Here is a 72,089-nt window from a genome sequence, read left to right as displayed (position 1 = left end):
CCAAGCAAGTCAAGACTCACGAGCTCGTGGATTTGCCAGCGTGGCCGGGATACCGAGGGTGCAGGGGGCAATCGATTGTGTTCACGTCCCCATGCGCCCGCCTGCAGGGGACAGGGACGTGTTCACAAACAGAAGGGGGACATACTCCATGAATATCCATGTGGTATGCGACCCCCACATGAGGATCATGAATGTCTGTGCAAGGTTCCCAGGGAGTGTGCATGACTCCTACCTACAGGCGCAGTCGTTCATCCCTGCGATGTTTGAGGGACGTCCCCCCGGCTGAGGGGCTGGTTGCTAGGCGACAGGGGTTAACCGCTGAGGTCTTGGCTGATGACGCCTATACGGAGGCCTCAGACCAATGCGGAAACCTGATACAACGAGGCCCATGCAGCAACCAGGGGTGTGGTGGAGCGCTGCCTTGGCCTCCTGAAGATGAGATTCAGGTGCCTGGACCGCTCCGGAGGGGCCCTGCAGTACCAGCCCGACAGGGTCGCTCGCATTGTTGTGGTCTGCTGTGCGCTGCACAACATCGCGATGCAGAGGGGAGATGACCTGCTGCAGGAGGCGGAGGGAGAAGCCAGTGGCAGTGGTGCCAGCACAGAGGAGGAGGAGGAGGAGGAGGAGGAGGAGAGGGAGGAGGAGGAGGCTGGTGGAGTGGCGGGTGCAGCACGCAGACACGACCCAGGTGCTGGTGATGTCCAGGAGGCGGCACGACAGACCCGGCGAGGACGGCGGACACGCTACGCCTTGGTGGCAGCATGGTTCACGCATCGCATGTGACGTCCCCGATGAACACCAAACCACCACCTGCATCGCTAGTCGTGCAGAGGGTCAACACACAACTTCCACCACCACAACCCCCCCCCCCCCCCCCCCTCTCAGTGTACACTGCTCTACTACGACATCACCCTTCTCACTGGGTCCAGACGGTATGGCACAACATTGATGGCTGTGTCAGCGGGTGTGATCAGTGCCATGTGGAATGATGACAGCCAGCTCTGCGAAGAGCTGTGAGCTCAGAATCGTTAGAGAGAGTCTGACCCATGGCAATAGCTGAACCATCCACCTTGGTGGCCGCTGAGATCGTCACTGACACTCTATCACGTGCCCGCGTGGGCTAGCTGTGGGAGGGGGTGGGGGGAGGGGAAGGGACTGCACACCGGGCACCGAAGTTTCACCGCTCGTCAACCCCAGCGACACTCGGTCACCATCACGATTCCTGTGGCTGTGGAACAATCACACGGTATTACAAGTAAGGCGGAACAGTGCGTTTAATGTTAACAATTATTTACAGGTGCCCTAGCCCCTACAACTAAACTGTGCCCTTCACCTGTGCCAACTTACTCAGTGTCTATCTTAGTTGCCTTACGGGCCCTAACACTACGTCTACGTGACTCCCCAGATGATACAGCAGGAGTGGAGGAGGATTGCTGCGAATCGCCCCCCTCGACTTGTTTCTCCTTGGCCAAGCGTTTCCTGGGGCGACCCGGCCTTGATGGGCCAGGCTGCTCTGCGGGCGTCTCGGGTGACATTGTGCCACCCTGCTCTGCCTGCTGCCCACCCGACGCACCAGGGATGGGACGGGGGGAGGCCGAGAATTCCAGGACGTCCCGTGATGGACTTAATGGGACGGGCCCCGAAACCTCCTCCTCCCTCGGGGAGCCCGGTGGTCCCCGGGCCTCACTTTGGGACAGAGGTGCGAGCGGGGAGGTGCTCCGTCGTGCCACCGACACCTGGCGCTACCAGTCCTGGAGGCCTGCAACGGTATCCACCAGGATCCGAAGGTTTGCAGACACGGAGTCCAGGGAGTTAGACATTCCCGCCAGGGACTGTGCGATCTCAACCTGTGTGTGCACGACGCCATCCAGCACATGTGTCAGGCGGTTGATGCTCTTGGCGACTGACTGCTGCGACTGGCCAATGACCTGGTGAGACTGGGCCAAGGCCCGCAATGTCGTTTTGCCTCTGGCACACTGCTGCCTGTGAGAGGGCAACCCTGTCCAGGGCCGAGGATGACGCGTGCACATTAAGCCCAATGCCTTGCATCACCTGACCCATTGCCTCCACCGCGGATGCCATCCGTGCGGTGTCGGACTGGGTCACTGCCAAGAGCGGCACCACTCCCTGCTCGTGGACGCGGTTCGACTCCTCTAACAGCGTCTGCAGAGTCTGGAAGGCAGCCCTCCTCCCGTCATTGTTTCCCTGGGTTTCTTGAGGCATCGGCTGTGCGGGTGGGTTGAGAAACTCCAGGAACTCCGAAAACGTCTGGGAGCCAGCTGCATCCTGGGCCTGGTCTGGCCTCCGCGATTCCGGGCCCTCGGTTGCTCCGACCTCCACCTGCTGTACCTGCTCAGCTGTGATGTGCGAACCAGACTGTGACCCAGGAGACTCATCACTAAATAGGCCCGCCGGGGTGAGTGTCTGTGGGATGATGGATGGTGTGGGAGATAGCAGTGCCGCAAGCCCGATGTTGTCGCAATTTAGCGCCTCCTCAATGGTGTGGGGCCGCTCAGAGTCCGGAGGGTTATCCCAGGCCATTTCCGTGGCTTGTGGTCTCGCCACCCTCTGGGCGTCCTGCTCCGCAGATTGGGTTGGGGAGGATGGGACTCCCCGCTGATCGGTCACCCTCTGTCGTGCGGCCCCGGGTGAGGTGGGGGCAGATGCCTGTGTCCGTCTGCAGCCAGACGGCCCTGGTCGTTCGGCATCACGTCCTAGGGAAGAGAATGAGACGGGTTATTTAGATTTGCTCGGCAGGCCGCTGGACGGTCCCAGTGGGCAGCGTGTGAAGGGACTGAGGATGGGGGAGGTATCCCAGTGGGCAGGGTGTGTGAAGGGACAGAGGATGGGGGAGGTATCCCAGTGGGCAGGGTGTGTGAAGGGACAGAGGATGGGGGAGGTATCCCAGTGGGCAGGGTGTGTGAAGGGATAGAGGATGGGGGAGGTATCCCAGTGGGCAGGGTGTGTGAAGGGACAGAGGATGGGGGAGGTGTCCAAGTGGGCAGGGTGTGTGAAGGGACAGAGGATGGGGGAGGGGTGGGTGTTTGTCAAGGAGGGTTGTCTCACTTGTTGCAGCTCCGCCAACCTCGCATAGCGCGACATCCCGGGTGGCAGACCCCCCAACAAGGTCCAGTACCCTCTGCTCAAAGGTGGTGCAGGTTGGGCGAACCCCCTCCAGTCTTGTGCCGCTCATGGTTGTTGTGAGCGGACTTGGCCTGTTGGGGGAGGGGACATAGGTAGATCATTACAATACAGCAGGTATCAGCAGTCCGTTCAGATAATGGCACAGTTTGGGGGTCAAGTTGTCATAAGACGATTGCATCTCTTCACGGGGCCAGAGCGCTGGGTCTGTGACAACTTTGTGAACCACCCTCAAATAACTCTGCCCCAATCCCCCTCCACCCCCCCCCCCCCCCCGTGCCAGGGGGGGAGGTGGGTGATTAAGTAAAGGGGGGGAGGGATGGTTGTGACCAGGGGGCACCTTCTTGGCACTTACCCTGGCAGCCCTGGTGAGGTCGTGAAGCTTTTTTCGGCACTGCTCTGCAGAGCGAGGGATCTGCCCCACAGCACTGTTGGCAGCAGCCACCTCACGCCAGGCCTGGCGCACCACGCTGGCAGGTTGGCGATGCCCTCTCCGCGGGTGGATGATGCCCCTCCTCTGCTCGACAGCATCGAGCAGCGTCTCGACATCGGCCTCCACCAAACGAGGTGCAGCTCTCCTGGGCTCCGACATCATGGCCAACAGATTCTGTGCTCGCCCGCGCCTTTTTACGGCGTCGGGCGGCGTCACGTGGGCGTGATCGTGTCGTCGCCGCGTTCCGTTGTCATCGCGCACGTGATTGACGCGGCCGCGTTACTAGCCCATTTCCCGGAAGTGAATACGTCGGGAAATGGACCCTTCCCGACCGTCGTAAAACGCGCCCGTTTTTTACGACAATTTCGCGGGTGCGGAGAATCGCCCCCCTGAATTCTGGTCTGCTCCTTCCTCTTGGACTTCATTAGATATTTTTGTATCCAACTTAGACATTCCCAAATTCTTTGGAAGATTGGTAACATCACACCCTGGTTTGGTCTGCTGCAATCAAGGTAAATTCCAAGAAAATTTTGATTGTTAAGCTGATCTGCTGGAGGAAGATCATGAAATGGCCTCTTCAATCACAAAGCATGATGATGCACTGAGAGAACTGGCAGTGGTTAAACATGAGGTAAGTTTCATTATTAACATGCCCTGTTTTTGATGGGATGTGATCTATTTTGCACTCAGTTGAATGCAGGATCTGTGTCGTCATATTTGTGGGCACATAAAATGTCTGTCGTGAACAAGTTTTTTCCTTTACCAGTCGGTGAAAGGATAGGCTCCTGGTCAGGATTTTCCTTTCAGCTATTCCCAATCTGTCAATGTAACTTCAGTAGTACAGAGCAAACTCCCTTTAAGTGCATAAACCCCCTATTTCTGTGCATTTTACTTTTGGCAATCCATCAATAATCAAGTAAACAGCATAGATATTTTTTTAAATGCTTCAAGACTGGCCATGACTTTAGCAAGAATTTAGATGACTTGATTAACCAATCCTCGAGAGACATATTTTGTCACCAAACTGAGAGTTAATGGTATAGTTGCACCTGGCTCACAATCTTGCCTCTTCTACCTGAATTTTTTTTTTAAGCCTTCGATAGGGTACCCAACTCAGGGTTTCTTCATAATACAGGATCTTGAGGAAATAGTGATAATCTAATATGGGGATTTCAGAATTAGCTGAATGCCTGTAGTCAGAAAATTACTGTCAATTAATTTGATTTGCCTGTAGAAGTTACCACTGCTATCCCATACAGATTGCTGTCAAATTTCAGCTCTTTACTGTCTTGCTCAATGATGGCTTGTCCTGGCACTTAGATGCATGGTTGTTCAGGATTCACTGCCTAGGTTGGTTTAATCTCATATGTACTTTCTGAAGTTTTAGTTTGTTGCGCTGAATAACCTGCATATTTAGTTGATAATTCAGAGCAAACCAAAGGGTTCCATTTCATGCAAGCTCTTGGTCAGGCTCATCTGAAATGCTGTGCCCAATTTTGATCCCTAACATGGTGTACATATTGAAGCTTTGGAAAAGGTGCCAAGAATGGTCACGGGATTGATTCTCAGGTTAAAAAAGTCTTAGCTACCTAGTTAGTCTTAAAGAACTAGGTTAGGATATATTAGACAATGGTTGATTTGATCGCAACTTATAAAATAAAAAAGGAACTATATTGTATTTACATGGTGTAAAGACCCGTCTTGTTGGTTCCCATATTTCCCATTTCTTTTACTTTACCATTATCATTTATATTTAAGTTGGTTGGAGAAAGTGAGGAACTCAAAAGTTGCAATTTAGTACTCTGTGCTACGAAGATTTAGATTTTGAACTCAGATCCTGGCACTTGAGAGATTGGAGGGATTTAGTTCAATTGGTTGGCTGGTCACCAATGGATTGGCTAAAGATAGTATTCTGCCCGGCTACAGACAGTGATTGGGTTCAGTCAGGTGGGAGGTTTTCAGGGGACCCAGAAAACCGATAGCGTCTGGATGCTGAGAGAAGAAGCTGTAAGTTGCTCTCTTTCTCTCACTTTTTCTCCAAAAATGTTTCCTGCCTGCTGGTTTCTAAATCTGCAGGGAAGTCTTGATATTCTGGTGAATCTAAAGTGAAAACTATTACTGACTGAAGGCTGAGACTAAAATAATCAAACTGGAAGACATCCATCTGAAGTGGAGACTTTTATCATTTCTCTCTTCGGAGGATTTTTCTTTCCATCTCTCTTTTTCTCTGTGTTTGTCTGTCTTGTGTGTGTGTAGATGGAGGGGTAAGTTAAAGGGGAGGTTAGGAATTAGATAATAGTTTTTATTAAATTAAGGAGCAATTTAGCGTGTCCAATCCACCTAGCCTGCACATCTTTGGGTTGTGGGGGTGAGACCCACACAGACATGGGGAGAATGTGCAAACTCCACACAGAAAGTGACCCAGGGCCGGGATCGAACCTGGGTTCTCGGCACTGTGAGGCAGCACTGCTAACCACTGCGCCACCATGCTGCCCGAAATTAGATAATAGTTAACTAGTTGTATTTTTTGCCTATTTTAATTATAATTATTGTTCTGAATAAAAGTTGTGTTCACATTTACAAACCTGGTGATTGTAGTTTTTGGGCAGCCAAATACTAAAGACTTTGGGTATTTTTAAACAATTAATAGTTAATTTCAATTGTGTTGCACCGTGTCAACTGAGGCTGGAATTGACTGCACACTAGCCCAAGGTGTCGTAACAATGGATAAATTATTTCAATTTCACAGGCCGTTGAGGATCAGGAGATCACTGTTATTAATTAGATGGGAGAAGAACTAGGTTGGATTATCAGGATTCTATTTTACCCAGGCAATAATAGACCTGCAGAACAGGTTACCAACTAATATAATGAATGCTAATTTGCTCTGCACCTTCAAGAGAAGCTGTTTCAAGAGGTCATGTTTCTTGTTGAGGTGATCACAAATAGAAGGCATATGAACCATGGAGGCAATTTTCAGATTTTGTTCGCTTACTTTGCCAAGGTGTTATTTTGGTTTATCACCTCTATCTGGCTGGGTGAGGGGTATCAGCGTTACACGGCACAAGGCAATGCAATAGTATGGAACAGGCATAGCCATTACCGAATTCCACACCATCAACAGCCTATTGGCCAAAAACGTAACAGGACAAGCCACATAAGGATTGTAGTTACGAGAACAGGGACTGGCTATTCTCAACTTCAGATTCTTCAAAGGTACAAGTCATGGGTGTGATAGAATACCCTCCACTTAATGGGATGCATGCAATGGCAAAAACATCAAGACGCTCAACATCATGCAAGCCAATGTGGCCGGGCTTCTGTAAAGAATAGTCCTGCAGGTGGGAGCAGGTTGCCCGTCTCTTCACCGCCCATAACAACTGCCATGGGGCCATCAAGTATGGGTAGCCATTGTCTTTTAAACCTCTTCCATTGAAATAGTGAGGGACAGTCACTTCACGCCTGGAAAGCCCTGTTTGTAATTTTAAGTAACTTCACAGACATTTTGTCTCTCTCTGTCCAGAAATCACAAACAGAAGACGCCTGACATTGCGGTAATATTTTTAGGGGGTAGTGTCCTTGACTCAATGTTGCTTCTATTTTCAAAAAAAATACAGAGTCCATTGTCCAATTATCATGACTAGCACATCTCCCCGAATACAGGAAAACAATTAAATTCTTTGGGTGGGATTCTCTGTCCAGCGACGCCGGAATCATGAAACGCAACTGGCCAGAGTAACACGAGTGAGCCGAAAATCGTGGTCAGTGGCGGGCGCCCGACGGAATGCCATGCTCCAGTGTCTCGACAGCGCTGTCAGCGCATTCTATTCTGCAAGTACAGTAAACGCCGTTGGCATATCATTAAAGGACCTCGCCCTGTATTCTCCAGGGCCTCCACAATGCTCCGCCACCACCAGGAGGAATTACCAATGGCTGGTTTCACTTGTGGTTTTAAAAATCGAGATAAGGTCCTGTGGTGACCGAGGGAGCAAGAGGAGGTAGGACATGTTCCCAGATATGCGACCGTGGGCTGCTGGTCCTGCCTCTGGCAGGGCTGGCTAGGGGGGCCCTCTGCCAGAGCAGGACGGAGGAGTGGGGGTGACGGGGGTTGACCGGGGATAGCTGTGGGGTCAGAATGATCCCCACGCCACCAGGATGACTAGGCACGGACCTCCACTGCTGTAGCGTGCAAGGCTGCCATCTTGCTGTCCACCCCACTGACCACCCACCGTGGACCACGGTTGCGCATAATGGCATGCTCCGCAAGGTGCCACCACCCTTACAGTCCAGCCCCGCGCCATCCCCCAACCCCTCCACAATCGGGCGCCTGGTGGGCATCAACCAGCCCACCCAAGGGGGAAGCCCACAGTAGGCCCTACAGGGGTGCTGGGTGTATCATTGCCATGGGTATGGCCAGCCACTGGTACCCTTGCCAGCAGGGATGGGTGCTGGGTACCAACCGGCCAGGGGTGTGGTGTGGAGGGTAGAGTGCCAGGATAAATGGCCGGGGGTGGGTCTGGGCATGGTGAAAGGGGGGGAAGGGGGTTGGGAGGCATGCGGGGCCAGGGTCTGCAGTGCAGGTCAGGGCCACCGTGTAACCCATTGGACCTGGTTGGGCATCGGGATACGCACCATGCTAATATGTCGGCCTTTTGCCCCCTGCAGATAATGGACTTCGGAATCAAAACCAGCAATGGGTGCCTTCAGACTGGCCGCCGCAGCCCTGGGGGTTGCACTGGGGCTGTACGAGCAGGAGTTGCTTGAGGAGGATCTTGCAGCAGTCAAGCGTGTCCCAGAGGAAAAGGAGGCAGCCGCTGAGGATGGAGAGCTGGCCACCCAACTGGCCGAGCAGGAGGTGGAAAGGAGGCGCTGCATCAAGCCTTGTATGTACTGACAGTGCCTGTCATTCGAGGGCCTGCCGGACTGGGCATATCGCCAAAGACTCCAGCTGAGCAGGCCGACAGTGCGACATATCTGCTAGATCATGGCGCACCTGGAACTGCACGGGTATGGGGGTGGGCAACCACTCCTGGTGGTCATCAAGATGATGGTCGTCCTGAACCTTTACGAAACAGTGTCCCTCAAGACGCCGAGTGGAGACCCGTTTGGAATCTCGGTGTGGAGTCTGCACGTCCTCCCCCTGTGTGCGTGGGTTTCCTCCGGGTGCTCCGGTTTCCTCCCACAGTCCAAAGATGTGCGGGTTAGGTGGATTGGCCATGCTAAATTGCCCGTAGTGTCCTAATAAAAGTAAGGTTAAGGGGGGGTTGTTGGGTTACGGGTATAGGGTGGATACGTGGGTTTGAGTAGGGTGATCATGGCTCGGCACAACATTGAGGGCCGAAGGGCCTGTTCTGTGCTGTACTGTTCTATGTTCTATCTCATAGACTTCCAGGGTGGGCATGCTCAGGATGCTTTAATCACCTCGAGGTTCACGGACTAGTGTGCCCGGCTTTCTGACCTTACGGGACCTAATGCTTCATCGAAGTGAATTCCCAGGCAGTACTTCAGGCATGGAGGACGCCTGCTGCGATTCCCACCCTGTGATATGGTGGCCGTCCTCCGGAGCGACCAGGCCTGCAGTGGTTTGGATGTCCCTAGTAGCGTGGTGCCACCATGTTCTGGTGGAGGGGGGGTGGGTAAGGGTGTTTGGGATGGGGATTAGTGCCATGAGCACAGTGATGCATACTCACCCTGGCCGCCCTGAGGAGGTCGTACAGCCTTTCCTGACACTGCTGGCTGGTCCTAGCAGTGGGGCACATGCTGCCCACGGCCTCTGCCACCTGTGCCCAGGCTCGGTGCATGATGGCGGGTGGCAGCATCCCCACACTCCGGGGAACAGGGTGGCCCATCTCTCCTCCACAGCATCCAGCAGGGTGTCCAGCTCTGCGTCTGCTAACCAGGGTTTAGCTCTACATGTTGCCACCTTGTTGACTGGGATGAGAGTGCGTGGGGGGGCGGAGTGTTAATATGCGGCTGAGCTTGTCAGCCTCTGGATTGGTAATCCTGACCCCGGCAAATCGGATACCGTTTTCATTGGAACTGATCGAGTTCCACGTGGTGCCAGTGCTAGCCCATTAACGGATCACAAATTGCTCAGAGGCCGTTGCCAATTTAGTTGGCGTGGAACTCCACCGATTCAGTCGCGGCGTCAACACTTAGGGTTGGATTCTCCGATTCGGAGGCTATGTCCGAAACACATGTCTAGTCTCAAGACGGAAAAGTCGGCACCGTCCCCGCACGGATACTCTGCACGGTGGGGGCTAGCAACCCCGCCACTTAAAATCCCCGGCATTCCCTGCAGATATGGATGGAGAATTGCCGGGTACATGGCCGCGCATGCGCACGTCGGCGACCTGCAGCGGTCGCGCCGTACAACATGGCGCCGGCTGCATGTGGACCCAGCCTGCCAGATAGTGCCCCCTGTAACTCCCCATTGGATTACCCCCCACCATGCCCCCCAGCCCCCACCGCAGCCGCCCCGGCCAGCGGAACACCCCCCCCCCCCGCGACAGTAGCAGTGCTGGACACAGTCCACAGCCGCCACGCGAGGTTACTGAAACCTCAGACCACAAGTAATCCACGCCATCGGGAAGTCGGCCCATTGGGGGCGGAGAATTGGGGGAGGACCTTCAGGTGTCATTCTGAGGCCGTCCCAATTGCATGCGGGACTCACCGATGACGCCGTTTTGGAAGGGGCGTAGCATCTGAAAACAGGTGCCGCCCCCCCGATTTCGGCGTCAAAAGGGATTCTCCACCCAATCGCTGATTGCAATTTCAGCGTCGGCAATCAGAGAATCCCGCCCGTAGTTTCTGAAATGGATAATCCAACACCATATTTTTTGTTTTTGTTTTTCATACACCACAGAGAGCAAAAGCAAAATAGCAATCATTCATACATATGCATTACTTAATGTCATGGTCATTGACATTCTAAAGCTTACTTGTCATGTTTGCTTGTGGACAGAGCGTCTACAATTACATCCAGCACAGGTTTAGATTCTGGACAGAGCCTCTGCAATTACACTATTTTTTTTCCCACTTTTAAGTTTCTATTACATATTACAGTTATGGTTGAATTTTTATTACAATCAGTTTGTGGTATTTTGGACATTTTAATACCACATAACTAAGTGTAAATTTGGGCGAGATTCATGGAATGTTTGGCGCTAGCTGTAATGGTGTGATAACAACCTGTATTCACACGCACTTAGTGCAAAAATGAGACCCCATGTGAGTCTGACCATGCCTGACTACCGCGCCTCTGATTCGTCTGACTCACGCCTCAGCTATTTTAGTGCTCGGCACTCACAAGAGGAGCTGCTTTTAACGCTTCCTCAGCACTCACTCCAAGTCAAGACGCGAGGATGGCAGCACGGAGACCTGTTCCTTGCTTTGGGGATACTGAGCTGGTCAGGCTTCTCGACGCAGTGGATGAGAGGCAGGGCACTGTGATGATATGCATACAGCTAGGGGCTTTTCACAGTAAAATCATTGCAGTGTTAATGTCTACCTACTTGTGACAATAAAGATTATTATTTTAAAAAACGTTTGTACATAATGTTATGCATGACCTCCGACCACCAGTGACAGTGTAAACCCACCACGTGACCCTGTAGTGGGGGAGTTGAGAGTAAGTCATGCAGGAGAATAGATGTGTTTTGTAGTAGCTCTACAATAGTTAATTAGTGTTAGTAGATTATTTATCCTCATTATCTTATCACGCAGTTGTTCCATAATAATGTATTTAAACTAGATGTTCTGTAGTTCATCAATCACTTCGACCAGTCTACAGAACATGACATGGATTGATGATTTACTAAGAACTCAAAGGTTCTGTATGAAAATATCAGAACCACTAAAGATAACTTTGAATGATAAGGAATAAAACGCATCTCAAATGCTTTCTCACTGACTTGCGATTGAAGGTGCAGTCGTGCACCTTCAAAACACAACAGTCGTGAATGATACACGATCAGATAGTTTTTGGAGTCTCCAATGATAAAGTGCGGGAAACAGACCTGCAACTTGAAAGTGCGATTCAAACATGTCAAGCCAGTGAACTTGCAGCGAAGCAGCTCAGCACGTTGAATCTCCGGCATTTTGGCGTGAAGGCTGAAGTGACAGCCGATGCCATTAGTGTGGAGACGCAGTTGAATAAGAAATGTGCTTCTAGTATGGGCGATCATTTTGAACAGCCGACCCAATCCTCCATTTTATCTTCGCAATGTGGCAAACGGCATTTGCCACGGCAAATCCCTGCTTATGGAAAAACATGTGCCATCTGTAATGGCAGGAATCATTTTGCAACCCTATGTTATTCAAGGAGAAGGCCCAAACAAACAAAGAGTATCAGTGCTATTGATGAAGTGTGCCGAGAGGACGCATTCTTTGTCGACATGATCTCCAGGGAAGACAAGGAGACTTGAGTCATACCAAATAGCAATGTATTTGTACCAATCTGTAGCAATAGTGAATTGAAGGCAGATAATCATAAAGATAAATGGACAGTGCTATTAAAAATAAATGGCACAGTGATAACAGTCAAGCTCAACACTGGTGCGAGGGCCAACCTCATCAACCTGTCTGATGTAAAAAAGCTGCAGATTCAGCCAAAAATAGTTACCAGAACGGTATTATTAAGAAATTACAATGGCACCAAAATCTCGTTGTTAGGAACATGTGAGCTTGATGTTGATGTAAAAAACAAATTCACAGGTTGAAATTTTCTCTGGGGGTGGCGGACCGCGAGTCTTTAATTGGAGTTGAGGCATGTGAGGATCTGCAGCTAGTCCGATGAGTCTATAATGCAGACAGTGCTGCAACAGGCCCTCATTCCTCAGGATGCTCTATATTGAATAATTTCCCAGGTTTTGGTACGTAACGACACACGCACAAGACTCAATTAAAGGAAGATGCCAAGCCTGTGATTCATGTGCCAAGAAATGTGCCAGCGCAATTAAAGGATAAACTAAAGGCAGAGCTAGAAAGAATGACTGCCTTGGGTGTCATTAAGCATATTGAAGCCCCTACATACTGGATTAATTCCATGGTCTAGGTAAACAAGCGCAATGGGAATTTAAGAATCTGTATGGGTATGGATCCGAAGGATTTGAACTTCAATATTAAAAAGAAACACTACCAAAAACAAAAAAAGGAGATCATGTGTGAAATGGCAGGAGCAACCGATTTCAGCAAATTGGATGCATCATAAGGCTTCTGGCAATTGAAACTAGATAAAGAAAGCACCAAAACGTGCATGTTCAACACACCCTTCGTGAGATATCACGCTTTAAGAATGCCATTTGGCATCAGCTCGGCTTCAGAGATCTTTCTTTGTGCCATGGAGCATAAAGTTAAGGGAATTCTGGAGATCCGTGTGTATGTGGATGACGTTATTATTTGGGGGTCAACTCAGCAAGAGCATGGTAAATGGCTTCTGAGGATCCTAAAAAGTATCAAGATAAAGGGTCTGCAGTTGAACAGGGCAGAATGTCAAGTCGAGGTACACAGTATCACCTTACTGGGAGACAATCTGTCCGCACAAGGTTGGGAGTAGGTCATGCTGGAGAATAGACGTGTTTTGCAGTAGCTCTACAATCGTTAATTAATGTGAGTAGTTTATTAGTTTGTTTATCCTAGTTATCTTATCACGCAGTTGTTCCATAATAAACTTTTTAAACTAGGGGCACGATTCTCCAAAACAATTTCCAAGTGCTGTAACGGGCGGGAATCGCCCCACGTATCCCGGCGCTCGGCCAAGAGAGCCTGGCAACACTATTCAACATTAATTGGTCCACTTAACGAGGCCTCACGGGCTTCTTGCTCTGAATGCCAGCTCGCCAACTGATTCATCAGGACCGCGCTCGCCAGTCCCTGTTAATAATGCCGAGTAGCATTTAAGCTGCACTTGCTCAGTCAACCCCAGCCAGTTCGCAACAATGGCACTGAGGAGACCAGCCCCAAGATTCAGGCATGCTGACCTGGGAGGCTCTTGGATGCGGTGGAGGTCAGGAGGGATGTCCTGTTCCCCCGAGGGTCCCAAAGTGTGAGCTATAAGGCAGCCAGTTCTGCCTGGAACGAGGTAGGCAGCTGGCTGCCTCCACCTCCGATGTGCATCATGGAGACACAGCTAGACATAGTAGTAGAGCTAGAAGGGCAAAGCACATTGAGGATCATTGAGGCACCGGAGGAGGGGGGACGGGATAGGTAGGGGGTGAGGGATGGGTAGGGAGTGAGGTGGTGGGTGGGGATGCAACTTCAGAGTTACAAAGCCAAGTGCAGGGTGGACAGAGCTAGCCCGTAACCAGCTCCTTGCTTGCTCCAAAAAGCAATTCAAATTCAAATTGAATCCAATTTATGGGGCTGGATTCTCCGGTCAGCGACACCAAAATCGCATTCAGCGATTGGCCAGAGAATCAAAGTTCCCGACCGAATCGGGAGCTTTAGTGATGCTCTGCCCCCTCCAAAGCGGCATACTCGCCATGTATCGATGGCCTCAGGACATTGCCTGAACCCCGCCCCCGATGCTCCGCCCCCAACCGGCCGGGTTCACAATGGCGTTGGTTGCATGTGGTCCCATCCGTCGGGAACTTGACGTGACACCTACGGACTCAGTACAACACCGCCACAGTCAGGGGAGGGCCAATTCGAGGACAGGGGAGGACTTTATCAGGGATGAGGTTGGTGTGGGAGTGAGGGTGGAGGTGAGTGTGAGGGCAAGTGTGAGGTGAGGGTGGTGGTGTTGGGAATGATACACGTGTCACGGGGAACCAGAACTCAGTGAGGAGTCTCACTTACTCACCTGTGTCTGAACTCCTCCCCAACGACCTCCATTTCCCCTGGGCCGCTGACCAAGTCCAGGGCCCTCTGCTCTGCCACAGTGAGGGACCGCATGTCAGGCAGTTATGAGCGGCTTTCTCCTAAGGTGGGGGCAAACGGAAAGCAACAGTGTTAGACAGTCTGACCCAACCACCCGGGGGTGGGTAGATGGTGGCCTCAGTAGCCAGGGCACGGGCCATGGATGAAGGTATGGGTACCGACATGTGGTGCAGGGTGGGGGTTCGGTCACCTTCTGGGGTGGGGTTGGGGGGATAGGCTTACAGGTGTGTGGGATGGAGTTGGTGCCAGGGGCACAGTCTGGCTGTCCTGAGGGGGTTGTGCAGTTTTTTTCCGGTACTGCTGGCCGGTTTGGACAGTGCTGCTTGTAGGCCGACCACCTCTACCACTTTAGCCCAGACGTAGGCTGGCAATCTCCTTCCCAGGCGGGGTATAGGGTCAACCGCCTCTCCTCCACCGTGTCCAGAAGAGTCTCCAACTTGGCGTTGGGGAAGCATGGTGCCATGCCTCTTGCTGCCGTTTTGTTGGCTGGGATGGTGATTGTGGGGAGTGAAGTGTGTATATGCAGCTGCAGCTTGGCTGCCTTCTGAGTTCAATCACGAAAACCGGTGGATCCGGCACCGTTTCTCATTGGAATCGATTGTGTTCCTCATGGCAGTAGTGCTAGCCCTTCAACAGTCGCTGAATCGGTCCAGGTGTGGCACTAGTTTGGCTGTTGTGGAACTCCATGAATCCTGCGCCGGCATCAACACTTAGGGCAGGATTCTCCATTGTCCACCACTGAAATTGTATTTGCCGATCGGGTGGAGAATCCCTTTTGACGCTGAAATCGGGGGCGGCGCCTGTTTTCGGATGCCCCGCCCCCTCCAAAACAGCATAATTGGTGGAAACAAATGGATTCATTAGCGATAGACAGCATGGTTTTGTGAAGGGGAGGTCATGCCTCACTAACTTGATCGAGGTTTTGGAGTAGGTGACAAAAATGATCGATGAGGGGAGGGCGATGGATGTTGTTTACATGGACTTCAGTAAAGCCTCTGACAAGGTGCCTCATGGTAGACTGTACAAAAGGTGAAGTCACACGGGATCATAGGTGAGGTGGTAAGATGGATACTGAACCGTCTTGGCCACAGAAGGCAAAGGGTAGCAGTAGAATGGAAGTTTGTAACTAGTGGGGTTCCAGAGGGATCTGTGCTGGAGCCTCATTTGTGAATCATTTCGCACAAAGTTTATTTTAACAGTCTTTACCTCAGTTGGTTATAAAGAAGTTGGAAGAAAATATACTTAAAAGTAAAGAAGTATTTGGTTTTCACGTTGTAGTATACATAAATGATTTGGAGGAAAATGTAGCTGGTCTGATTTTTACGTTTGCGGATGACACCAAGGTTGTTGGAGTGGCAGATAGTGTTGAGAATTGTCAGAGGATGCAGCAGGACGTAGATAGGTTGGAGACTTGGGAAAAGAAATGGCAAATGGAGTTTAATGCAGACAAATGTGAGGTAATGCATTTTGGCATAGAGGGGAAATATACTGTAAATGGCAAAATGCTTAGGAATATAGAAAGTCAGAGGGATCTGGGCGTTCAGGTCCACAAATCTTTGAAAGTGGCTACACAAGTGGACAAGGTAGTCAGGAAAGCATACAGCATGCTTGCCTTCTTTGGACGGGGCATCAAGTATAAAACCTGCAAGACATTCTACAGTGGTAAAGAACCTTGGTAAAGCCGCACTTGGAATATTGCGCACAATTCTGGTCACCACACTACTATGAAATTAAATGAAATGAAAATCGCTTATTGTCACAAGTAGGCTTCAAATGAAGTTACTGTGAAAAGCCCCTAGTCGCCACATTTCGGCGCCTGTTTGGGGAGGCTGGTACGGGAAAGATGGAAGGATGTGGAGGCTTTGGAGAAGGTGCAGAGGATGTTTACCAGGATGTTGCCACATCTGGAGGGTGTTAGCTATGTGGAGAGACTGAATAGACTCGGACTGTTTTCATTAGAAAGGAGGTTGAGTGATGACTTGATAGAGGTCTACAAGATTATGAGGGGCATGAATAGAGTGGATGGGCAGGCACTCTTTCCCAGGGTGGAGGGGTTAGTCACTAGGGGGCATAGGTTTAAGGTCCTTGGGGCAAAGTTTAGAGAAAATGTGGGAGGCAAGTTTTTTATGCATAGGGTGGTGAGCACCTAGAACGCGTTACCAGGGGAGGTTGTGGAAGCAGATACATAACCAGTATTCAAAAGGCACCTTGAGAAATACATGGATAGGATGGGTTTCGAGGGATACGGCACAAGGAAGTGCTGAGGATTTTGGCTAAGGTTGATATCATGACTGGTACAGACTAGGAGGGCCGAAGGGCCTATTCCTGTGCTGCATTGTTCTTTGTTAATCCAGATTTAATGCTTTTCCTGCTCCTAATTCTAGGGACACTGCTTATGAGCAGGAAATACCAAAATATCAAGTGTGCTGGAGAGTTGCCCATAAAGAGTCTCGCCTGATATTTCTCCCATGAATTTAAATCAGGAGGGTCACTTTACAGTTCTGCAGTCCAATAACAGTTTTAAATTCATAGATAAATGTCAGACAGGTTCTTTTACAAGTGGTACACCACCCTCTCTCCTTTTCCAATAACCACTCTGCCCTTTGAAACCCAGGAAATCCTCCCCGTAAAACTGTTGTACCTGAAGCAATGTGTGCATCGTTGAAGGAAGTAGAAATTATTGTCTTGACCTTGCAAATTCATTGAACTTCAGTCAATTGATGAATCTGCTGACGGAGGAAAATATTTGTCGCCTCCAGCATTAAAGCAAGACGGATCCAAAGTCCTTTGTTCTTGATGCAGTGCCAAACTGGAACAATTTAGTGTCCTATTGCTAATAAGTAACAAGTTGTTGCATTCGGGTTTTGTTCCCAAACTTCCTTATTTTACTTGTTTCAAGTCAATAGTTGTTATAACCCGCTCGAGACCTACCGGACTGGAGCAATCAGTCTCCACGTGAGTCTCGCCAAATACAAACACCCTCGCTAAGGGGGAGGGGAGCCCAAGGACATTCATGATTGAGATCCGCATAAAGTTGGCCAGGTATGGAAACGACACAGCAGACCCAGATGGGACCTGATGTATATTGTAAATATAATTGCTTTGCAATAAACCAAGGTTTCTTTTTACCAACACTATTCGGACTCGTTTGAGGCCCACTAAAGTAGTCATTCTTTCTTTTAAAAAAAGTCATATCATTACCTACCAGCGATTTAAAATAATAAATCGGATCTGAATGGACTGCCGCTGTTAAGACCTTGGCAAGTCCATCTGAAATGCTTGGAGCCGACCTGCCTTAATGTGAGGTCAGCTTGCGACATGATACTGCAGCATTTCCAGCATGCAGCATGAGCGAGGAGTCAAGGGTATGATCAGGAATCAAGGGAATGGTCACCCTTAAAGCTGGCCTGATACACTTGGGGAGAGGGAGAAATGGCAGCAAAGCAACTTTTAAGGTCTTCAGAAGGTCCGCATGGAAAGGTACCTCACTCTTTTTGGAACCACGGGATATTGTTGAGATAAGAGCAGCATAAGTGCAACCTGGATGGGAGTGAATAGCACTTCTTCGTTCCCAAATCTGAAAGTAGAAGATTAAGAAGTTTATTGTTCTCAGTAAGTACCAAGATACATGAGGTAAAATGTGTCAAATCTTTCATGGTTACATTATAATCGCCTTTTAAGTGTGCTCCAAAATTAATGGCTTATCAGAGAGAGAGAATTTATTTGGTAACTGTTTATAAGATCTCTTACTCTCTCGTCTGATAAGAGTCAAAAGTCCGGTTGATTGGAGGGGTCCAAAATATAACTTTTTTTGCTAATTATTCACCTTAATACATTGAATCAAAAACTGAATCAAAAACAGATTAAAATAATACATAAACTGGTCAGAACATTGCGAAAAGTGTAAAACATAAAGCATAAGAAAAGTATAAAGAAATTACTTCAAAAAAATGTAAATCGATAGATGGTTCAAAAATTCATGAAAGTATAAATTCGGTACAACCCCTTAACCACAAAGTCTTACTTTTAAGGAAATTCTTAACAATGGTGCAATACATCATTCACTCTCATTGGTTTCTGATTCTCAGCTGAGACCTCCTGATTTGGTCAAATAGATTTCTATCACTTAGAAGATGATTTATTAATCAAACATTGGTCATTACTTAAGATTTACTAATGTCCATCAAAATTAATTCATTATCATGTGCGTCATCTTACAGGAATAAGATGCTCACATCAGGGCTGGCCATTAACCTCGCTGTTGATAATTATTTGATATATTTTATTACTAAATGTGCTGCAATACAATGGTCTATTCATTTATATGAGACATATTCTGAAACATTTTATGAAACAATGTCTGAATTGCTGCAGACACGGGACCCAAGTTCAAGTTTATTCATCATCTGAAACAGTGACTATCTTTTTGCAGACAGGGGGCTGGATTCACCGATTCTGGGGCTCTGCCCCACGCTGGTGTGGGAACGGTGAAGTTTTATGCTCGAAAAAATGTTGCAAAACGGCCACCAATTCCCCATTTTGCTGGGGGATAGAAGGACGGCAGCACAGAGCACCCGCCTCTAGCTGCCAATAGGCCCCGGAGAATTGCCGGATCCATGGCCGCGCATGCGCACAGCGGCGGCCTACAATGGCCGCGCCATGCTACATGGTGGCGGCCGCTCACGGACTCTGCCCGTGAAATAGTGTCTCCCCCTTCGGCCGATTCGCGCAATCAGGACCACCCCTCCACAGTGCCCCCAGACCCGAATAATGTCACCCCCTGCCTGCGGATCGGCCCTCCCCTGGCTGTGGTGGCACTGAACTGAGTCCACATCCGCCACGCTGAGTTCCCGATGGGCGAGACCACACGTGACCAATGCCGTCGGGAACTTGGCCAGTCGGGGGCGGAGCATTGGCGGGTGGGCCTCAGGCAATGTCCTGAGGCCATCGATACGTGGCGTGGCGCATTCGAATTGGAAGGGCAGACCATCGCGAAAGCGGCGCTGCCCCCGATTTGGTCAGAATCAGGTATTCTCCGGCCGATCGCCGAATAGGGGGCGGGATTCTGTGATCCTGAGGTTAAGTGTTGACGACGTCGAGATGCCCTCAGGAGCAGAAATTCTGAGCCCTACAGGGGGCCAGCATGGAACTGGAGTGACCCACGCAGCTCCAGCTGCCGATCCTCGGTGTCAGATTAGTGCCGCAGGTATGTGCATGCGCAGTGGCACCAGCGCCAACGTGCGCATGCGCAGTGGCTCCCTTCTCCGCGCCGGCCCCGACGCAACATGGTGTAGGGCTACAGGGGCCAGCGCGGAACAAAAGAGGCCCCTAGCCCGAGAGGCCGGCCCGCCGATATGTAGGCCCCGATCGCGGGCCAGGCCACAGCGAAGGCCCCCCACCCCCAGCCCCCACCAGGTTGCCCCCAGATGCATCCACGCTGAGGTCCCATCGGGTGAGAGCAGGTGTGAACGGCGCCGGTACCTATCCTGGTCCGAGAATTGCCGGGGGACGGCCCAGTAGAGTGGCCCCCAACCGGCGGCGCGCCAGCGCCAATGGCGTAGATTCTCCGCTCGCCAGACAATTGGCGGACCCGCGTCGGGGCAGCGAGGCTCGATTCGCGCCGGTCCCAGATTTCTCCAGTTCGGCTCCGGGGTGAGAGAATCCCGCCCTGGATTTCGGCGTCAACAGGGTGTTTTGAATAATTTTGTTCAAGGCACCAAATAAATCAATTAATCAATAAATCATTAATCTATCATTGGTCACAAACTATCCAAATGCACAGGCAAACTTTGGGCTGGATTCTCTGATTGTGAGGCTATGTCCGGAGGAAGTGTCTGGTTTTTACGATGAGAAAACATGGCGCGGCCCCAGCACTGATCTTCTGATCGACATAAACGGCTGGAGAATTGCCGGGTCTGTGGCCGTGCATGTGCACTGCGCTGACCTGCAGCAATCGGGGCGTACAACATGGCGCCAGACACGTACAGACCCGACCTGCCAGATAGTGTCCCGTTGGACACCCCCTTGCCACTCCGAGTCACCCCCCACCAGCCCCCCAGTCCACACCGAAGCCCCTCCCTGGCCAGCAGCATGGCCCCCCCCCCCCCCCCCCCCCCCGACTGTGGCGGCGAAGGACACAGTCCGCAGCCACCACGCCGGGTTCCCGAAAACTGAGAGCACACGTGCCCCACTCGTGAGGAACTCGCCCATCGGCGGGGAGGGGACCTTCAAGTAACCTCCTGAGACAGTCCCAACGGTGTGCAGCGTACTCCTCGATGCTGCCATTTTGGAGGGGGCGGAGCATTCAAAAACAGGTGCCACCCCCCGATTAGGTCGTAAATAGTGATTCTCCACCTGATCGTCAATTACGATATCGGCGTCAGACAACAGAGAATCCCACCCCTTTCCTTTCAGCTGGGAGCTTACACCATTACCATGTTAATGCAGGGGCCCCATGTAAATGTGGCAGGGAACAGCACAAGACAAGCTGCCTATTCGGAGACTCACATAATGTGTCTGCTGTGTTGTGAACTTGAGTGATGCACACCTTCTCTGATATGCCTCATTATATTTGTATCCTTTCCATTTGCAAACTGGGGCAGGCTGCACATGTGGTGCGCGATTCACCGATCGCAGGACAAAGTGTCCCTACAAGGGGCCAGCAGAGCGCTGGAGCGGTTCACGCTGCTCCAACCTTACTTCCTGGGGCGGACTAGGGGCAGCGCCAACCCACGTATGCGCAGTGGTGAAGCGCCAACCGACGCACGCGCGGTAGACTCACGGAAATCTCCGGGCCCGACGCAACATGGTGGGGGTGTTCTGGGGCCGGAAGCGCAACAAAATAGGCCCGGGGGAGAGGCCAGCCAGCCAATCGGTGAGCCCCGATCACGGGCCAGACCCCATCGGATGCCCCCCACCGCAGTGAAGGAGCGCTTTTCCCCGCCCACAGGCCGCCCCCCCCTCGACCCTTCGTGCAGAGTTCCCACTGGCAGCTACCAGATGTGAACGGCGCCGGCGGGACCCTGCCATTTCTGCGTGGCCGCTAGGCCCATCAAGGCCGGAGAATCGGCGGCCCGACCGCGGACAGCGGCTCGCGTCCTGCGCCGCGCCAAGCACGCCAGCGAAAATGGCCCCAATTCTCCACTCCTCTGAGAATCGCCTGCCAGCGTCGGACCGGCGCCACGGGAAAAAATGCGTGGACGCTGATTCACCCATACGGCGCAGCATGGGAGAATTGAGCCCCAGAAGTGCCAACACATGTAAATGTGGTCAGCACAATAGCATAGTGGTTAGTACAGTTGCTTCACAGCTCTAGGGTCCCAGGTTCGATTCCCAGCTTGAGTCACTGTCTGTGCGGAGTCTGCACGTTCTCACCGTGTCTGCGTTGATTTCCTCTGGGTGGTCTGATTTCCTCCCACAGTCCAAAGATGTGCAGGTTAGGTGGATTAGCCATGATAAATTTCCCTCAGTGTCCAAAAAGGGTAGGTGGGGTTACTGAGTTAGGGTGGAGCTTAAGTAGGGTGCTCTTTCCTAGGGCCGGTCCAGACATGATGGGCCGACTCACCATATCAAAGTTGGCTCCTTATGATGTGAGTACCTTGAGCCAGTGAAGGGATTTGGGGATGGGCAGTTTGAAAACTTTGTTGCACATTCTCAGTTAATATCATCTTTAATTATCTTTTTGCTCCCACATTGAAATTGTGCTTTCCAATCATATGCTGTCCATGGCTAAACATTGTAGCGAAGGAAAATCAAGAAAAAGTGCTGCATCCGTGCCATGGCCTACATTGTCTTCATCTTGCCCCAGCCAACTACCTCATCACTAGCCTGCCACATGTAAATGATAATGAGGAGACTGGCCACCACATCCATTTTTGTACCCTTTATAAACTTTAGCTCATCCAAACCTCTGCTGTCTAAATCGCACCAAGTTCCACTCACCCTTTACCGTTATGCTCACTGAAACACATTGAGTCCTGGGCTAGTAATTCATCAGTTTCAAAATCCTCCTGCTTGGTCTGATTCCTTCATGGACTCACTCATTTTAATTTCTGTAACTTCTTCCAGTATCAACACTCTCCGCGATCCTTATGCTTCTCCATCACTGGACTCATGAACATACTCAATTACCATTGCTACACCATTGATGAAGGTACCTTCAGCTTTTTAAGGCTTAAGCACGTGGGTCGCGTGTGGTCTCATCCATTGGGAACTTGGTGTGGCGGCTGCGGACTGAGTCCAGCGCCGCTACAGTTGGGGGAGGGCCGATCCGTGGGCGGGGGGGGACATTATTCAGAGCTGGAGGCACTGTGGAGGGATGGTCCGGAGTGCACGAGCCAGCCGAAGGGGAGGTACTATTGTGCGGGCTGGGTCCACAAGCGGCCGCCGCCATGTGGCATGGCGCGGCTGCAGCTGGCCGCCGCCACGCACATACGCGGCCACGGACCCGGAAATTCTCAGGAGCATAAAATTCTCAGGAGCATATCAGCAGCTAGAGCCGGGTGCTCTATGCTGCCTTCCTGCTAGCCCCCAGCAAAACAGAGAATCGGTGGCCGTTTTGCGCAATCTTTTCTGGCGTGAAACGCCACCGTTCCCACACCGGCGTGGGGACATAGCCTCAGAATCGGAGAATCCAGCCCACGGTTTCTAGGGAAACAGAAACTGGTTTAAACCAAATAAATGACACAGAGTCATGCAAATTCAGATTACCCAATGGTACAGTGCAGGCAGGCTGAAGAATGTTAAGACTGTATCCAGGAAATGGTAATAAACAGATATTAAGGTTACTGTCGCTGCTTCAGTTATTTCAAAGGAACTGGTTTGTATATGGTGCACAGGGCTGTTATTGAGGATTTGGATAAAGGTGATTCTGGTAGATCAATGCTATCAAGAATGTCATGAGAGGAGCTGAGGAGGTTCTGCTGGAGTATGCCATTTTGATGAAGACTATGCCCTTTAAACTCAGGTTGGTTGCGAGCTGCTATGGACGAGTATAGGTGATTAAATCCTTGAAGCAAAGAGCTGGAAATCTAACTGAGGATGTTCAACTCTTTGAAGGACATTGTGGCCTAAATTAGTGTCATATACGCAGACTGGACGTCCCAGAAATCTTTGTTGTATCTGTTATTTAATCTGGGATTAATAGATTATATTGACTGAAATTCGTCTGTAAATTCATGTTTAATTTATGTTGATATTGGTCTGAGTTTTAAACAATAGGTTTAAAAGGTGAAATCTAATGCTTTTGTTTGAGTTATTCAGTAAATTTTGTTTTTTTTGGTTTGTCGGTATCCATGGGAATCATAGCACTAAATAAATGGAGGTTGTTGCTGTTGGCAATGTTGACCCAAGTTGTCCCAGTAGTATGGAGACCGTAGGCCCGAAAGCAAAGCACTGGGCTCCTCATGTCCCTTTAAGTCAATTGTATAAAAATAATTTCAAATCTTCAGATTTTTGATGCTTGTTTTCCATTTTTAATTTTGTGCAAACTGGTGCTGAAAATGTTGCTCTTGGCAAAGGCATGTTTGTCACTAGGAGACCTCACATCAACTCAGATATTTCTGCTTTACAGAGACTATGATAAACATAAAACATTATTTTCATGCCTTAACTTTATTTGGCTGTTCTATTTCAAGCATGACAGCATAAAAAAGAACGTCATTCTTACTTAGTTAGATACTTACAAACGATTACTTATGATCATACGAGTTTTCCGCTGCACCATTCTAACATTCTGTATCAACTGAGGGTCTGGAGTGATGCATCAGTGGCTGTTAAAAATCTTGGGTTGGGAGAGGCCCTTTTCTCAGGGCCTCCAAGTCCTGGTTTAGACATGGGACAGGCCAACTCAGTGTCAAGGGTGCTTTGTCCTGCAAAGATAAAAATGTCAATGGGGAGTTGAAGGAGTGTTCCTCGGTGTTGCTACCACGAAGGAAGTCGGTCCCTCAGTTACACGCATTTCTCCAGGGGAAATATGATTCCTGTTGCCAGCAATCAATGGGAGAACCAAATATATTTTAATCCTTCCAAAATGCTGCCAGGCTTATAATGCAGTCTGGTTGACATTGACGGCCCCAATAGACTCTTAAATCTTCCAGGTTTTCATTCATTAACTCTCCTGAAGATAATACAGTTCATTCTCCTTTATACAGTTTGAAGCTATTGAGTTAATACCTGTGGTATTGTGTGAAGCAAATAATGGCATGATGGGAAAACTAGTCAAGTCTTCTTGGTACAAGTGAATTTAAACTGATTTTCATATAACCTAAGGCCCAGAATACAGAGACAGCCGAGGTCAGCATGTCCTGAGAACTGGGTGACTCTGAGAGTCTAGATAAGGCTTGAACTTAGAAGCAGTCTTAATACATAACAAGCTGAACAACTATTTCTTCCTGTTCCTAAACAACTTCTTCCCTTTCTTAAAACAAAGACAAGATAATGATATGAAACTCAAGTCCCCTGGAGGTCAGCAAGGTGACGCCATTGTAACGATTATTACTTATGTTTTACTTTTGATCAAATTCCTAACCGAGTTGTATTCATGTTATCTTGATCCTATAATGTATAAGAATCGCCTTCTTTTCCTGTACTATCGCAGACTTGGAACGGAGTCCGCAGTTTGTAATTGACTGCCTTCCGACTCCAAGTTTCTGCCATTTCTGCTAGCAGTTCTAATTAGTGAATAAAGTTCAGTTTTGCTTATCTAATGAATGCTGTTTGAATTTCTCTATCACAGTCAAGACGCGGGGAAAATATAAAATACAACATACCTTGTAAGGTATTCTTTGTATTCCTTCATGGTTTCCTGCTTCCACATAATATATATTTTTCTTTTAGTTTTACTATAAAGTTCCACACTTGGAACTTATTCTCTGTTCCAAGATTGATTTAGCATGAGATACAATTTGTGATCAGTTGGTCTTCTGAGCAGAGAGAACTATTTTGCAGTACCAAATGTCTGCATCTTGCACCACATATCTTGGGAGAGGGCAAATATGGTACCCATAAATGTTTAATGTAGTGCGTGTAGTCTTCTCTTAATGATAGGACCCCTGAATTCATTACCAATTTACTCTGCAACAGGGGATGACATATCTTAAATCTTCACTCAACTATATCAGGTTCCTTTTCCACATCAGCATCCTCTGTGGTGGACAGGGCGAATAAATGGGCATAAAACCATCAGCGTCTGTGTGGATTCTCCCCGTGTCTGCGTGGGTCTCATCCCCTCCCTCCCCACAAACCCAAAGATATGCAAGATAGCTAGATTGGCCACGCTAAATTGCCCCTTAATTGGATAAAAAAGAATAGAGTACTCTAATTTAAAAAAAAAATAAAACCATCACCATTGTTAAACATAGAGGAGAGTGGATGATCTTGCTCTTCAGTAATTTCCTCAGTTGTGTCTTGGTTTACAGCCTCTGGCAATAAAGACAGTCATGTTAACTTTGAGCTGCTGGAGCAGTACACCATCTTAATCAACTACACCATGGATCTCTGATCATAGTAAGAAGTCTGACAACACCAGGTTAAAGTCCAACAGATTTGTTTTGAATCACAAGCTTTCGGAGCACTGCTCCTTCCTTGGGTGAATGAAGAGATATGTTCCAGAAATATATATATATATATAGGCACATTTAAAGATGCAAGACAATGCTTTGAATGTAAGCATTTGCAGGTAAGTCTTCACAGATCCAGAGATAGGGGTAACCCGTAGCCACCTGGGGTGACCACTGCCCAACACAAAATGGAAGATTGCAAGGAATGCAGGGAAATTGGACATGTTGTAAAAGCAAGCAGCTTGCAAAGCGCTTGTATATTCAGACTACTGCACAAACCAGACAGCAATGTGAAAAGAAAACAAGTTAGCATATTAATGAGGCGATACCGGGCGATCCTCAGGTACAATGGAAACAAGTTAACACAAATCGATACATTAAATGGAAGGCCAGACTTTTCGGCGCCAAAGGAAGTCCAAAACAATAAGTCCCAAGAACCGCCCAATGATCGAGGGATTGCCCCGTTATTGGGGAATTCAAATCAAACGATTGGGAAGAGACCCAATCGATTGCGAGTGAATAGAGGGTCCGCCCAGACCCTGAGAGCGGTATAAAACAGAGACCCTGACCCCAGCTCTCTCTCTCTGCCAGCCTCTCCTTGACCAGCCAGCCCTCCCAGCAGAACACCGTTGCAGCAGAAGAACCTTGAGGAGGAGAGGTCTGGACAGTAGCCGCCAACAAGTAAGTGTCACAATGCACGCTACGGGAATAGACACTCCTGACCCCCTTTAGTCCATAACTACTGGAAGCCTGCAGACCCAGGACAAAGCTAGAGGCCGTTGTTCCCTGATCCAGCAGTCCCCTTATCCAGATAAGTATTGGCCTGTTAGTGGTAGGATTAGCCTAGTCTTATAGTTTTATATGCATGATTAGTAGATTACTGTAATATAATAAACGTGTCTTGTTTGAACTTACTAACTGGTGTATGGATTTATTGCTTTGAACTTGAACTTGAAACTTGTGGCGGTAGCTTAACGATACCTGGCGACTCCAAAGCTAAGGAACGAAACAGAGCCAAATTGAGTGTTAAGCACACTCACCCAGAACGAGCAACAATCTCGTTCTAAAGAGGTGCGAATTGTCTCAAGCCAGGGCAGTTGGTCAGAATTCGCAAGCCCAGGCCAGATGGTGGGGGGGGGGGGGGGGGGGGGGGGGGGGCTGCTGAATGTAATGCGACATGAATCCAAGGTCCCGGTTGAGGCCATACTCATGTGTACAGAACTTAGCTGTAAGTTTCTGCTTGGCGATTCTGCATTGTCGCGCGTACTGAAGGCCGCCTTGGAGAATGCTTACCCGGAGATCAGAGGCTGAATGCCCTTGACTGCTGAAGTGTTCCCCGACTGGAAGGGAACATTCCAGCCTGGCGACTGTCACGCAATGTCCGTTCATCCGTTGTCACAGCGAATGCATGGTTTCGCCAATGTACCATGCTTCAGGACATCCTTTCCTGCAGCGTATGAGGTCGACAATGTTGGCCGAGTTGTACGAGTATGTACCACGTACCTGGTGGGTGATGTTCTCACGTGTAATGGTGGTGTCCATGTCGATGATCCAGCACGTCTTGCAGAGATTGCCATGGCAGGGTTGTTTGGTGTCGTGGTCTCTGTTCTGAAGGCTGGGTAGTTTGCTGCAAACAATGGTTTGTTTGAGGTTGCGCGGTTGTTTGAAGGCAAGTAGTGGGGGTGTGGGGATGACCTTGGCAAGATGTTCATCTTTATCGATAACATGTTGAAGGCTGTGAAGAAGATGTCGTAGTGTCTCTGTCCGGGGAAGTACTGGGTGATGAAGGGTACTCTGTCGGTTGTGTCCCGTGTTTGTCTTCTGAGGAGGTTGGAGCGTGTTTTTGCTGTGGCACGTTGGAACTGTCGATCAATGAGTTGAGCACCATATCCCTTTCATACAAAGGCATCTTTCAGCATCTGTAGATATCTGTTATGTTCCTCCTCATCTGAGTAGATCCTGTGTATACAGAGCGCTTGTCCATAGGGGATGGCTTCTTCAATGTGTTTAGGGTGGAAGCTGGAGAAGTGGAGCATCGTGAGGTTCTCGCAGGAGGAATGTGCAATGTTAACTGAATTCTAACGTTCTCAGATCTTGCAGACACAGTCAGGAATCATGCAATGGATGACAGTAATGGTAGCTGTCAGGCAGCAAGGACCTAGGTTGTGAGACTTTGATGTGCTAGTAATGCATTACAGGAGTTGATTCTCTTGGCCTAGGTCAGGGGTGGGCAAACTTTTCCGTGCAAGGGCCACATTCAGAAATTCACAAAGGGCCGCATAGTATATTAAGTAAAATAATTACTTCACCCGGTTATGATTCTGGGCACCTCATATAGAACATAGAACAGTACAGCACAGAACAGGCCCTTCGGCCCTCGACGTTGTGCCGAGCAATGATCACCCTACTCAAGTCAACGTATCCACCCTGTGCCAGTAAGTATTGCTATTTCCCTTTTTATTGCCATTTTTCAAAAGCTTGTTCAGCCCTTTATCTGGACGCCATTCTTAAATACAAAAATTGATCCTCTCTTCACCCACTTCCTCAATTTACTATCTTCTTCCCACTTTGCCCCTCTGAGCAAACTGGCTCTCATTGACCACCAACTTGTAAAATTGAGCCAACCCCAGATCTCCAACACTCTGCCACAATTAAGGGACTCAGCAATTGACAAAACCGTTTAGAAGTTTTGTAACATTAATTTCCTTGGTGCTTTGTGATTCATTTTTCAGAACCTTTTTTGCTTCAGTGGTACTTTCCAGTACCTTCTCACTCTGTGATCGAGCATTCTCTTACAATACTTTGGCCTGTACTTCACTCTGTTAATCAGCCACGGCCCCAAAACTAGGGCAATCAAATCTGTTAGTAATCAGCTTCCAACAGATAAAATAAACTGCAGTGCAACTTTATTTCCAAATATATTTCCTTGTGTGGCTCTGGATTCTCCTACTGACAGAATTATAGGTGTTATCACCATCAGTAATACTGTGATTGCACAACTACCCTTTAACAAGAAATGGTTCCACCTGATGTTGATAAGGGGTTTTATAAAAAATTTTAAGAGGGGCACTGTTCAATGTCTCCAAATCACCAGGCATCAAACTCTCCAGATAGATGAGTATAGAAAATTCCCTCCCTTATAAATCCCTTATCACACTCTATCTGGAGGTATACAGGATATACAGCAGAGAAACAGATTGTCATAATATACACACAAGTATATGATGGTGCATAGACAGACACTGACTGACACACTGAAAGACCAATCAACACACAGAACACAGCAGCCAATCACCAGACAGGACACGGCCACTATAAAGCCAGAGGGCACTAGTTTTCCCGTTCTCTCGGGATGCAGCCTCTGAGACAGACAGAGCCCGTGATCAGCAACACAGACATCTACCATGTGCTAGCAGGATAGTCTGGTCAGGTTAGCCTCAGGTCTCCAGTCAACTTAACATAGTGTCAACCCACAGTGCAAGTATGTTTAACAGCTCATAGTTAAATGAAATAGAGTTGTACTTCGACAAGTGTTGGTAGCCTGTCTCTCTCGCTGCTATGGTAAACACAGTCCTCGCAGACCCAGCATACCCAACACATCATGGTACCTGTGTGATATTAGAGTTTGATGGACCTCCATGAGATAGTCTGCCTTTGACCAGCGATCAGCCATCCGGTAGTATGGACAGCGTCCGCCCTCCCCTGCCGCTCCGCATCACCGGCAACCTCGGTGCCAACTGGGAGATTTTTAAACAGAAGTTTCAACTGTACCTCGAAGCCACCGATCTTGAAGCCGCCTCAGATGCCAGAAAGATTGCTCTCTTTCTCTCCACGACCGGGGACCACACCATCCACATTTTTAACTCCCTCACATTCGCTGAAGGTGAGGATAAGTCCAAGTTCAAGACAGTCCTGCTCAAATTCGACAGCCACTGTGACATCAAAGTCAACGAAAGTTTTGAATGCTATGTGTTTGAACAGTGTCTGCGAGGTAAGGATCAACCTTTTCAATCTTTCCTAACCCATCTTCGCATCCTTGCGTAATCCTGCAATTACAGCTCCACCTCCGACTCCATGATCCGTGACCAGATCATTTTCGGTGTGCACTCGGACCCCCTACGCCAGCAGCTCCTCAAAGTGAAACAGCTCACCCTCGCTATAGCCATCGAAACCTGCGTTCTGCATGAGCTCGCCACTAACCGGTACTCGCACATTCAAGTGGCAGAGACGGCACGGCAAGGCCCCCACAATGCGGAGCGGGTGCAGGCCGTAAAACAGCTCCAGGGCCGGAGCATGGATGAGGGCAGCCATTTTGCGCGCTTTTCCCGGGCTCCCGCCCATGCGCGCAACGACCAAGGGGACAGCGAGGCCGAAGACTGAACTGCACAGGCGCGCACTACGTATGACCGTACCGCGCATGCGCGGTGGCGCACTGAGCATTCTGCGTCACAACGTGCAACAACTGCGGCTCCTCCCACTTAAAGCACCAATGTCCCGCGAAATCTCGACGCTGTCTCCAGTGTGGCAAGCTTGGCCACTACGCAGTCCTGTGCAGGTCTGCTCAAACACCTGCCTCCCGTCGCTCCCACCAGCAGCGCAGGGACATCCGAACCGTACAACAACCGGTCACAGATTCCGACTCCGACATGGTTCCAGACCCTGACACCGAGGATCTCAAATCCTCATTCCGGGTGGGCATCATCACCAAGCACACGGTGCTTCAAAAGAAAAAGGCCAAGCCCTTCCCAGTGAAGAGCATTGATCCGGACGATGAGTGGTGTGCCACTCTTACGGTCAACAAATCTCGCATCCGATTCAGGCTGGACATTGGTGCTTCAGCCAACCTCATTGCGCGGTCTGACCTGGACAGCCTCCACGTTAAGTCAACCATCCTTCCATCCGCCTGCCAGCTTCTCGACTACAATGGCAATGCCATTGCTGCCAGCGGCTCATGCCAGCTTGTGGTATCGCACCGTTCCTTAAAGGCCACCCTGCCCTTCGAGACTGTAGGGTCCACCAAAGCCTCCCTGCTCGGTGCTCAGGCCTGCAAGATCCTGAATCTCGTCCAAAGGGTTCACTCCATGTCACCCGCTGAGGCATCTGCATCGCTGGACGCCAACTTTCAGACACAACTGAAGAACATGATTACTCGATACCACAGCGTCTTCGAGGGCATGGGCACACTCCCATCCATGTACAAAATTATTTTAAAACCAAATGCCACGCCTGTGGTTCATGGACCCTGCCGGGTGCCAGCACCCCTCAGGACTCCCTCAAGCAGCAGGTGCAGGGCCTCCAGGACCAGGGCGTCATATCTAAAGTAAAGGAACCAACCGACTGGGTCAGCTCTATGGTGTGTGGTAAGAAACCATCAGGAGAACTACGCATTTGCATCAACCCCAAAGATCTAAACCGTAACATCATGAGGGAACACTACCCTATCCCAAAGCGCAAAGAACTCACCTGCGAGATGGCTCACGCCATATTTTTCACGAAGCTGGATGCCTCCAAGGGGTTCTCGCAGATTCAACTTGACGCATCCAATCGGAAGCTCTGCACCTTTAACACCCCATTTGGCCGGTATTGTTACAACCGGATGCCGTTTGGCATCATCTGAGCCTCGGGGGTGTTCCACCGAATAATGGAGTAAATGGTGGAGGGCATCGAAGGGGTGCGGGTATACATAGACAACATCATTGTCTGGTCTACCACCCTGCAGGAACATATTGATCGCGTCCAACGCATAGACTATGTCCTCAATGTGGATTACTTCTCTAACTACCCAGAGGTAGTTAGGCTGCATGACCTCATATCGACAGCGGTCATCCGTGTGTGCGTGGAGACTTTTGCTCGCCATGGCATTCCACTCACGGTCATGTCCGATAATGGCCCGTGTTTTGCTAGTCAGGAGTGGTCCAACTTTGCCCGGTGGTATAATTTCACGCATGTCACCTCAAGTCCCAACTACCCCCAGTCGAATGGCAAAGGTGAAAAGGGGGTGCACATTGTCAAATGACTCCTGTGCAAAGCGGCTGATGAGGGATCCTTCTTTTACCCCGCGCTACTTGCCTACAGGTCGACTCCACTTGGCCTGTCACCAGCAAAATTGTTAATGAACCGCACATTAAGGACGACGGTGCCTGCAATACATGTCCCAGACCTGGACAACTATGTTTAACAGCTCATAGTTAAATAAAATAGAGTTGTACTTCTACAAGTGTTGGTAGCCTGTCTCTCTCACTGCTCTGGTAAATGCAGTCCTCGCAGACCCAGCATACCCAACACATCACAGATCACTTGGCCCAACCAGTCTTTGTCAGTTTTAATGCTACATTCAAGTCTTCTGTCATCCTCCCTCATCTCGCATGATCTCGATTCCTTCCTCCTTTATCTGGTCTCACCTTAAATCATCTGTACTATTTACTTCAACTGCATCCACATTCTGACCATTCTTTGCCTGAAGACGTTTCTTCTAAATTTCCTGTTTAGATTTCTTGGGCTGGATTCTCCCCTACCCGGCGGGGCGGGGGTTCCCGGCGGGAACGAGTGGCGTGAACCACTCCGGCGTCGGGCCGCCCAAAGGTGCGGATTTCTCTGCACCTTCAGGGGCCAAGCCCTAACCTTGAGGGGTTAGGCCCGCGCCGGAGTGGTTGGCACCCCGCCGGCCGACGGGAAAGACCTTTGGTGCTATGCTGGCCGGCGGAAGTCCACGCATGCGCCGGAGCGTCAGCGGCTGCTGACATCATCCCCGCGCATGCACAGGGGAGGGGGTCACTTCCGCGTCTGCCATTGTGAAGGCAATGGCCAACGCGGAAGGAAAAGAGTACCCCCACGGCACAGGCCCGCCCGCCGATTGGTGGGCCCCGATCGCGGGCCAGGCCACCGTTGGAGCACCGCCCGGGGCCAGATCGCCCGATTCACGCCTGCGAGACCAGCATTACAGCAGCAGGACTTCGGCCCATTACGGGCCGGAGAATCGCCGGGGGGGGGGGGGGGGCGTCGACAGGCGGAGACTTCGGGATACGGTGGGGACGGGATTCACGCCGGCGAGGGGTCGGAGAATCCAGCCCCTTGTCACCATCTTATATTGATGGCCTCCAGTTATATGTTCCCCACAAGCGGAGACATTGGGCTGGATTCTCCCTTCCGGGGATTAAGTCCCCATGCCCGCCAGAAAACGGGCGCAATCATTCCGGACTTTTTCCACGAAAGTCCAGGGACATTCTCCATCTTCAAGGGGGCCACCAGGGCCCTGGCATGTGTCCCGCAGCTCCGGCTGGTGGCGGGGCTCTGCAGTTACGCCCGCACGGCCGTGCATGCACACAGCGGCTGGCCGTGAGTCCGCACAGGCGCGCGGCTGCCGTCTTCGTGCCAGCCACCGCGCAACATGGCGGAGCCCTACAGGGGCCCGGCAAGGAGGAGCATAGACCCCCACCGGAATGAGCACGCCCGCCGATCAGTCGCCACCGATCGCGGGCCTGGCCACCGTGGAGGCCCTCCTCCGGAGACGGAACCCCCCACCCCCCACTAGGACGGCCCCTGCAGTCAGAACGCCGAGGTCCTGCCGGGTGGGACCACGTGTGGATCACGCCGGCGGGACTCGGCAGACACTCAGCTCATCGAGCATGGAGAATCGCTCTGGGGGCCGCTTTCAATGGCCTTCGTCCGGCGCCGCGTCGATCGCGCGCACGCAACTGGTGGCAATTCTCCGGTCGCCAGAGAATTGCGTGCCCGCATGGGAGCCTATTTTGGATAATTTGGGTTTTGGGGAGAATAGGGATGAGAAAAATATCAGTCATGATTGAATGGCGGAGCAGAATTAAGTTTATGGTGAGCGGGCAGGTAAGTGGATCTGAGTCCACAAATAGATCAGCTGTGACCTTATTGAATTACGGAGTAGGCTTGAGGGGCCAGATAGCCTACTCCTGCTCCTAGTTCTTATGTTCTTATGTGACTGGAACGACACACAGCACTTTGAGTTCTAAACCAGTTTTAATACAGGCTTAGCATTACTACCCTGCTTTTCAATTCTGAAATATTGCGTTGTGTTTTTTTTTTATGGCCTTATTAACTGGTGTTGCAACTTTAGTGATTGGTGCATTTGTACTCCAAGATTCCCTTGGCCAGGATTCTCCGTTTCAGAGACTAAGGGCTGGATTCTTCGATTTTGAGGCAATGTTCGGAGCATGTGTCTAGTATTACGACCAAAAAGTTGGCGCTAATGTTGAGGAGGACACAGCAGGCCACAATGATGCGGAAGACCCTCCTAGTGCTATACTGGAGGGCCCCTCCAGAGCGGTCCATGAACCTGAACCGCACCTTCAGGACGCCGATGCACCGCTCGATCATTCCCCTGGTCAGGTCATGGGCATCGTTGTGGCGGTTCTCCGCGTCGGTCTGAGGCCTCCAGATGGGTATCATCAACCATGACCACAGCAGATAGCCCCTGTCACCCAATAGCCAACCTCTCATTCTGGGGCTCGGTTTGAAGATGTCAGGTACCATCGAGCAGACTCGATGGGCCAAGTGGCCTAATTCTGTTCCTATGTCTTATGATCTTATGGTGAAGGAATTAAGGCATTGGGCATGTAGCCTGGGTATCGGGCTCAGACGTGCATGATGTGCATCTGATAGTCACACACCATCAGATTCATAGAGTGGAACCCCTTTCGGTTTGTGAAGGCCAGCCCCTCATGCGGCAGGGCTCATAGGGTGACATGTGTCCCGCCTAATACACCGGACCATCCCAGCGATGGTGGTGAACCCCGCTGCCCGTAAACGTGGTGTGCTCGGTCTATATGTAGCTTGATGCATTACGCCTCCCAGGCATACAGGGCCCCTGTAACGGCACGGATGCCCATGTGCACTGAGTTCTGTGAGATCCCAGACAGGCACCAGGAAGGACGCCATTGCATAGAAATTCAGGATGACCGTCACCATGACGGCATCTTTTAGTGATTGGTGCATTTGTACTCCAAGATTCCCTTGGCCAGGATTCTCCGTTTCAGAGACTAAGGGCTGGATTCTCCGATTTTGAGGCAATGTTCCGAGCATGTGTCTAGAATTACGACCAAAAAGTCGGCGCCAATGTTGTCGAGGACACAGCAGGCCACTGCGATGCGGAAGACCCTCCTTGTGCTATACTGGAGGGCCCCTCCTTGCGGTGGGGGAGGGGAGGGAGGGGAGGGAGGGAGGGCTCCCATATGGCCAATGGCGTTCTCCACAACTATGGGCCACGGTAGTAGTCAGTGGGGTGTGCTGCAAGATGGCTGCCTTGCAGGCTGCAGTAACGGCCATCCGGGCCTGGACACTCTGGTCCTGGAGGGTCCCATTGACCCCACAGGCCATCCCCAGGCCATCCCCCCAGCTAGTCTCCCTGGCCCCTGGTGATCTCCCCAACCCGGCCAGCAGCGGGTCTGGCAGCCCATGGCTGCGCCTTTGGAAATATATCATACCTCCTCTCTCTCCCTCATCAGCCATGGCACCTGTTTCCTGAATTTAAATACCACAAATGAGCCTTTCCGTCGGCAATTCCTCCTGGCAGAGGTGGAGCATCGCAGGAGTTCCAGAGAATGTTGGTTGTGCCTGTAAATGATATGCCAATGGAAGTTACTGTATAATTTGCATGCCCATGCTGGCATGTGGCGTAGAACACATTTACATGGCTGTCGAGACCGAAGGATTGCATTATGGGTGGATAGGGGGCAGGCGGGCAGGCACCTACCTCAATATTTGACTAACACTCGATTCTTCGCCCGATCACGCTTCGTCATTCCAGCATCGCTGAACAGAGATTTCAGGCCCTTGTTTCTCAAACCCATCTATCTCGCCTTGCACTTTCTGAGTGACCTCCCTAATCTTCCTATCAAAATCAACCGCCTCACATTTGTCTTTTTTGAGGTTCATTTTCCAATTCTTTGCTTGGCACAGTGGTTAGTACTGCTGCCTCATAGCGCCAGGGATTCAGGTTCAATTTCAGCCTTGGATCACTGTCTGTTTGGAATTTGCACGTTCTCACCTTGTCTGCGTGGGTTTCCTCTGGGTGCTCCAGTTTCCTCTCACAGTCCAAAGATGTACAGGTTAGATGGATTGGCTGTGCTAAATTGCCCCTTAGAGTCCAAAAGGTTAGGTGGGATGCTAACTCAGTCTATTCCCTCCCCAAAACTTCAATAAAGGTTGTCAAGCAAGATTTTCCTTATTGAAATCCACGTTGATTAGTTATTATTATATCTTTCATTTCTAGATGTTCTTCTATTCTCTCTTCTACTAGGGATTCCCTTATGTTTCCTGCCACAGATGTTAAGATGACTGGTGAATAATTCCCTTCACATATTCTGTCCCTCTTTTGGGAATCGATGAGAATCGGACCTATGTGAGAGCACTAAGAGCTGGGTCAGGACAAATAGAGAGCAGGGCCCGGGGCCTTCACTTGCCTTCAGGAAGCGACAAGGTATAGGACCTGTGTAGGAGCACCTCGGGTTGGGACAGGGTGAATAGAGAGTGGACCTCAACACCCTCAGGAGTCAGCGTGTGCTGAGTTTAATAAAAAAGGATTAAATGGTGGCATCACAGGAAAGTCGTGGGTTGATTAGTTGGTGAGCAACTGATATTAGGGAGTGTCTTTCAGTAGCTGGAAATTAGAAAAATGTACCTTTTTCAAACAAGCTTGAATCAGCTTCATTATAATTCATTAGTAAGGTTGATTGGCAATGGCAAGGTTATTAACTAATAGATTGAGGAATGTCAAGGTTGCTCCAACCTCTGGAGTGCACATTCTGTGCCATGTCGGAATTCCAGGACTCTTCCTGTGTCCTGGATAATGAATTCTGTCGGCAGTGTCGTCAGTTGCAGAGGTTTGAGCTCTGGTTTTTGGGACTTGACCAGCAGCTGGCGTCATTGTACTGCAGCTGTGAGGTTGAGAGCTTTGAGGATAGCGTGTGGATAAACATGCTCACCGCACAGTTTAAAAGTATGCAGGGAAAGAAGGAATAGGTGACCAGCACACAGTCAAGTAGAATCAGGCAGGTAGTGCAGTAATTCCCAGAAAGCCCAACAACGTCTCTACTTCCTACGGCAGCTAAAGAAATTCTGCATGTCCGCATCGACTCTCACAAACTTCTACAGATGTGCCATAGAGAGCATCCTATCCAGCTGCATCACAGCCTGGCATGGCAACTGCTCGGCCCAAGATTGCAAGAAACTGCAGATATGGTGAACTCAGCCCAACGCATCACACAAGCTTGCCATCCTGCCATTGACTTGTATATACCTCCCGCTGCCTCAGAAAGTCAGAGGCCTCTCACACCCAGGCTTTACCCTCTTCCAGGCCCTTCCATCAGGCAGAAGATGTAGAAGTCTGATGACACGCACATCCAGACATAGGAACAGCTTCTTCCCCACAGTTATTAGACTCCTCAACGACTCTCCCTCAGACTGATCTGTTCCCTGTAAGAACACTATTCACGGCACCCTATGCTGTTCTTGTTTGGCCCTTGTTTCGCACTGTAACAATCACTATTTGTTGATGAACCATTGTCAATGTACTCTATCGATTATTCTTATTCTTTTGTCTGCTTTGTATGTGCTATGTACGTTCCCTTGGCCGCAGAAAAATACTTTTCACTGTACATGTGACAATAAATATCAATCAATCAATCAATTCAGAAGGTACCTCACTCTCCAACCAGTCTTCAGTTCTGAATATCGATGAGACTGATTGTCTAGCATATGCAGCCAGAACCAAGTCCGTGACAGGATAGACTCAGCTGTACAGGGATGTACAAGGTAGACTGGAAGAGGAACAGCGATAAGTGATTCAATAGTTTGAGGAGCAGACAGGCTTTTCTGTGGCTGCAAATATGATTCCGGGATGTTTTGTTGCCTCCCTGGTTCTAGGGTAAAGGAATTCAATGTATGGCTGCACAGCATCCCAAGACAGGAGGGTGAATAGCCAGCAGTCACATTACTCATTGGCATGAAGTACATAGAAAGGGGGATGTGGCCTGGCAATCAGAATTTAGGGAGCTGGGTGGAAGCAAGCAGACCTCAAAGGTATTAATCTCCATAGTAATTTCCAAATTATACTCAGTACTATGTGCAAGTGAATATTAAAATAGGAGGATGGATCATAGAATCACTACAGTGCAGAAGGAAGCCATTCAGCCCATCAAGTCTGCACCAACCCTCTAAAGGAGCACCCCACCCAAGCCCACTCCCCCCACCCCATCTCTGCAGCCCACCCAACCTGCACATCCCCAGACACAAAGGGACAATTTTAGGATGGCCAATCTACATAACCTGCACACCTTTGGACTGTGGGAGGAAACCGAAGCACCCGGAGGAAACCCACGCAGACAGTGGGGCGCCGGGTCGGAGAATCCCGGCCATGATTGTAGCCATGCTGGCCACGCAAAATGGACACTGAGCCAAACTAAAATGGAGGACAGCAGGGAAAGCCTGTTTAGTGAGAACAGACAGCCTGCTCTCAACTAATTAGCATTTTGCAAGCAGCAAACCAGTTTTCTGGCCAGGTGCAGATCTCCAAGCCAAAGGTGTTAATGGCAAAGCGCTTAACATTCTGATGAGGCGGCCCAGATCCAGGCACACACAATGGCAACATTTCCATCTCAATATAGCACTTAATTGGTGGAGTAGACAGGATGGCACCAGAGTAACGAATATCGAAACCACCCCCCCAACATCGAGGAAAGCCCCGCATTGGAGGATTTCGAAGGTAGCCGTTTGGAAACGTTCCAATCGGTACCGAAAGGTAGAGCCCGCCTAGAAGGGGGCAAGGACATTAGAGAGGGGTATAAAAGCAAATTCCCCACAGAGCCCGGTCTGTTAAACCCGTGCTCCGGCTCTGACTGACATCTTGCATCCTGACTCCAGCCGTTGAGCACCAGCCGCCGAAACCGTAAGTTCAACGCTCGCTACGCGATCCAAGCCCACTAGACTCCCAAGTACCAGAACGCTTGCTGAAGGCTGCAGACAAAACCAGGACGAAGGCCTCGTTCTCTGACCTTGCCTGTTCCTGTTAGATAAGTATTCTGTTCACTTAAAGTTTAGTTATAGCTTAGTCTCTTAGTGTGTGCATGAGTATTTATTATAACTGTATAATAAATATTGATCGTTTGAACTTTACTAATCGGTGTATCGTCTTTATTACTTTGAACTTGGCCTTGGAATACTTGTGACGTTGCCTATACGGCAACTGGCGACTCCAGAGCTAAATAATTACATAGAACAGAGCCTAGTAGTGTTAAGCACACGTCGAACTCGGAGGCGTGTTAATACACTCCAATAAACGCGTTTTACGCCCATAGTAAAACGTGCAACATTTAGTGGCGACATCCGCCGGGACCCTGTTGTAAGTGGAAACACCACAGTGTCCAGGACCCTGAAATTTGAATTAGAACTCCAAATTGCAGAGAAAGAAAGAGATCACAAGTATTCAAGGTGTTCAAAATAATAAGCGTAATTCGGAAGTGTGTTTAGTGCATGCGTACTAACAGGGCTGTAAGGTAAAACTGAAAGCTTTTTGTTGCGACAAACTTTCGGTAGTTTTGTTAACGGAACATAGCATAAGCCGTACCCGTTTCTCGAAACACCACCCCAGCAACCCCCTGTTCCAAATTATAAAAAGAGAGTCAGAGGAAATGGCCATGCAGGCAATGGAACGTCTGATGGATCCAGCAAAGTTTGTGGTCGCAGCGACCAGCAGCAGTAGCAGAGTAGGCCAGTGTCCCACGTGGGAGCTGGAACTCCGCAAATATTTACAAGGAAAGGGATGGCCCCTTTGGAAAGAGTTTTGTGCAAATGAGGAGACAGGTCCCGGGAGTATAGGTCATACTTGGTGGGAGAACCTCTCTCACATACACAAAAGGAATCTAGGTAAAGCACGCAAGCCGATGGCGATTGTGTCCTGTTTGGCACAGTTGCGAGGCGCAGAGGAGGTCATCAGGACGCTCCGGACAGATTTAGAAGAGAGGAATAGGATGAGTAAGGTCGATGTCAGGGACATCGAGAAAGAAAACCTGGAATTAAAAGGGAAGTTGGCAGAGAAGGATAGAGAGGTGGATGATGCCAAGAGGGCTCATCAGTCTTGTCTAGCTCATCTGAACAGTTCCCAGACCCAGTATGAGAAAGCCTATCAGGACGTGCAACGTGCCGTTCTGATAAGACAGGAATCGGAGAAGCAGGTGGAGGCATTGCAGAGGCAATGTTCCGATCTCAAAGCAGCTTTGAGAGCACTCCATGCTGCAACGACCGAACAAAGACAAAGCACAGTTGACCACGCGAAATGCAGGAAACAGATTGCGGAATTGCAATCTCTGCTTTCGGTGCAGAATGGCTTCCAAAGCACCTTTGGAGCACAGTTAGATGGAGAAAACGCCCCAGATTGGCAGGAATTAAGCGAGACAGCGCAGCGTTATGTTCAGGGAACATGTGCGCCCGCAGCTCAGCAGAAACGACAGGCACCCCAACCCCCCACAGCTCAGACCATAACCGCACCCATGAATCCCGTAACCACGCAGAGAAAAGCCGAATTAGAAGGCGCCCCAGACATAACCTACACCACCCCTTTAACAGTAACCCAGCTAAGGGACGCTTGTGAAAAGATCACTCCGTTCCTCCCCACCGCAGACCCCCACCAGTTTTTCGCTAAAGTAAAGCAGCAGGCTACCATGTACGGCCTGGATGAGAGAGAGCAGGTTAAGCTCACCGTGCTGAGTTTAGACCAGAGTGTAGTAGCAGCCCTCCCCGACCCACAAAACGTGGCAGGAGGCAGCCTAGAGGAGATGCACACCGCCATTTTAGATGCCATCGGGTACAATAGAGGTGACCCCGTAGAAGGATTGAATAAGTGCAGGCAGAAGAGATCCGAACACCCCACAGCATTCGCAGGAAGGCTGTGGATTCATTTCAGCGCAGTTTTCGGACAGCTAGATAGAGCGCATTTAACCCGTGAAAACATGGTTAAGTGGACGCACACAATTATCTCACACGCAACAGAAGCAGGACAGAGCGCTTGCAATAGCTATGACCCCTCAGAAGAGGCCCATAACGAAAAATGGGTCCTGAAAAGATTGTCCCGCGCTTGGGAGCAATCGCTTCAGGCAAAAGGAAAAGTTAGATCCCCAGAAGAGGCTCAGACTGCTGCAGATATCCAAGCAGTCAGAGAGCACCAGAAGCCCGCATGGGTAAATGAAGGCAAGAGCAGCCCACAACAGAAAGGACAGGAATGCTATAACTGTGGACAGTTAGGGCATTGGGCAAAAGAGTGTAATGCACCCCAGCGATCTCAGAGAGGCCAGCAGACAGGCACTCTGAACCGCAGTAAAGCAAAACCCATCCACAATGTAGTAGTACAGTCAGGACCCACCAATGTGGACGAGACGAACTGACGGTGTTCGGGCTCCCCCACTTGGGTCTGTGACACACTATGGGACTCATCAGGGAGGCCCGTAGTCACAGCGAAAGTCAAAGGGAAGCCCATAGAGTTACTGTGGGACACAGGAGGATCCCGCACCACCATTAACTCCACAACCACGGCACACTCAGACACGTGGCCGACCACCTCCACCATCACACTTAGCGGGTTCACCGGACACTCGCAGCAGGGACATATCACAGCACCCGTAGCGATCCAGCTAGGGAACATTAGCACAAGGCACCCCGTAGTTTTAGTAAATCTTCCCAGGACAGCAGAACACATCCTGGGGATAGATTTTATGAACGCTCACAGCTTGTCGTTCGACCCAGTGAACCAGTGTGTCTGGCGAATGGCTAGATCAGACAGAGCCCCAGCCACCCTCACAGTAGGAGACTACGCTAATCGGATTAGCGCAGTGGGAGAGTACTCATTCGACCTGACTACACTCCACACCGACAGACAAATTAAAGCACTACTAAACAAACACAGGACAGCATTTGCAAGTCACCGTCATGACTGTGGCAGAATGACTGGACAAGTTCATGTTACCGGACAGGACCCCCGACCGCAAAAGCAATATAGATTTCCCCTCGAGGCAGAGGTGGAAATAGAAAAGGTTATAGGTAGCTTGTTGGACCAAGGTGTACTGAGAACGGTAGCCTCCACCAACAATGCCCCTATTTGGCCAGTGAGGAAGCCCGATGGATCATGGCGTCTGACCATCGATTATCGGGAACTCAACAAAGTAACCCCCGCAGTAGCCCCAACGGTAGCTACTAGTCCCGAGACCATGCTCAAGCAGGGTCTCAACGCCAAGTACTTCACGGTATTGGATATCAGTAACGGATTCTGGTCCATACCATTGGCAAAAGCGTGCCAATACAAATTCGCATTCACTTTTAAAACTCAGCAGTACACGTGGACATGCCTCCCACAAGGATTCCACAATTCCCCCTCCATTTTCCACCGACAGCTGGCAAGTGGATTAGAGAAATTTTCCCGACCCGAATGTCTGGTACAGTATGTAGACGACCTACTACTGCAGACAGACACAAAGGCAGAGCACATTTCGCTTCTGGCCGAACTCCTGGAACTCTTAACTGAAATTGGCTGTAAAGTTAACCCGAAAAAGGCCCAAATATTGGAAAGTAAAGTGATGTATTTGGGATCAGTCATCACGCACGGCAAACGCGAGATCGAATTCAAAAGAATTGATTCGATCGTCAAATTGCCCCTTCCCCAGAATGTTTCAGCCCTCCGGTCGTTTTTAGGACTGGTTGGCTATTGTCGGAACCACATCGACGGATTCGCGACAAAAGCCGCCCCACTTTCAGACCTCCTTAAGAAAGGAGCTCCCTGGGAATGGCTTCCGCAGCATACAGGCGCTGTGGAAGAGTTAAAACGAGCCCTTAGTGCAGCACCCGCGCTGCTAGTCCCCGACCAACTTTCCCCGTACGCAATCGAGGTAGCTAGCACAGATCTGACCCTCTCGGCCGTGTTGCTTCAGGAACGGCACGAGCAGCTAAGACCAGTGGCTTATGCCTCCCGACTGTTAGACCCGGTAGAACAAGGATTTTCAGCCTGTGAGAGGCACCTCCTTGCTGTCTTCTGGGCAGTGCAGTATTTCTCATACATAACCGGACTAAACCCCATCACCATTCTAACCGAACACACACCCACACAGCTACTACTAGACGGTCGACTGAAGGACGGTTCAGTTAGCCAGATTAGGGCAGCTAGGTGGACCCTACTTTTACAAGGACGGGACATTACAGTAAAACGGACACGCACACACACATACTTAGCAGACAACCTCCAATATCCCGGACAGCCCCATGACTGTGAAATTGTAGCTCCCCTGCATAACACAGGACCCTTTTTAGCAAAAACACCCCCCAGGAAGATAGGGAACCCGAAACAAAGCCCCCAGCCCACAGACACGTGTGGACCCTTGAGGATTTATGTAGACGGTTCCTCCACAGTTTTAAATGGTGAGCGTATCACAGGATGCGGCATCTACGTCGAGGACGCGCAGGGGCGCGCTCTCGAAGAGATAGCTCTTAAGTTACCAGGTCACTTAGGCGCGCAGGCAGCAGAGCTAGCGGCCATAGCGTATATAGTGGACCACCCCGATTCTTTCCCCAGCCCAGCAGACATATATTCAGACAGCTTATATGTATGCAATAGCCTAACAGACTTTCTGCCCCTGTGGAGGACACGAGGTTTTGTCTCCGCAGACGGAAAACCCCTTCCATCAGCCCCCTTACTCCAGCATATCCTAGAGAAAGCGAAGGACAGGACCTTCGGCATTATAAAAGTTCGCAGCCACCATAGGTCATCACCCCCTGGGAATGTAAAAGCCGACGCATTGGCTAAGGCAGGTTCCAGGAGAGGACACTTATGGACCCCCCCAGCTAGCGCACCAGCTAGCGCCCCTGTGAGCGCAGTACAAGTCTCACAAACAGAGGTTAAAGATCTCATAGCAGCACAGAAACAGGACGGAGACCTCAGGGAGGTTTTCAAGGGAAACTTTGTGCCTGCGTACGAGCACTTTAAACACACACTGACCACACATGAGGGTGTGATCATTAAGGATCAACTTTATGTGGTCCCACAGCAGGACAGGAATCAGATGATTGCCTTGTTCCATGACGGACACGGGCATCAGGGAATTGATGCAACAACGAGGCACCTCAGGCAACTCTGTTGGTGGCCTAATCTCAGGACTGATGTCACACACTACATTGAGAATTGCCTGATTTGTGCTCAGAATAACCCGGAGAGGTATTCTAAGAAGGCACAACTTCGGCATACTCGCCCAGTTAACGGCCCGTGGACAAACCTCCAGATCAATTTTATAGGTCCATTGCCCCCTTGTAGGAATGGCTATAAATACGTTCTGGTGGTCATCGACACCTTTACCAAATGGGTAGAGGCATTTCCCTCACGAACAAATACAGCAAAGACAGCTGCAAAGATCCTGACCCACCACATCTTCACGAGATGGGGTTTACCCCGAAGTATCGATTCGGACCAGGGATCTCACTTTACAGGACGGGTCATGAGGAACGTCCTGACAATATTCGGTATCAAACAAAACTTCCATATTGCGTATCATCCACAGTCCAGCGGGATTGTGGAGCGCATGAATCGGACCCTAAAAACGACCCTCAGGAAAATGATTCAAGAGAATAATTCCACATGGGATTCAGTGCTCCCCTTTGCACTCATGTTCATAAGGAACACTGTCTCCACATCTACAGGATACACACCACATACACTCATGACCGGACGCCCTATGAAAGGTACAGAATTCCTTTTAGGACTGGACATGACAAGCCCCGAAGTGACGGCCCTCACACATGAAAAGGCAGTTAAAGATCTAGTTGAGACTGTGAGGTCTGCACAGCTCGCAGCCGCAGTCCAGCTAGGGAAACGCCGACAGCAACGTACTGCCTGTTTCAATAAGACCGTCCACACCACAGAATTCCAGGTTGGGCAACAGGTAATGTTATCTGTTTATAACCCCAGCAGTTTTTTGGCTCCAAAATATTCCGGTCCCTACTCAATTTCAGACAAAATTAGCCCCTCCGTTTACAGGATCAAATATCCTAATGGGAAGACCGCGTGGTTCCATATAAACCAGTTAAAGGCATATGGAACACAGGCCAACCATGCTCACCATGTCTTGCTGGATGCAGCAGAACACTTCACCCCGCCCACCAGAAACACTTTTCCACCATCCCCCTCACAGACCAGTTCATCCACGGACTCGCCCACGACTCCGCCCACAGACCACTACAGACCACGCCCCGACACGCCCACAAGCTGCCACAGCAGAGACAGTAGGACAGACACTGACTCTGAAGACAGCGACAGCACACAGCCATACAGCCCACACTGCACCAACTACGACCCCGACTCCAGTGACCCCATGGAAGTCACTTACCTTAAAAACCCAGAACCACCACCCGACCCCGACTACCCCGACAACACACTCGACACTACACAATGGCACAGGGACAATTCCTACAGACTTGTCCGCAATGACGAGAGTGACCCCCGGTCACACAATTCCAAAGTTGCATGCCTGATCCACACAAGGGTGTGGGATCCTGGAGAGCAGGACGACACGGTGTCTGACTCCCGACACGGCAACCCCTTTGTGACCCTGTTCACAGAGGCAGAATCAAAGTGAGGTGTCCAGATGATGTAAAATAGGAATCGTTTGAGGGAAACGATGTCCTTTCTGATGGAACCTGCACGTATGTTTGTCTTCGTTTTATGTTTGTTTGTCTCAGGATTGTACATTGTTCAGCTGGAGGATGGACATCTTCTTTTCAGCTGAAAAGATTGTGACCACCTCACATACACGTTAGTTTGTCCGCAGATACTTTTGAGAACTTTGGTTTGATTGGAGATCCTTTCCAAAGTTGTAAGGCCACACGCCAAATAGCTTGTCCGCAGATATCTCTGAGAACTTCAGTGATGTCCTCAGTTGGAGCATCTTGGCTCCCTTGGTTTTTTAGGTGCCCCTCTATTCGGCGAAATAGAGGCTGCAAGTCATGGTCAACACATTCATACCCGTTTCTTTCCAGGTTACTCAGGCAGTGGACAAACGGCACTGAGGACCCGCCCTGTCTGAGAACCAACCCTTGGTCAGCCAAGCTCGGGTATGGCACAGCACGCCCTACCCGGGGATCCCATCCAACTCGTACCCGTCGCGGCCCATACGCAACTCATTCGGATGTTTATTTCAAAGTTTGTTTTCATTTTACGTTAGGTAGCCCTTCGGCCACCATCCCACATGCTATTTACATCCGGGAACATTCGGATGGTAAATCAGCAAAGCCTGCGAGACGGCTCGCAGAAGGAAGGATTGTTAGGTGTATGCTGGTCTTTAAATTCGCTTTTTGAAAAAAAAAATGAGGGGAGTCACAGGGTGTGACTTAGCCAGTCATTTTTAAGGGTCAATTGGGTTTTGAAAGACAGATGCACTAACAAGTAAAGGTCTTAAACTGTGTATTGACAGATACTGTGCTTGATCCCAAAGGTTTCAAAGGACGAGACAGAGGTCGAAGCCAGGATTGTCAATACCGGAGGAAGAAGGAAGAGAAAGAAGAAGACCAGCAAAATGATGGAAGCCCACTTATTACTGTTTAATGTCATATGTATATGTGTGGAAACAAGACACGTTTCCCCCACAACCCCCACCGTAAATGCTTCAATTACAGCAAACCCCCAGTGCTCAGCTCTGATCAGCGAGGTTCAGACCTGGTGTACTAAATTCATGACGTGGTACTCCATGTCCTACATAATCGAATCACTGTTGGTGATCGCGATCCTCATCATCCTAGTGCAGACCCTCAGGTTGAGGAAATGGAAGAGGAGAGCCTCTCGTTCCAGCACCTCACCCATCTATAGAGTTCAATCCCCCATCTTCGGATTCCACCAAACCCCTCAACCCCTCACTGATTACAACACTCTGTAAATAAAAATTCAGCCATGTATTATATTGTTCCATACTCGACTGCCGAGTTGGGAAGTGTGATGTTGTGGTATGAATGGTTAAGGTTTTAGAGTGATTAAATGTTAAGTTAAGGTTAAGGTTAATAGTGATAGGTAGAGGTTCCCAGTTGTAGTAATGCATGTCCCTTTGACATAGGGCCAAGTAGAAATGTTAGTTAAAAATTTTTTCTCTTCTTCCCATAGTTTAGAACAGAGTAGAACAGGAACTGGCAAGAGGTCAGAACACAAGGAAGGCAAAGTACATAGGTGATCCTTCACAATAGTATGATTGTGAGGATCACAAGGAGGGAATGTAGCCATGCTGGCCACGCAAAATGGACACTGAGCCAAACTAAAATGGAGGACAGCAGGGAAAGCCTGTTTAGTGAGAACAGACAGCCTGCTCTCAACTAATTAGCATTTTGCAAGCAGCAAACCAGTTTTCTGGCCAGGTGCAGATCTCCAAGCCAAAGGTGTTAATGGCAAAGCGCTTAACATTCTGATGAGGCGGCCCAGATCCAGGCACACACAATGGCAACATTTCCATCTCAATGTAGCACTTAATTGGTGGAGTAGACAGGATGGCACCAGAGTAACGAATATCGAAACCACCCCCCCAACATCGAGGAAAGCCCCGCATTGGAGGATTTCGAAGGTAGCCGTTTGGAAACGTTCCAATCGGTACCGAAAGGTAGAGCCCGCCTAGAAGGGGGCAAGGACATTAGAGAGGGGTATAAAAGCAAATTCCCCACAGAGCCCGGTCTGTTAAACCCGTGCTCCGGCTCTGACTGACATCTTGCATCCTGACTCCAGCCGTTGAGCACCAGCCGCCGAAACCGTAAGTTCAACGCTCGCTACGCGATCCAAGCCCACTAGACTCCCAAGTACCAGAACGCTTGCTGAAGGCTGCAGACAAAACCAGGACGAAGGCCTCGTTCTCTGACCTTGCCTGTTCCTGTTAGATAAGTATTCTGTTCACTTAAAGTTTAGTTATAGCTTAGTCTCTTAGTGTGTGCATGAGTATTTATTATAACTGTATAATAAATATTGATCGTTTGAACTTTACTAATCGGTGTATCGTCTTTATTACTTTGAACTTGACCTTGGAATACTTGTGACGTTGCCTATACGGCAACTGGCGACTCCAGAGCTAAATAATTACATAGAACAGAGCCTAGTAGTGTTAAGCACACGTCGAACTCGGAGGCGTGTTAATACACTCCAATAAACGCGTTTTATGCCCATAGTAAAACGTGCAACATGATGTTGTGCCTATAACAGAGACCTGGTTCAAGGAAGCGCAGGAGTGGGTGTTAAATGTTCCTGGATACCATGTATTCATGAAAGATAGGAAAGGAAGAAAAGAGAGTGGAGTGATATTGAGGAGAGCATTGTAGTGCTGGATAGATAGGATATCCCAAAGGGCCAAAGAGAGAATCCATTTGGCTAGAGCTAAAGAACAAAATGACTGCAACCACAGTGCTAAGTTTGGTCTATAGACCCCAGCTCTTGCCAAGAACAAAGAACAAAGAAATTTGCAGTACAGGAACAGGCCCTTCGGCCCTCCCAGCCTCCGCCGATCCAGATCCTTTATCTAAACCTGTCGCCTATTTTTCAAGGATCTACTTCCCTCTGTTCCTCGCCCGTTTATATCTCTGTCTAGATGCATCTTAAACGCTGCTATCATGCCCGCCTCTACCACCTCCGCTGGACCTAGTTCTTGGGAATAATAATAATAATAATCGCTTATTGTCACAAGTAGGCTTCAATGAAGTTCCTGTGAAGAATCCCTAGTCGCCACATTCCGGCGCCTGTTTGGGGAGGCTAGTACCGGAATTGAACCGTGCTGCTGGCCTTGTTCTGCAATACACGCCAGCTGCTTAGCCCACTGTGCTAAACCAGCCCCTGGACAAAGAGAGGCCAAAGGTGTAAAGTATTTGGAAAAAGAGTGGACATTCTGAATTCTCCCTTTGTGTACCCGAACAGGTGCCAGAATGTGGGGTAACTACATTGCAGTGATAATGAAAGCTGACTTGTGACAGTAATGATTATTATTATTAAAAGAAAGAAAAACTCATTCACGCAGGGAGTGGTGATGGAGGCTGGTTCAGTCAAGGAATTCAAAAGGGAATTTGACTGTTATCTGAAAAGGAAGTGCGTGCATGGTTACGGGGGGAAGGCAGGAGAATGGCATCAGCTGAGTTACGGTTCCTCAGCAAGCTGGTTTAGCACAGTGGGCTAAACAGCAGGCTTGCAATGCAGAACAAGGCCAGGACCGCAGATACAATTCCCATACCGGCCTCCCCAAACAGGCGGCGGAATGTGGCGACTAGGGGCTTTTCACAGTAACTTCATTGAAGCCTACTTGTGACAATAAGCGATTATTATTATTACGCCAGTGCAGACCTGATGAGGAAAGTGGCCTCCTTCTGTGCTGTAACAACTCCGTGATATGTAACATATTTTTAAAAATTTACAGTACCCAATTCTTTTTTTACAATTAAGGGGCAATTTAGCATGGCCAATCCACCTAACCTGCACACCTTTGGGTTGTGGGGGGGCGAAACCCACGCAGGCACGGGGAGAATGTGCAAACTCTACATGGACAGTGACCCAGATCCGGGATCGCAGTGCCACCTGGGCGCCAGCCTGGCTCTGTGAAGGTGCCCAGGTGGCACTGCCAGAGCCGACAACAGTTGTGCATGCGCAATCGGGCCGGGGTTGCCCTATGTGGGTGTTGGGAGGGGTGCGGGGGGTATGTCCGGGACCCTCTCCCATATTGCTTTCAGGCTCGGGGGAGGGGGAGGTGGTCAGGGATTCTTTAGTGGGCCTCGGAGATCTGGACGCCATTTAAAAATGGCATCCCGATCTGTCGCTACAATGGGGAGTTCCGGCGAGCAGAGCTCCCCGTTATAAAAACGGGGCTATGTGCAGCCTCAGTTGTGCATTCCCCGTTCAGGCCCCTTCGTCATGTGGTTTCCGTCACTGTGAGTGCCAAGAAACACGCAGCTCAACGCACTCTCTCGGGGACTTTGTTTCCTTTTGGGAAGAGCGTGCCCATGATGTCACTATGGAGATCATTCCTTTAGTACCACATCCAGATCTAATGGCAGCCCGCCTCGGAGTCAGAATCTTAGGGTTTGAGCCCTAACTTGAAGGATGATCCTCGACCACACCCCCTAAGTTTTTGGTACAATCCACTTAGGTGGCAAGAACTCTTTGTTTGAAGCAGACAAATTTGAGATTCAACACACTCGCTAAGGGAATAAAACCACATGATTCTATGTGCTTTGAACAAAGAAGAGTAAATATCACAATCCATGGATATTTTTGATTGTAAAATGATACGATCGTATTTATGAAAATTCTTTATTTTCAGTGAACCTGCTATTAATTTATTCAATTTATTGTTGCCAAACATTATTCTGAATATTGTGAATAGAACCAAGTTGTTTTGATTTGGCATCGGCACCAACACTGACTTAAAAAAAGCAGAAGGCAACAACTTGGGAAAAGTGACGGCAACAGGAAAATATTAGTGCAGAAAGCAGTGAAATATTGGGCTGGATTCTCCGATTGTGAGGCTATGTCCCCATGCCGACATGGGAACGGTGGCGTTTTACGCCCGAAGATTCGCGCAAAACGGCCACCGATCCTCCGTGTAGCTGGGGGCAGCATGCCGGCAGCATAGAGCACCCAGCTTTAGCTGCTGATACAGCCTGGTGAATTGCAGTGGCCGCGTCATGCAAAATGACCGACCCGGCCTCCAAAATAGCGCCACCACCCTTTGGCCGGATCGCGAGCCCAGGACCAACCCCAAACAGTGCCCCCCAGCTCCTGATAAAGTCCCCCGTGCCCGCAGATCAGTCCTCCCCCGGCTGTGGCGGCGCTGGACTGAGTCCGCAGCTGCCACGCTGCATTCCCGACGGGTGAGACCATGAGAGACCCACGCCGTCGGGAACTCGGCCGGTTGGGGGCGGAGCATCAGGGGATGGGCATCAGGCAATGCCCTGAGGCTGTCGGTACAGCGCGCGACGCACCCGGGGAGTATGCCGCTTTGAAGGGGGCGGACCATCGCGAAAGCGGCGCCGTACCTGATTTGGTCATGAACGCGGATTCTCCAGCCGATCACCGAATGAGAATCCCACTTTTTGAGATTCATAAGACAACTATGGCATGATCAAAATAGAATCAAGGTTTGTTGGGATGCTAATTTTATTTGTTGATTAGGTTGGTGTAGGCTGTTCAAATAACTTCCAAGATATTCTTTTTTTTATAAATTTAGAGTCCCCAAGTATTTGTTTTCCAATTAAGAGGCAATTTAGCATGGTCAATCCACCTACACTGCACATCTTTGGGTTGTGGGAGTGAAATCCACACAGACACATTCTTCTCCTTTTTCTCAGGCAGTTCCTCAGGATCAAGAATGAATTGCTTCCATTCCAATTTGGTCGGTTCTGAGATAGCTTATGAGTCCAATGTTCAATCTACATGTGGGGCAAGTGCTGCTTGAAAGTTCGGGCAGATAAGGTACTTGGAGGTTGTGTATTGTCTCCATCACCTCAACTTCATCTCTACATGATACTCCTGATGAGGTCCCTCAATATGCTCAGTGCGTTCCCAAATAAACCTACTGCATTTTGGTTGGTCACAAGCCGGGGACTTCCAGAACGCCCATGACATATTGAACAAACATAATGAAGGAGCTGGGGAGATACAACAATTTGTGGACATCAGCAACATTTGCGGTTTCTTCAGTGTTATTAAGATGATCTAGACAAGTGTATATTTTTCTTTTTTTTAAATCTTTTTATTGGCATTTCTCATATTTATAAACAATTACATCACATTTCCCTTACCCGCATTAACTTACTTTATTGTACAGAAAGGTTTCTTTTGTCTTTCATTTAATTGGTCCTATATACATTTTGCCACCCTCTGGGTTGGTCTGTGGTCCCTTCCCCTTCACGCCCCCAACCCCCCCATCCCCCCCTCCTCCCTTGCTACTCCCCCTGTCCCTTCCCCCCTCCCCCCATTGGCTTCAGCTGTGCTTTCCTTTTATTTTCAAGAGGGTGTTACCCCCCTCCCTCCTCTTCTCTTCCTTCTGTGGTTTCTCCACCTTCCTTCCTTGCCCCCCACACTCCCCCCCCCCCCCCAGGGGTTGCGCAGTCCTCTGGTTCCTCATCTCTCTTGGTTTTTTTATTCTTATCTTACTCCTCAGACAGGCCTCAGACAGGTTTTGGAACAGGCCGACAAACTGCCCCCCAAGTATCTAGGGAGCCTTCCTTCCTCGGACCCTCGGATGGTGTACTCCAGGTGAAGAAATTCCGAGAGGTCAGTGAGCCAGTCTGCAGCTTTGTGCAGTGCTGCTGATAGTCAGCCGAACAGGATTAGCAAAGCGAAAGCCAGGACGTTAACCCCCTTCCCCAAGTGTAGTTCTGGGTGCTTCGGTATCCAGAAGGCCAACATGCCATTTGTGCCAACATACCATTTTTGTCAGAAAATCCAACCTTGCATATGTAGGTCACCGTGAAGGGAAATAGCAACAAAATGCTTGTTTTACTCAGCACTGGATACTCATGGGAGATGCTATTCCAGAGTGCTGGCAGCCTCATGGACATTTGAAATGAAAACAAATTGAAAATCGCTTATTGTCACAAGTAGGCTTCAAATGAAGTTACTGTGAAAAGCCCCTAGTCGCCACATTCCAGCACCTGTTCGGGGAGGCTGGTAAGGGAATTTAACCATGCTGCTGGCCTCCCTTGGTCTGCTTTCAAAGCCAGCGATTTAGCCCTGTGCTAAACCAGCCCCTTTGTGCTAAACCAGCCCCTTAGTTGCCATGTTTATAATGTGCTGTCACAGGTCAGGTACAGCAGCTTATTTTTTTCATTTGGAGTCAGCTGCAAGTTAATATCTGATTCTAGGATCTTAACATCAAAAGGAATTTTTCACCCACTACCTCGCTTTCAAAGTCTGAAACTTCTCCTCTCATGACCTTTCTATCCTTATTTGCATTGGCACAATTAACAAAACCATACCTCAAAAAATCATCTTTATACAGTTTTGTTCCCGAGTTAAGTTTCATCTTTGTAGGCTGCTCACCAGAGGCCCTAAAGCTCTGTACAGAGCCAACACTAGCACTGCTATGTCCTTCCCTGAACTCTCCTGGGCAGCTCTCTCCAGCAGGTTCAGATGTGAGATCCTGGCCAGTAGGTACACTACCTATTTGTGTCTCTGGCTGTCTCTTCTGTGTAACAAAATGATCCACCTTCATAGTTCTCTTGCCTTGCTTGCTGGCAGCTAGAAAATGGAAGAAACTCTGTCTGTGATTTGCTGGCAAAAGCACATGCATGCAGGGTGCTCAACATCAAGTATATGTGCAGGGCGCATGACCAGTTTACGCCATCATCCTCAAATTAAATGCTGGTAGTGGCCGTTGGGCTTCTCCTGTGATTGGGACTGCTGCAGGAATGCCACGGCTTTGGGGTGCCATCGTGGTTAGCGACCTGAGTTCGATCCCGGCCCCAGGTCATGTCCGTTTGGAGTTTGCACATTCTCACCGTGACTGTGTGTGTCTCATCCCCATAACCCAAAGATGTGCAGGGTAGGTGGAATGGCCACGCTAAATTGCCCCTTAATTGGAAAAGTTTTCTTAAATGAATGCCACGGCTAATTGCTCCCTAGACCCGCCTACGACCAACCCACGGGTTGCCACCCGCACTTTGAAAAACCCTGGTCTAGACCTAAGCGCTAAAATGCCAAGCCCGCTGTGAGCCATGCACAGGGTGGGGCTCACCAAGGACAGGGACGCAGGCAGTGCTCGCTGGAAAGAACATTTTAAGGAACTCTTCAACTGAGACTCTGACTTCAATTTGAATGTCCTGAACTTCATTCCTCATGCCCAGTCTGGCTCAGACTCAGCACTACCGAGACCCACTGTAAAATTGGAAAAGCCATTTGACACCTGAAATATAACAAGGCCTCTGGGGAACATGGAATCCCTGCCAAAATTCCAGAACAGATTTATTACCGGCACTGCTCATCTTCCTCATCTGGGAAGAGGAGTTACTGTTGGTGGATTTGAGGGACACTGTGATCGTATCTATATTCAAGATGTGAGAGAAGCCTAATTGTTGTAATGACAGAGCAATATCGTTGCTGTCTTTAACAGAGAAGATTATTGCAAGGGCCCTCCTCAATTTACTTCTCCCAGTAAGGTACCATATTATCTACAATTGTCCCAATCCCCATTTGTCCCTTTTTAAAAATCATCAGCGGAATTCTCCATTCCTGAAATTAAGCGTTGATGCTGGGACAGGATTCGTGGAGTTCTCCGACAGCAAAACTGGCGCTGCACCTGGACCAATTCAATGGCCATTAAGGGGCTAGCACCGGCGCCACATGGAACACAATCGATTCCAATGGGATACGGGATTTACCAGGTTCGCGATTGACACTCAGGAGGCCGACAAGCTGCAGCCACATGGACACATGTCATTACCCTCACACACATATCATCCCAGCCAACAAGATGGCAGTGAGGAGAGCAGCACCCTGTTTTAAAGACGCTGAGCTTGAGACCCCACTAGACGCCATGGAGGAGAGGCAGTTGACCCTGTACCTCAGCCTGGGAAGGAGACTGCCAGTAGCCACCATTCGCTGTGCCTCAGCGCAGGTGGTAGAGGCAGTACGTTTACCCCATGCTGAACAGAAGCCTCAAATCCATATTGCCTGAAGGATAGCTGAAATCAATAGTTGGAGGGCTAAGAGAATTATTGTGAAATGCGGCTGATATAACTGTTGATTCTAAAAGCTTCCCAACTAGGCAGGAAAATGATTTCTCCCCATTGGCACCAACTCTCACAACATGCAGCTCAGGTGTCATAAAAGAATGATACTTGCTGATACAGTGCATTTCTAATGACAATAATCAGCTATAAGACAAATATAGCAATGTTCCTGCAATCTGATGATCAGATTTATATTACCACATCAGTCATTGCCCTTTGTACACTTAAGATATTGGATAATTAACAGACATAGATGATCTTCAATTGTCCTGTAATAGATTGTGAAACACGCCTGCTTACTCATGGAGATTTTCTAACTGTACTGATGATCTGACTAGTCAATAGCTGGCAGATTAAGTGCGGTTTCTGCTGGCAAAAAAAAACAATTTTTGACAACAGGGCAACACCTCGTCCTTGACCCATAATCTGAACGAGTACACTTTTCAAACGAGTCACTCCCCTTGTTGTGTACCGGAGTTCAAGATCGAACATAGAACATACAGTGCAGAAGGAGGCCATACGGCCCATTGAATCTGCACCGACCCACTTAAGCCCTTGCTTCCACCCCCTATCCCCGTAACCCAATAAACCCTCCTAACCTTTTTGGTCACTAAAGGCAATTTATCATCGCCAATCCACCTATCCTGCACATCTTTGGGCTGTGGGAGGAAACTGGAGCACCCAGAGGAAACCCACGCAGACACGGGGACAACGTGCAGATTCCGCACAGACTGCGACCCAGCGTGGAATCGAACCTGGGACCCTGCCGCTGTGAAGCCACAGTGCTATCCACTTGTGCTACCGTGCTGCCCTATGATATGCTTATACTTCCAAAAACTGGTGTTTCATTATTTTTAAATTTAGAGTACCCAATTCATTTTTTGCAATTAAGGGGCAATTTAGCGTGGCCAATCCACCTACCCTGCACATCTTTGGGTTGTGGGGCCGCAACCCACGCAAATGCGGGGAGGATGTGTAAACTCCACACGGACAGTGACCCAGAGCTGGGATCGAACCTGGGACCTCGGCGCCGTGAGGCCGCAGTGCTAACCACTGCGCACCGTGCTGCCCTTGGTGTTTCATTTTGATAAACATCAGCATCTGGACCATTGAGATTTGTTTTATGGGCTTCCCAATGGCTTATTTTTTCACAATATTTAGTGTTGTGGTTGCTGACTCATTTGGGAGTAATCTATAGATTCAAGCAGAACCCTATCAAAATAACAAAGTGAGGTTTGATGAAGTACTGTGAAGATTGCCTTTTATTAAAAAAAAGATAAATAACTGAACATCAGACTAAGAATTCATTGAATTAATCTGTTCTGGAAAAGTCATTGATGAAAGTAAAATCGTAAAACACCACAATACGGTAGCTTGACTCTATTGTAGTACAGTATGGACGTACTCAGATGTACATGCGAGTGAGTGAGTGAGTGAGTGAGTGAGTGGTACAAAGACTGCATTCAATGTCTGAAGTTGTCTGCTAAAAGGGGATAAAAAAGGAAATTGTTCCACATGGCTTCAACTAGTTAGCTTGACTTTATTGCATAGCAAGAATATTTTCTACTAGCGAATGCTTGGGAATACCACCACTTACAAGTTCCCATCCAAGCCACACATCATCCTGACTTGGAAATATATCACCGTTTCTTAATTGTCACTGAGTCAAAATCCTTGAACTCCCTTCCTGTCAGCACTGTGGGTGTACCTACATTACCTGGTCTGAAGCAGTTCAAAAAGACGGTTCACCATCACCATCTCTTTTCTTAATAAATTTTGAGTACGCAATTAGTTTTTCCAATTCAGTGTGGTCAATCCACCTAACCTGCATATCTTTGGGCTGTGAGGGTGAGACCCACGCAGACACAGGGAGAATGTACAAACTCCACACGGACGGTGACCCGGGGCCGTGATCGAACCCGAGTCCTCGGCGCCATGAGGCAGCAGTGCTAACCATTGTGCCACTGTGCCATCTTCACCATCACCATCTCAAGGGCAATTAGGGATGGGCAATAAAAAAATGCTGGTCTAGCCAGCGATGCCCACATCCTGTGAAAAAATTAGAAAAAAATAAATAACCATGCAATTGTTTGTTCAGGTTATTTATTCATACAGTCCCATGGCATAGATGTTTCAGCATATCCAAGTGAGGGAGAAATAGGAATAGAAATAGGAATAACCTCTCCATAGGGTCTCCAAGACAGGAACATGAGAGCAGAGTCCTTAATCCACTAAAGATGAGAAGATAGCAGGAGAGAAAGTCTTATGCATAGTGTGCTTGAAGCAGCACTACGGAAACTGTCAATTCCTGCAGGGCAAATGTTCCCTGAGCCATGCTCTGCAGCTGATGTGGCATTCTTAAGTGATATCATTGAGCAATGTCACATGGGGTGCAGATGTAGTGACCCTGCACTGCCTTTCCCCCACGGAATCAACAGAAATCTTTGTAGTGGCAAGTGAATTCATTTCTCCCTCAGGCCCTACCCAAGTCCCCATCTGAGAGAGGGATTCTTCATGATGTAACCTGTGTCAGCCATGGCTCAGTCACTGAGACAGAAGCTCCGGGGTCAACTTCCACTCCAAAAACTCGACCACAAAATCTAGGCTGCCACAAAACCTTTGTGCAATAACGAGGGGGTGCTGCACCACCAAAGGTACCAGCTTTTGGATGGGATGTTAAACTGATGGGCCCTCTCAGGTGGATGTGGCAGATCCCATGGCATTGTTCAAAGACGTGGAACCGAGTTCTTCTAGTTTCCCGGGCAGCATTTATCCCATAACCAACATCACAAAGAAAGATTATCCAAGCAGGTGGAAGTGGCCTCATGTAAGGGCACAAGTTTGGGGGGCATTGGTAATGGCTCGTCTGCCATACTCGCTGGCCAGGTACTCCACAAGCCCAGTGATAGTGCCGGCCCTGAGAGTCTAGGGGCAGTGGCGGAGCATATGGGAGTGGAGGGAGCATCGGTGTGGGCTCCAATTTGTGGTAATCACCGGTTTGTCCCGGGGAGGATGGATGGGGGGTTTCGGCGGTGGCAGAGAGCAGGGATTGAGAGGCTGGGGGCCCTGTTTAATGATGGGAGCTTTCCCTGTTTGGTGGATCTGGAAGTGGTGTTTGAATTGCCGGGAGGGAATGGGTTTCGGTATCTGCACGTAAGAGATTTTGTGCGAAGGCAAGTTTCGATCTTTCCGCTTCTACCGCCGCAGGGGATACAGGACAAGGTAGTTTCTAGAATGGTGGTTGGGGAGGGGATGGTATCGGAAATCTATAAAGAACTTATGGAGTGGGAGGAAACCCAGATAGGTGAGCTAAAGCGTAAATGGGAAGATGAGTTGGGAAAGGAGTTAGAGGCGGGTCTGTGGGAGGATGCCCTGAGCAGAGTCAACGTGACCTCATCATGTGCCAGGCTCAGCCTGATACAATTCAAGGTGGTCCATCGGGCACACATGATGGTGGCCCAGTTGAGCAGGTTTTTTTGGGGTGGAGGACAGGTATGTGAGATATGCAGGAGGGCCCTCATGTCCACATTTTTTGGGCATGTACGAATTTCAGTGGATTCTGGCAGGGATTTGCGGATGGCATGTCTACAGTACTAAAAACAAGGGTGGCACCAAGTCCAGAGTTGGCGATTTTTGGAGTGTCGGAAAACCTGGGAGTCAAGGGGGCGAGAGAGGCAGACATTTTGGCCTTTGCCTCCTTGGTTGCCTGGAGACGGATCTTACTAGCGTGGAGGGTCTCAAAGCCTCCAAAATCAGGGGTATGGGTTAGTGACATGGCTGGGTTTCTCAGACTTGAGAAAATTAAGTTTGCCCTGAGAGGGTCAATGTTAGGGTTCGTTCAGAGGTGGCAGCCGTTTATCGACTTCTTCGAAGAAAACTAAGCTGTAGGCAGATTCAATAACAGGGGGTGGGGTTGGGGAGTAAGGGGGGTAGGGGGAGTTAGACTATTTTTGTCTAGCTTAGGTGGGAACAGTGGGAGATGGAGGGCTGTGTTACACACTGAATTATGTTTACATTTGTATTTGTATCTTTTGTTGTTTTAAAACCATAAATGCCTTAATATAATGTTTATTCAAAAAAAGAAAGATTATCTGGTCAATATTTCATTGCTGAGTGCTCCCACATTTCCGACGTACCAACAGTGACTATTGTAAACAGCATTGGATGTCCTGAGGTGACGAATGGTGCTACATAAATACAAGTTCTTTTTTGTTACTCGATCATTGATTTTGTGAGGGCCACGAAGAATCCAGCATGAGTTTGTCGAGTCAAAAAGAAAAGAACTTTATTTACAACAATGTATACACAGCAGCAATAGCTCACCACTGCTTCTTACTAATTAGCCGGTACCACACTGGCCAGCTCGATTTATACAGATGCAACTGCTAATGGTTTCCTCGCCCCCCCCCCCCACCGCCCTCACCGCCCTCATTGGTGGAGCACATACTCCCCAAGACAATAGTCCCGGATTCAGACAGGTTACAACAACTGACAAGAAAAGGTGGCTGAAGACTGCGGCTTGATTTAATTTCAAACGAAGAAGAACTTAATCAGAAAAACGATCATGCAGATATATTTTAATTCATCATAAACAACTGTAAAAGGTTAGCAGATATTTGTGGTTGGCAAAGCACTGTGCTCTCTCTCTTATCATTCACATTACACTTTGTTCAGAACACTTAAATTGACAGATCACATGGTCAATAAAAATGAATTACACTTTCCTCTTGTGCCCTGCACTGCTCCCAGATTCAATGCTTAAACAAGACATGGGCGACTGGATGCCTGAAACCAATGGGAAAGCAGGGGCCTCGCCTGCTCAGTGGGGAGCGAATATGATAAGATCAGTTGTATATCTTGCATGATTTCAATGGGATGTAAAACAAGCAGCCAATCTGGCCAGGTCATGTTTCCCACTGGGTGATTAGGTTAAAATTACCATGTTTGTTTCTGAGCAACTATCCTGTTGCCAAGTACTTTTGAGTCCTGATCAAGGAATTTGAACCGTGAACAAGATTAAAAATAAATATCAATCATTTTTATTGATGCTGTGACCCCAAAAACTGAGGAGAGCTGAACAGCTTACGTGATTCATGATGAAGTACAGTACTCTGCCTTACGTTCTTCACTTGTTTTAATGAGCAAAAGTTTATCCAAATTACATTTTTTCCTTCACAGTTCTTTAAGTTTCTGACCTTGACCAAGCCCCTTGAAAGTTACAGTTAATAGTCACTCACATTCCAGGATATGAATCCTCTGAAGGATTTTTCCTCTTGTCTGAGGAACTCTGGTCGCAATTTCCCCTTTTTTGTGCCTCGGTGCTGTGGCGGGCAGGTTCCACAGTTTGTCTCCTGCTGGGTAACTCGGTGGGAAATCCTGTCCGATTTTGCACTCGGAAACTCATTAATTATGCATAGGCGTGTTTCTCTCCAAATCACGTGTCGGGTTGAGGACTGATTCATCTACCCCTCCATCACCTAAAGGTGTTGAAGTTCCGGGCACCATATTTAAACAGCACCCTTACTCTCATCAGCCCAGCACCCTTACTCTCATCAGCCCAGCACCCTTACTCTCACCAGCCCAGCACCCTTACTCTCACCAGCCCAGCACCCTTACTCTCACCAGCCCAGCTCCCTTACTCTCACCAGCCCAGCTCCCTTACTCTCACCAGCCCAGCGCCCTTACTCTCACCAGCCCAGCGCCCTTACTCTCACCAGCCCAGCACCCTTACTCTCACCAGCCCAGCGCCCTTACTCTCACCAGCCCAGCGCCCTTACTCTCACCAGCCCAGCACCCTTACTCTCATCAGCCCAGCACCCTTACTCTCATCAGCCCAGCACCCTTACTCTCATCAGCCCAGCACCCTTACTCTCATCAGCCCAGCGCCCTTACTCTCACCAGCCCAGCGCCCTTACTCTCACCAGCCCAGCGCTCTTACTCTCACCAGCCCAGCACCCTTACTCTCATCAGCCCAGCACCCTTACTCTCATCAGCCCAGCACCCTTACTCTCATCAGCCCAGCGCCCTTACTCTCACCAGCTCAGCGCCCTTACTCTCACCAGCCCAGCACCCTTACTCTCATCAGCCCAGCGCCCTTACTCTCACCAGCCCAGCGCCCTTACTCTCATCAGCCCAGCGCCCTTACTCTCACCAGCCCAGCGCCCTTACTCTCACCAGCCCAGCACCCTTACTCTCACCAGCCCAGCGCCCTTACTCTCATCAGCCCAGCGCCCTTACTCTCACCAGCCCAGCGCCCTTACTCTCATCAGCCCAGCGCCCTTACTCTCATCAGCCCAGCACCCTTACTCTCACCAGCCCAGCACCCTTACTCTCACCAGCCCAGCGCCCTTACTCTCACCAGCCCAGCACCCTTACTCTCACCAGCCCAGCGCCCTTACTCTCATCAGCCCAGCACCCTTACTCTCACCAGCCCAGCGCCCTTACTCTCACCAGCTCAGCACCCTTACTCTCACCAGCCCAGCAACCTTACTCTCATCAGCCCAGCGCCCTTACTCTCACCAGCCCAGCTCCCTTACTCTCATCAGCCCAGCACCCTTACTCTCATCAGCCCAGCACCCTTACTCTCACCAGCCCAGCACCCTTACTCTCATCAGCCCAGCACCCTTACTCTCATCAGCCCAGCACCCTTACTCTCACCAGCCCAGCACCCTTACTCTCATCAGCCCAGCACCCTTACTCTCATCAGCCCAGCGCCCTTACTCTCACCAGCCCAGCACCCTTACTCTCATCAGCCCAGCACCCTTACTCTCATCAGCCCAGCACCCTTACTCTCATCAGCCCAGCAACCTTACTCTCATCAGCCCAGCACCCTTACTCTCACCAGCCCAGCTTTGAGCAGGAGACATCTTTTTTTTTAAAGTATTTTTATTAAGAATTTCATTTATAACTAACAAAGAGTACAATATCAAACATGACAACAAACAAAAAAACCGAAAGGATAGAGAACATAGAACATTCAGTGCAGAAGGAGGCCATTCGGCCCATCGAGTCTGCACCGACCCACTTAAGCCCTCACTTCCATCTTATCCCCACAACCCAATAACCCCTCCTAATCCTTTTAGACACTAAGGGCAATTTATCATGGCCAATCCACCTGACCTGCACGTATTTGGACCGTGGGAGGGAACCGAAGCATCTGGAGGAAACCCACGCAGATGTGGGGAGAACGTGCAGACTCCGCACAGACAGTGACCCAGTGGGGAATCTAACCTGGGACCCTGGCGCTGTGAAGCCACAGTGCTAGCCATTTGTGCTACCGTGTGGCCAACTGTTTGTAAGCCCCCGGTGATGAACCACCACCGCCGCGTAGCTTTGCATCCCCCTCTTTCCCCCCCCCCCCCCCCCCCCCCCCCCCCACCATCCTCGTTGTCCCCTGGCACTGAGTCGTAACAGAGAGGGGGATTGTTTGGCATTAGCCTGGCACGGTTTGGTTTTGCCGTTGTGGTCGCTTCTGCTTGCGCTCTTACCCTTTGTCCCTTCCAGTTCCTCTTTCCAGTATTTCCCTCCCTTGACATCTCCCTCTACACCCTCCCCCCCCCCCCCCCCCCCCACCCCCTGCCTATCCTCTCCATCCCCCTTCCTCTCTTTCTTCCGTTGTCTGTCTTGTTCCTCCCCCCGCCCCCCACCCCCCTCCCTTTGCTTATCGGTTGCTGGTCACGAATAGGTCTGGGAACAGGCTGCTGAATAGCCTCCACATGCTGTGGAAGCCTTCCCCGGATGGGAAACCTTATTCTCTCCCTCCCTATCGGGAGATGCACCTCAGCCCCCTCTTTCCACTTACTTCCCTGCACTAGCTTGTTCGCCAGCATGGTGGCTCCCCTCTGGGAGCGACTCCTCCATTCCCCACCCGTTCTTTTCCACTCCTTCCCCTTCCCTTCTGGTTTGGTACGCTTCTATCTTCTTCCCCCAGCTCTCGGAATGGCATTCACACCAAATCTAGGTAAATTTATCATTGGCAATGGTCCATTTGTGTCCTTTAGTTTTGTGGCTTTGCCAGCCTGTTTTTGCGGATGAACTCCTCCACTTCTCCCGGTGTGATGAAGTAGTGTTCCTTGTTTTGATAGGTCACCCACAGTTTGGCCGAGTATAGCATCACAAACTGTACCTTGCTCTAAAAGCTGTTTTGCCCCCATTAAACTCAGCCCGGTGCTTGGCCTGGTCAGCCCCAATATTCTGACACGTGGACCGTGTGCCCATCCCAAATGCAGGACCGCGTGTTTAGTGCTCAGTTCAGGATCTGTTCCTTGTCCTGAGACTGGTGGAACTTGCCGATAAAGGCCTGCGGTTCTCCTGCCTTGGGCCTCTGCCGGAGTGACCCGTGGACTCTGTCCACTTCTGGGGGCTTGAGGTAGCTTTCGCTTCTGACCAACTTACCCAGCATCTGGCGCCACATAGCCGGTCAAGTTCCTGCCCTCGGTGCCCTCTGGTAGTCACACAATCCTGAGATTCTTGTGGTGAGACCTGTTCTCTTGGTCTTCCACCTTTCCTTTGAACGCTCCTTGTGACCTCTGCTCCAGCAAGGTGATCCGGTCTCCCCGGTTGGTGGCTGGCCTCTTGAGTTTCTGCACTGTTGCCCCTGTGCCTCCAGTCATCACTCAGTCCTCTCCAACACCTCTTGAAGGGGGCCAGGGAGCCTGCGACTACCGACTTTACTATTTCCATAACCTATTTCTTTATGGCGTCTCTGTGTTTTAGGAGCTCCTGCCTATTTCCCTATTGGTGCGTAAGTCTGCGTTTGTATTGGCAGTTCTGCCATATCTTGCTCTGCCTCACTCCTCATGTCCGCTGCCTCGTCCTTTCTTTCTAGGCTCTTGCTGCCCTTATTCTCTCTTCGATCTTATTGTTGGTTCGAGGTGGTGGTTTTCGGGGGAGGGTGGGCCGTTCCTGAGGAGAAGGCAAGATTGGCCTCTCCCAGCAAGTCAGTAAGGATGAGCTCTACATGAGTTGATCACATGCTGCCATTCTCAGTGGGTGACTTGCAATGTTGTGTTCAGTCTGTTCCTGAACAAAATCTATCTTCTCTCTCTTACAGGCACCAACAGGTCCAGACACTCCAGCAGAGCCAACATAAGCCCCTGCCCTCAAGCCACCTCAGAGGAGGAAGATGAGGATCCATTTGAGGAAAACCCCTCACTGTATTCACCTGCACCCTCCACCAACAGATAGGCACACCCCTTGGTGGGTTCTAGTTATAAAGTAGGCTTGAGGTTACATTCCGGGAAACACCTCACTGACACATCTCCACAGCCGTCAGAAGCAGTGCCTCCCCAGGTCGCTGGCATGTGGAGGACTGCAGGAGAATAGGTACCCGCTGAGTCCAAGTCTGATTGCGAGCCTCTAGAAATGACCATGTCAAACATGCTGGAGATGCAATGACAGAAGATGGAAAAAAGGATTTGTGAGAGGCAGTTATCAAATTAGAGGGAATGATTCAGGAGACCGTCTGTGTTCTGTCAGATGTCATTGTTCTGAAATGCGAGTGTCTCGAGATCTCCATGCAAAGAGTGGTGACCACTTTGAAGACCTTGATTCAATGGATCCTACCGGATTCGTGCTCAGACCTTCACTTCATCACTGTCGGCATTGGTGGGATCTGTCAGTGGCTCGGTAAAAGGGGGTCGGGGAACCTTGACCTCCCTCCAGGTGGCCCTTCTCCTCAGAGAGTCAGGCACAATGGGCCTTCAGGCACCCAGAGGGAGGAGGCCCAGCTGATGGATACCCCGGGACCATCCACCCATGTGTTGTCCAATCTGCCTGTGACCCTCTTCTCCTCCAGCTGTACAGGGCAAGGAGAGTGAAACCTGCCCCAAAGCAGGGCACCCAAAGTGGGCTGCGGCCTTACGGGTCTCTCGCTTCTCGAGAGAATACCCGTCTAAATCGTTGGAAACAACAGGATGTACCAGTCAGCAGGCAGCCTCCACCTCTACTGCAGATGTCGAGCATGCACCTAGATGTAGCAGTAAGGTTAGAAAAAGTAAGAAGGGTTTTAAATCACTTCTGGGTCACAGTTGTTGAATCACTGTTAATGTTTTTAAAAATTTATTTACGGGATGTGGGCTTCGCTGGTTAGGCCAGCATTTTGTTGCCCATCCTGAGCTGCCCTTCAGAAGGTGGTGATGAGTTGCCTTCTTGAACCGCTGCAGTCCTTGAGGTGTAGGTCCACATACTGTGCTGTTGGGGAGGGAGTTCCATAATGTAACCCCAGCGATAGTGAAGGAACGGCGATATATTTCCAAGTAAGGGTGGTGAGTGGCTTGAATGGGAACCTCCAGGTGGTGGGGTTCCCAGGTATCTACTGCTCTTGTCCTTCTGGATGGTAGTGGTTGTGGGTTTAGAAGGTGCTGCCTAAGGAACTTTGGTGAGTTACTGCAGTGCATCTTGTAGATGGTATACACGGCTGACACTGTTTGTCGGTGGTGGAGGGTTTGAATGTTTGTGGAAGTGGGGGCAATCAAGTGTGGTGCTTTGTCCTGGATGGTGTTGAGCTTCTTGAGTGTTGTTGGAGCTCCACTCATCCGGAAAGTGGAGAGTATTCCATTATACTCCTGACTTGTGCCTTGTAGATGATGGACAGGCTTGGGGGTGGGGGGGTGGGGGGGGGTTTGTCAGGAGGTGGGTTACTCATCGTAGGATTCCTAGCCTTTGACCTGCCCTGGTAGCCTCAGTATTAATGTGGCTAGTCCAGTTCAGTTTCTGATCAATGGTAACCCCTAGGATGTTGATTGTGGGGAATTCAGCGATGGCAATGCCATTGAATGTGAAGGAATGGTGGTTAGATCCTCGCTTGTATGGTCGTTGCCTGGTCGTTGGCTGGTCGTTGCCTGGCACTTTTGTGGCACAAATATAACTTGCCACTTGTACCATTGTCATCATTTGAAAGGATTGTGTATTTGTATCCACGTGCTCTCTAATTGCGAGGGTGATCATTCTGCCACTCAGTGTTTACCTCCCTTGGTGAGCCTCACATTCACATGATTTGTAACCGACTCATCATAGTTACCCTACCCTTGTGTTATGTCAGGGAGATGTGTCAAACTTTTTACTGAAGTGTCCAAAATGCAACAGCAACCATGCTCCTTAAAAGACAGCAAGGAGTTAAGCAGATCCTCAATATCCTTGGAGGGGTAGCTGTAATTCTTTCCAAATTAGAAAGAAGATTGTCTTCACAGGCATTGCCAATGCTAAATACCTGCAGCCCTGATGCTATCTCTAACCATGCAAGCAAATTCTTGTTCAAGTTAAGCTTCTCATAAAAGTGGCCACCTCGGAATCAATGCAGCGTCTGTGCTGTTGGGGTGACTATCACTTCCAAGAGCGTAGTGATGAGAGGTTTACCACTGATCTTTCCAATGATTAGGGCCTCGTGAATCGTGAGGGTTGAAAGTTCATGTCCAAATGCTGAAATTGCTCTTGATGTCACTGGTTGTAAAGGTCTTTCAAACCACTAGCAGAGCATGATAGAAGGAATGTGGCCATGTCCCGTTGCCTGTACCTTAATTATCCTGGAAATGTGTGGCTATCAGTGTTACACAACACACCACAATGACGCGGTTCACCCTTTGTGGAGAGTACTGAAGAATGGTCCAAGCATTGGAAGCATATCTTCAGGATGCCAATGGTCTGCTCGATGATGGATTGCGTTGTTTTATGAACCGTGTTCTATCTTTCCATAGAGGATGACGCACTGGTTTTATGAGCTATTGCTTGAGTGGGTACCCATTATCCCCAAGCAGCCACCTCTGGATTGCTGAGTCCGTTCGAATATGTGAGGCACACGGGAATGACTCAGGATGTATGAATCATCACATCATCCAGGGTACCTGGCACAAATATGCATGATGACACTGCCATGTCCCAACATTGTGTCTGTACTAATAGCTTTTTGTTGATACAGCCTTGTAGCTGAGGCGCACCACACATCCTTATTTAGGTGCCAACCATGCCAACCCTGACATTTTCCATTCCAATCCCAAAGAACATGTGAGAGGTTTATACACTTTATGAGATGTGTGCCCTTACCAATGGCTCTATTGCAATCTATTATCTTGTATGCTGATCAACCTTAAATTTCATTACAGCAACAACAAGATGCCTTTGGCCTGTGATTCATGCCAATTGGAGAAAGCACATTAGAGGCTTTGCTGATCTGGCAGATATTCAGTAACTGTGCATCCCAGACATTTCCATTCTCATATACCTCTCTGTTAAATCTCAATGAAAATGACTGTATTGTGAAGGTGGTGACCCCTGCTTTAAAGCAAAGAAAAAGTTAACGGCACTAACAGACCCTTCTCAAAGAAATCTTCCTCTTTTCTATCAGCTCTGACTCCTTTTCAATGTTTTGAGTCAAAGTAGTTTGAGTGTACTCTCTTATATAGGCCCGACTGCAGCCTGGACTCTTCCCACACTGACTCAGGCCCCTCCCATCCAATTTCCTTTCCACTTTCAATTTAAAACTGCTATTGCTTTGTGTTGGCAAGATGCTGGTGTTGAGATTTATGTCGAGACCAGCTTTGACCTTCCCTCTGTGAGCGTTATTGTGCCTCTCTTATCAGCCAGGAACCCCACAGTGTGCAGGTTCAGCTCCGTCCCATTATTCTCCAGCTTTCCACAGTAATCCTGGATCCCATTGTCATTGTGGTCAACATTCCAATCTTCCCACCTAAACCCACAACTGTTGATGTCCCCATGCCGACTGTGGACTCACCCCTCCCCATCTTGAGGCTGTATGTATGGTCATGTATAGAGGACAAACCCCCAGGAAAATTTTGAATACTCTATCCTCTGTGTTACGTTGTCCCCCTTTACAGGCTGCAGGTGCCTCCCCTAAACCTGACCATCCCATTTGCAGCCCAGTACCAAGCCAGACAAGGTGATGGCCAGTGACAGTAAAACCAAGACCACTCTCTGCACACCAAGCTGTGCCTGATCCCAATTGAGCACACAGGCGTATCCCTGCACTTGAGCAGAACCATGACAACCTGCCATGCGTAGCTCTGTAGCATGCCTCTGGTCGACCGTTAATCTGTCACCCTAACTACTTTGCTCTCGATGAGGGACTATTCTGTCACTCAATGAGCTCTGCCATGCCTTCATTTTTGCTAACAACACACTGTCCCTCTCCCCACCTCCCATGTGCGACCTGTCCTTTATGTGCGAGCATTTCCCCTCCCCCAGCTCCCTAACGCTCTGTGCAATCCTTACTGCCTTGTGCCAAACTAACACAACCCATCCTCATATTCCGGAATCTGCGTGCATCCCCTCCAATTTGTGCAACTCTCTTCCCATTCAGCCCCCTACTGTGTCCAGATTAAAGGTGGTCCAGAGGCTTTTCAGGCCATATTGTGCCTGTGTTCCAGTCTTTACTGGGGCTCCAACTTCCTGTGCCTCAGACTTCCCTCTGCCTGTTATCATCTCCCTCCCCCCTCCCACTCCACCATTTCCAATTGCATCCCGTGTCTCTGCCTTCCTTCCCCACCCCTGCACTGGACGCAATGCTGCGCTCTGTCTGATCTGCAGCCTTGCATGAGAAGATGCCGTCCCAGAAAATGGAGGGAGCCAGTGTAGCATCTCTCGGTCGGCTTCACAAGTTGCACTCACCTCAGAATCAAGAGTGAAGTGAGGGCTGGCAGCTGCAGGAAACTTATATCCAAACGTGTTTCAGAGTGCTCTCATTTCCCACTGACATGGTGGCTGGATTGCGAGGGGCTACATAATTCCTGTGAGTAGCGTTTTAAATGAGCATTCATGAGATGATAATATATGCAATTGGGATTCCCACCCTGGATCAGCACAAACATGACCCGCCCACCATCAGCTTGCCATGAGAGTAGCAAGGGGAAAATTCCATGTTTTTTTCCAAATCTGATTTTTGGCCTGTCTCCCAATTTTCCAGCCCTGCCCAGCATAAAACCCGCCGCAGGCAGAAGGGCAAAATTCCACCGCCTGGATGGAATTTTCCGTTCTGTGCACAGAGTGCTGGCTAAGGCGAGAACAACGGTGTCCAGCCCCCCTCACCAACTGATATGGGGAGTCCCCCTCCCCACCACAATGGAGCTCCCCAGAGGGCCCCATAGCAGTGCCCCCTGTGGCGAATTTATTAATCCAGTAAGCCACAAGTGTATTTGTATCTGTGATATGCTGTTGCCCTTGTGGGCTTCTCCTATGGGCCATTGTATGGCATTATCCATAGGCGATCATGTTGGGGCATGTATGGGCTCTGCCCATGGCTCCTCCCCTTGAAGGGAGGTATAAAGAGCATGTCAACCTGTAGGCGGTTCTCAGTATTGGATCAGTCACAGGCAGGCACTGTTCTAAGTTCATTAAAGCCACGGTTTACCTCTACTCTTGTCTCGAGTGAATTGATGGTCACAGGTAGGCACTGTTCTAAGTTCATTAAAGCCACGGTTTACTTCTACTCTTGTCTCGAGTGAATTGATGGTCGCATCACCCCCATGAGTGACAGGGTGCCATGGGGGCAGTGCCAGGGTACCGGGGGTAATGTCACAGGGCAACGTCAGGGTACTGCCTGGGCATTTCCCTCTCCCCACCCAGAGCCTATACTTACCTGTGTGCCTGAATCCGTTTGTCTGGTTGACGCTTTGCAAATTCTGATGTAATCCCACTGATGTGACGCCATGGGCGAAATTCTCCCCTACCCGGCGGGTCGGGGGGTCCCGGCGTAGCAGAGTGGCGCCAACCACTCCGACGTCGGGCCTCCCCAAAGGTGCTGAATTCTCCGCACCTTTAGGGGCTAGGCCCGCGCTGGAGTGGCTCCTACTCCGCCGACTGGCACCAAAACTGGCAGCAACGGCATTTGGCACTACGCCGATCGGCGTCCGGACTGGCGGAAAGGCCTTGGCCGGTCGGCGTGGGTCCGCGGCTACTGACTTCAACACGGCGCATGCACGGTGGAGGGGGGTCTCTTCTGCCTCCGCCATGGTGGATGCCGTGGCGGCGGTGGAAGAAAAAGAGTGTCCCGCACGGCACAGGCTCGCCCGCCAATCGGTGGGCCCCGATTGTGGGCCAGGCCACCTTGGGGGCACCCCCCGGGGTCCGATCGCTCCGCGCCCCCCCAGGACCCCGGGGGCCCACTCGCGCCGCCAATCCCCACGGCACAGAGGTGGTTTAAACCACGTCGGCGGGGGAGGCCTGACAGCGGCGGGACTTCAGCCCATCATGGGCCGGAGAATCGCCACGGGGGGCATGCCAATCGGCGCGGGGGGCCCATCGACCGGTGGGGTGTGGTTTCTGCCACCGCCGATTCCCGGGTGGAGGAGAATTCCGGCCATGGCGGGGGTGGGATTTACGCAGGCCCCGGGCGATTCCCCGACCCTGCGGGGGGTCGGAGAATTCCGCCCCAGGTCAGCGAGGGCGGAATTCAGAATGTGGGGGGGATGATACGCATGGGGCAGCTCGCTAATTATATCATAGCTTATTGCAATGAGGTTCCCGACCTTCCTGGGTGGGAACTGTCATAATATCCACTCATGTATATCATGAGATGCAGACAGGCAGTGATTGACACACAGGATAACCAATGAGCACACACGACACAGAACAACCAATCACCAGTTAGGACACCACAACTATAAAGCCCACAGGGCATTAAGGTTCTCCCTCTCTCACAGGACACGGCTAGGGAGATAGTCACAGTGCGCAGGCCAATGAACATCATCACCATGTGATAGAGAGCTAGTCTGGTCAAGCCAGTAGGAGGTTATCAGTTAGGTTAATAGAGTGTCAACCCACAGCAGATTATGTGCAGCAATCAACAGGTTCAATAAAACAGTGTTGGACCATCTCCTGTGTCGGAAACCTGTTTTTCGTTTTACTGCATCCAGTTGCAGTCGATGTTATTTTCAGCACAGATAACACATCAGGAACTTCATTATGCCACTGGTGAGGGCGGGGGGTGTGGAATAGGAAAACGAGATCTCACCGGCAAGATTCTTGTTTTCCAAGTTCCACGGGATTTGCGGTCACGTCGCAGTTTGCATTCTCAGCGAATGCGGGTGCAAAATCGCAGCGTCTGTTTATTTGGATTGATAGGTCATTGCATGTGTTTGTTTTTACTCTGCATCCCTTCTTTACAAGTCGTTCTATGCTCTGCTAACCTTGTGGGGGAAAGCAGCCTGGACAATATTAATGCCATTTTATTGAAATTAAATGACCACTTGACAGAATTCAGAAGTGCAGCTTCCAAGCTGTTTCGGGTTGCCAAGCCCAAAATCGACAAGAGAAGGAAATGGAAGAAGGGCCACGTGAATATCTTTTGATAAAATCTCCTGAAGTGACTTGCAATGGGCACATTCATTCATTGGCACTGACTCTAATTGGAACAACATCACTCTTATCACTCATCTTTTCTCCGCTGGACTTCACAGTGTCCATATCTTACAGCAATGTGAGGCATTCTTCACAGTCTGCCGAAACATTCAGCATACCAAAGTCCCGTGCAAGTAGCCAGGAATGCAGTTACAGGATTGCGTCTCAATGAATCTTATTTTACCTATCCAGAAAAAATCTACCTCTCATTCTTCTGAGCTCTAATGGGTATAGTGCAATCTGTTCAACCTTTTTTTAATAAGATAAGCCCTTCATCCCAGGAATGAGCAGCACAAACTTCTCTGAACTGCTTCTAAAGCAGTTAGGTCTTGTTTCAAATAAGGAAATCCAAACTGATTTTGGAACTCCAGATGTGGTCTCACAAAGGCACTATATCAGGGGTGGGCAAACTTTTCCGTGCAAGGGCCACATTCAGAAATTCACAATTTTAAAGGGCCGCATAGTATATTAAGTAATTAATATTTTAAATAGCCAAAATAAAAGGTCTTTAAAGAAAAAAAAGCACATTTATTTGAAAAACAAAGTAACTCAGTAAGTAACAGAACAAGGTCAATGAGAATGATGCATCTGACTGCAGTCTTTTACCAGTTTGTTGAAATCAGGTGTCAAGTTGCTTGTGCTGATCCTTAACACTGACAGAAGCACAGCCCAGCCAAGTCAACGATAAAAACGCGCGTAGTGGGGTGGATGAGTAGGGCTGCCTTATTGGTCGGTTTAGTTGGGTGTGCGACCAATAGGAGTCCAGGTTACAAACAATAATAAGGCTTATTGTTTGTACCTGGACTCCTATTGGTCGCACACCCAACTAAACCAACCAATGAGACAGGCCACTCATCCACCCCACTACGCGCGTTTTTATGCGGCCCGCCAATGAGGTGCCCGGAATCATAACCGGCATTTTTGAAAAGCCGCCGGGGAAAAGCCGTTGAAGTAAATGCGCTTATTGAATAAGCGCATTTACTTCAGCGGCTTTTCCC

The sequence above is a fragment of the Scyliorhinus canicula genome, chromosome 3 (genome assembly GCF_902713615.1).
Source record: "Scyliorhinus canicula chromosome 3, sScyCan1.1, whole genome shotgun sequence".
Taxonomy (NCBI): domain Eukaryota; kingdom Metazoa; phylum Chordata; class Chondrichthyes; order Carcharhiniformes; family Scyliorhinidae; genus Scyliorhinus; species Scyliorhinus canicula.
This window is presented reverse-complemented; position numbering follows the sequence as displayed.